This window comes from Prionailurus viverrinus, chromosome A1 (assembly GCF_022837055.1).
Source record: "Prionailurus viverrinus isolate Anna chromosome A1, UM_Priviv_1.0, whole genome shotgun sequence".
Classification (NCBI taxonomy): Eukaryota; Metazoa; Chordata; class Mammalia; order Carnivora; family Felidae; genus Prionailurus; species Prionailurus viverrinus.
The window spans coordinates 221597613-221669701 of NC_062561.1; positions in this window are offsets into that span (position 1 = coordinate 221597613).

The following is a 72089-nucleotide window of genomic DNA, read 5'->3' on the forward strand; positions in this document are numbered from 1 at the left end:
CAGTAACGGTTCTGAGTGCTCAGTCACCATTACCCCAAAGGCAGCAGTGTAGACAACTGTCTCTAGAGGCTCCTTCCCATTTAATGATTTGCTCTGACAAAAAAAGGAGATAATTTCATACTTTATTTATATCCACTGAAGCCACATTCATGTGAAAACAACCAGGCATGTGGCATGTTCAAAGCCTGACACAATTTCAGGTATACGGCTGTGTAAATTCTATATCATCTATAAATTTAACTTTTCCTGTGTGATCTCAGCTACGTTTCCTGAAAGAAGACCCTTCAAGCTGATGAACAGCTTCTCTTTTTGTTGAAAACAGTTTTTTCTTCCATACAGCTCCCAAATAATCTCTTAAGCTTTAAAGCTTTGATTAACTGTAATAGTCAATAAATTTTATTTTCCAACATGTAGACCATAGGAAATATATCTTATTTTTATTATTTATTCTTTTCATTCATTCATTCATTCATTTATTTATTTACTTATTTATTTATTTATTTAGAGGGAGACGGAGCATGAGCAGAGAAGACACAGAGAGAGGGAGAGCGAGAATCCCAAGGAGGCTCCATGCTGTCAGTACAGAGCCCAGTGTGGCCTCCATCTCATGAACCATGAGATCATGACCTGAGCTGAAATCAAGAGACACTTTATCAACTGAGCCACCCAGACACCCCTGAATCATTTTATTTTTTTTAATAAGTTTTATTTTACATATTTCTTTTTTCTTTTTTTTTAAATTTACATCCACATTGTTAGCATATAGTGCAACAATGATTTCAGGAGTAGATTCCTCAGTGCCCCTTACCCATTTAGCCCATCCCCTCTCCCACAACCCCTGCAGTAACCCTCTGTTTGTTCTCCATATTTATGAGTCTCTTCTGTTTTGTCCCCCTCCTTGTTTTTATATTATTTTTGTTGCCCTTCCCTTATGTTCATCTGTTTTGTCTCTTAAAGTCCTCATATGAGTGAAGTCATACGATATTTGTCTTTCTCTGACTGACTAATTTCACTCAGCATAATACCCTCCAGTTCCATCCATGTAGTTGCAACTGGCAAGATTTTATTCTTTTTAATTGCTGAGTAATACTCCATTGTGTGTGTGTGTGTGTACACACACACACACACACACACACACACACACACATATATATATATATACATACACACCACATCTTCTTTATCCATTCATCCACTGATGGACATTTGGGCTCTTTCCATACTTAGGCTACTGTCGATAGTGCTGCTATAAACAGCATGCCCATGTGTGTAGCATCTTATTTTTAACCGTATATATGCCATAGACAAAATATTCCCCAGCATTGCTGACAATATAGAGAGGCTCTCACAGGGTACATTTTCCATATGTATTATTATCTAACTTTTTTTTTTATGTTTTAACACAATGCATACCCTTCCTGATTGCATCCATCAAATTTTTTCATAGAGAGACTGTAAGTGTCTTAGAAAGTGGGAGCTAAGTAGATGTTAGCCTAAACAGTTAGTAATGGTTTATTAATTCCTTTGAAAACTTTTTTAATGTGCATCTCTAAGTGTTCAGAAAGATATGATACTTGAGCTGGCATCTGAAAAAATACACATTTTATTGATATATTAACTATGGTTGTTTACCAAGCAGAAAAAAGAGAGTGTAAGAAGACAATGATATAAAAGATTCAAGTTAATAAATGTTAATTATCCAAATCTATAAAGAAGCAATGCTATCAGGACTTAATAGTAAACATGGGAAGACTGATTAATATCACAGAATTGCAATTAATTATACTGAAGGGCAGAAATCTCTGAAATAGTTCCTATTTTTATTTTCTTATCAACCAACCAACTACAAACAGGTATTAATTAACAAGTTGTATTTATACATAGTGGCCTTCCTTTTCCGGCACATTAATTTCTTTGGGAAACTTTCCAGGCATTTGAATTTTTATTGCTCTAATAAAAGCAATAAAGAACTAAAAGAAATTTTTTAAAAAAATTTGAAATATTAATGGCATTGAATACACTGTTCCTAAGACTGTTCAGACCTACCCAGTTTTATGAATGCAAAGTAAATTGTCTTTCATTGTTTTCTTCTCAAGCATCTATTCAAAGCAAAAAGAATAAATATGAATGGAAAGCAACCCAACTTTGATGACAGTGATATCTGTAATTCCTAACAGCATTCAATGACGATGGAATGCCAAATTCCAAGAAGGGGGGCAAAGTATAGAGAGACAATTTAGAGAGCCTGTAGTTACAAATTTCAGACTAATTTCACACAATGAATTTTTTTTTAAATATGAACTTCAATTCAAGGGGGGAAAACCTAATAGTTGTTAGAGCAACGTAAATAGACTTTTCAGACAAAAGATGGAACTTCATTGACTCTTGTTTGTCATCACAAAACAGCAAGAGTCAGCTGAGAGAGAACACATACAAACATGCTATTTGCAGAATGCACTGGATCATTTAACTGGTTTAATTTATTGATATAATTGTCATTATTAACATAAATACGTTTATTTCTAATACTATTTTCAGTTATTTATAGCATGCCTTTTTCCATTTATTTTTTATGTTTTTCTCAATTCCTGACAGCTATTCATCTAATTTTCTACATTTGTGTCTCAATTTATTTATTTAACAGTATCCTTAAAACTTGAGCATACTTTCAAGCCGATATCTATCTACTCAACAATGAATATTAAGAAATAAATATTTTAACTTAAATTCCATTCATCTTCATTTGCCATATTGTTGCTGCCAAAACAGCCATTTCCAACATCTACATATATTATTCAGTTATTTTTTTAATGATTATCCATTTATTTACCATTTATTTTCTCAATAATTTCTTGTTTCCATTTTAATTTCTTTCTCTTAAATCTATCCTTGCTATTTTTTTCAGGTGAGGAACTGTCAGCAAATTTTCTTAGTTCCTCTGTCTTAAATTTTTCCCCCATACTATTGGAGATAGTTGAGCTAGATACAAAACTGATTTTATCTCATGTTTAAAATACACAATTCTATTGGTATTGGATTTTTTGTTATTAATGAAAAGCTTTTTCACTCTAATATTTTGTCCTTTGTAGGTAATCTTGTTTTTTCTTTTTCTCTCTCTTTGGTTACTTTTAAAATCTTGCTATCTCTTTGCCAGTAATGATTTCTGTTTTCACTATTTATTTGTATGTGTGATTTTATTTTCATGGATTTTTGTTGTTCTCATTGTTAAGTTTCAACAAGGATATTTATCTATTTAGGAAAATTTTAGTCATTATCTACTTAAATATTGTTTCTTCCCATTTTTTAAATTTTTTTTTTCCTGAATCTCTTAAACAACCTTTATTGGACTTTCTTATTTTATCATCATGCTCTATAATCTCACCATGAAAAGAAATTCTATTTATATCTCCATGGTGTATTCTGAATGATTTCCTCAAATATACTTCCAATGACATTTCAACATGGCTAATTAACACTTAGACTACTGGCTGAAGTGTATTTTTAAGTTGGTTATGTGGCTATATCTATCTTAGGTTTTACTATTTCATATTGAAGCAAAATATGTTACCTGCTTTAAATGAACTGATGTAAAATGATTATAAAATTTCAAATCTTACCTTTTGTACCTTTGACTCTGTACAGGTTAGAACGATTTCTTTTTGTCTGTATTTTGTGTGTGAAATTAATTTTATATCAGATTGCTTTCTCTTTTTAATTTACTTTGCTACACATTGGTACACAATCAATTCTGAATTAAAATAGATTTAAAACACTTTTATAAAGATATTTTCTTTTCATTTTATTTCTCTTTCTTTCTCTTATTTTCTCATTCTTTCTTTCTTCCAACTGCTATGTGTAGTTGAGGTTTTAACAACCTTGAACTTGCTGCTGAAATAATTACTCAGCCTGGGATTCTTCATCTTTAGGTTTAGTATATTTTTGGACTCCATGCCAATATGTGATATATATTTTGGTTAATTCTTAACAAGTTTTTAATACATGTGTGTGTGTGTGTGTGTGTGTGTGTGTGTGTGTGTGTGTGTGAAAGAGAGAGAGAGATAATTTTTTTTAATTTTTTTTAACGTTTATTTATTTTTGAGACAGAGAGAGACAGAGCATGAACGGGGGAGGGTCAGAGAGAGGGAGACACAGAATCTGAAACAGGCTCCAGGCTCTGAGCTGTCAGCACAGAGCCCGACGCGGGGCTCGAACTCACGGACAGCGACATCATGACCTGAGCCGAAGTCGGCCACCCAACCGACTGAGCCACCCAGGCGCCCCAAGAGAGAGATAATTTTTTACCGTCTATTGAATGTTATGACCAACTATTTTAGCTTTTAAAGACCTATGCTAATTAATCTATTTATTTATTTTCTAATCTTCAGTTTCTTTGTCAACTACTACAAAGCTTCCAGAGCCTTGACTTTATACTCTAGTTTTAATCCTGACCGTTGAGCTTGCCCAGGGCTAAATAAAATTCTCCTAACTTCCTATCTATCTCAAATTCCAATAGAATCTAAGCCATCACACTACATTGGAACATGGCCTGCTGTTTCTTGATATATTGTCTTCTTCACCAAACTAATTTTGCAATGCATTTATCATTACGTTAGTAATTGATGTGCTAGTATATTTATATATTTTACATATTGGTAATGAACATCATTTTGCTCAGACTCTCACTATTCCAAAATTGGAAACACTGCTGTATATTTTTACAATGTAAATATTTTTTAAAAATCTAAAATAACAGTAAATTAAACTTTGCAATACTGTGGGTTAAATTTGTTATATATGATATTACTTTTGTCTTTTACTTTTCTGTTCATAATTTTGAATTGAATTGGAAGTTTCTTTGTTAAAAAGTATTTAATACTTTCTACACAGTCTGGTTTAAAAGCTTATCAGTTTTCAGTTATAGCTGAGTCTATACTTAAAATTTGAATATTATGTTTAAGTGACAAAAAATGAATGATTATTGAATTTTTTTATCAGGGTGTAAGAATTTAGTCAAGATTCCAAATATTTATCTTTTTTGAAAATATTTATTTATTTTTGAGAGACAAGAGAGCATGTGCACATGATGGAGGAACAGAGAGAGAGGGACACAGAAGATTAGAAGCCGATATGGGACTCCAATTCATGACTTGTGAGATCATGATCTGAGCTGAAGTCGGATGCTTAAAACAACTTACCTTAATTATAAATGCTACACTAAATCTTGCATATATGTCTTCTAAAAAATTAGGTTAATTTAGGAAATGTTAAGATGATATTCATAGAAAATTGACACATGTATTTTATTTTATTTTTCTTTTTAGTTCTGCAAAACTATTAGTCCAGTTACAGAAAACTCAGAGGGAAATTGTCTATCATAAAAGCCATGACAACCATGGCAAGTTTGTATTTCTTAAATGAAAATTAAAAAATTCTATCTCCATCAATATACTTTCTATCAATCTAGACAGCACGTGCAAAAAAGTCATGAAAATTTGTGATTCTCCAAGGGCTATCTTAACTGCAGGGATTGTGGGAAGTGTACTGTTTTTTTTTTTTTCTTGAGATTTTTCTTGGCATAAAAGATAGTAAAGTCATTTTGTTCTTTTCAACAATATTACTCCATTTCTACTTATAGCACAGCACATTAGCTTGTCAGGAAAAATCATCACCTAGCATATCCAAATATGTTTATAACATTTTTATGGGCTCCTTCTAATGGATGCATGTCATCAAGAAAAACTATTTTGATATCATTTTTATGCAGCACAATGATGTTTCATAGTCTATGTGAGATTTTCCATTTACAAGGGTTAGAGAAATTTACATATAAAGTGGGATAGTCCAAAAAGTGCCACATCATTAAGTTAAAGCATAGCACAACATACCCATTAGTTTAAGATTCTGTTGCATTTCTTTAGTTAAGCAATTTCTGCATGCTATCATATTTCCACAGATAAGCACAGGAAAACAAGGAGCCATAAAACTGATTATTTGAGATACACTGGTTTGTTTTGTAGGGTATTGTTTAGTTTTCATTAATGTTCGTAGGCCTCTTATTGTCTATCTCTAAAAGTCTCTCTATTTTCAGTGCTTTCCTGTCATGTTAGTAATGGGAACAGCACCTTGTTGGAACATATGGCACTCTGGGAAAGATATATTCTTCTCCAATGAGTCATCACCTTGAATGTTCACTAGACAACGTTGTGATCTTTCACTTTACCCAGAATATAAAAATGTTCATATGAGAATTGACCTGGGGATGACATTGGACTCAGTCTTTTTATTGCTTCAGCACAACAGTTAACCTGGATAACAGGGCATCTATGTGTTCCTTTTCCATTATTTACAAAATATTTGCATCTTGAAATGACCACTATGAATAATTTACTCAAGCATGTCTTTCGTGTCACAGGTCCTTTAAGAGCTCAAGGAAGCATACAAGAAATGCTCATCGTGTTTGTATCAAACAATATGAATCCCAAGATTCTCAATTCGGTCTCCAGAGTCTCACACTCCGTGCTCCTGAGATCAGTCTGATCACTTTTATTCCTCATGCTCTCTCTCAGTGAGCAAGATATTGGGGGAAATGTCATTCTATGTACATATGCCCTTCAGGTTTCCTGGTTCACTTAAACTATTACCTTCCTAAATTACTGTCATATGTGCTTTAAATTGTTGAATTCCTTTGTCTAATGGTGTTATACAATATTTTCCTGACTATTAATGGGACATATCCTATTTCTTACCCCTTGTTCAACATTTGTTATTCTCCATCCTCCTTCTCTTCTTTTTTAACTCTTTCCCTTCTTTCCAACTCCATCCCACTGAGACTTTATTTCATACCTAAGATGTCATGGCTGTCCCACATTTTCTTTACGTATAATTGTTTTTATGCAATTAGATCCTCCACAGTGTGAAAGTCTTCTGTTTAAATGCTAGATAGTGAGGGTAGGCTCAGATTTGAGATTCCCTGAATAATTTCTTTACTCTATCAATTGTATTAATTTTTAATGTATTCGTTCATATGTAACAGCACAGCTGATTAAGAGTGTTTCAAATTTCAACATGTGGCTTTTTTCTCATGATTTTAGTTGGATACTGCAGCTCTAAACACTGCATCCATTTTTGAGGCAGAGAGAATTGGGGAGAAGAATTGAGGGGGATATAACACACAATGACACCTGTATCAAGAAAACAAACATATTTCTCAGAAATCTCTAGCAGATGTGGCTTATGCTTTATTCTGCAGGACTATGCCATAAAGTCACTGTGGCTGCAAAGGATGAGATGAGACATTAAAACATGACTCTCTAGAAAATATTCAGTGACTGTTGTTGAAAATGAATTTATAGGCAACCAGTACTAATGGTTATTGGACTGGTGCCCTAAGTATATGGATCTTAGAAGGAACATATAAATGTTGTTTAAGTCAGTAAAACATAAATATTATTATTATTCTCATATCAAATGATCCTAGCCTATGTCTTAACTACGTCTGCTCATTCAGAATATGTGGACAATTTACCATGACATTTCTCATTCTTGTTTTCCTTTTTTTTTAAGTTTATTTATTTATTTTGAGAGAGGCAGGTAAGGGCAGAGAGAGAGGAAGAGAGAATCCCAGGCAGGCTTGTCAGCACAGGGCCCAACATGGAGCTTGAACTCATGAACCATGTGATCTGACCTGAACTGAAATCAAGAGTCACACTTAACCAGCTGAGCTACCCAGGTGCCCCTCATTCTTCTGTTTCTTAATCATGCAAATCTATTTTTTAAAATTCCCTACTCATAAATTTAAAGATTGCCAAATTGAAGACAACTAATGAAGGTTTTATACGTGAGTGAATGTAAGAATGAATGGATCAGAGAATAAGTGAGTAAACTAATGAAATAGTAGGATTCACCTATATTTCCATAGTAGTTTCTATTCATATAAAATCAATTAAAAGAGTGGAGTCCAGCATTGGAATAGAAACCAATAAAAGGCACCATAGTAGGTGAGTGCTATTTATGGAAAAGCTGAGACTTGCCACTAGACTTCTATGACTACGCTTTATAAGAATAGATAAACAAGTATGAAGTATGAATTTAGTGCCTCTTTTTTCCCATTCTCCTTCTCTTCTTAGCAGTATGTATCTCAATTTAATGACTCTCTCAACCTGCTAATATTGTATGTTCACATAATGGGTATTCCACTCTGGTGACTAAACAACATTCCTCATCCTTCTAACTCAGTATCTCCTCTTCCTATTATTATTCCTTTTACACAAGAGAAGTCTGAGGGGCAGAACGCTTAAATGACTTGTCCAACGTATCCAGCTAGTAAGTTTTCTAGCTAGAATCTAAACTAGGCTATCTAGTTCTGAATATCTCTTCTCAATCACTACCTCACTTTTCAACTTTTCTTTTTACCACTATGCCCTGTGAAGCTACAAGTGATGACTATAGGACAAGTATTTCTTTTAAACGGTGGAAAATATTATTTGCATCTAGGAAGGAAGGTATGAGTTCAAGAAACATACTTAGGAGCCATCAACATATAAGTGCCTGGGAAAATCACTGTAACAGAGGAGAATATTGAGAGAATAAACACAGGGAATACACAAGAAATACTAAGGAAAAAATCCTGGACTCTTCCTCCACTGAAGAGTAGGCAGATGCAGAAGAGACAGTGATTGAACTGAGATGGAAGAGAATAGATAAAGAAGAGAGTAGTGCTCTGTATTTCAAAGTATGAGTGTTTCAAGCAGAGGTGATTGATATTCAAGAAACAATTATTAAAGCTTAAAAATGCATTTCTTAAAATGGAGAATACTATGAAATCAGGGTAGACAAATATTTATTAAACAGAACATAGAAAGCAATAATTATAAAAGAAAAGAAAGCAATAATCATAAAAGAAAAGATGGGATTATTAGCACATCACTAAAATGGGTAACTTTTGTTGAGCAAAAATTGCATGAAGACAAGGATCAAGGCAGAAAAAGAGAAAGTGTTTGCAATGCAAATACCTGAGTGAGATCTTTTATCTAGAATTTTATCTCCTAACTTAATAAGACACTGAACAAATAACCTAATATAAATAAAATGAGTCAATGAGGTTGTCAAATGGCATGCAAAAATAAGAAAAAGTGATTCCAGAGCAGTACTTATTCAGTAAGCACATATCAGATAAAAAGAAGAACAAACACACACTGGAATTCTAATTAAACAGTGGCAATACCACATATTGGACAGAATATGAAGCCACAGGAACTCATAATTTTCTTGATGAAAGTGAAAATTCATACAATGGCTTTGGAAAACTCTTTGACACACTCTGTTAAAACTAAATATATGTCTATTTTATGACCCAGTATTTACACTTGTAGGTAAGTGCTCAAAAATATGAGTGCCAGTGTCCACCAAAAACAAATGTGAAACTTTTTCATAGTATCTTATTCATAATAGTCAAAAAGCAAAAACAACCCAATTGTCCATTAATGATATAATGTGTCATTAAATTATGATAGATTCATACAATGCAACACCTTACAAAGACACTAAAACAAAGAAACAAAAAAATGAACTGTTGTTATACAAACAACATTGAAAAAGAAGTAAGCACAAAATAATATATACCCTATATCATTCATAAGAAATTAAAAAATAGTCAAAATGTATTCATAGTGTTAGAACCTACTTTGTTGGGAGACAATTGACTGAGAAAAACTTAAAAGATACTGGAAATATTGGGGCGTCTGGATGGCTCAGTTGGTTAAGCATCTGACTTCAGCTCAGGTCATGATCTCAAGGTTCATGGATTCAAGCCCCTAGTTGGGCTTTATTCTGACAGCTCAGAGCCTAGAGCCTGCTTCAGATTCTGTGTCTCCTTCTCCTTCTGCCCCTTTACCACTTGTGTTCTGTCTCTGTGTCTCAAAAATGAATAAATGTAACAAAAAAATTCAAATATGCGGAGATATCTTGAGACGGGTGATAGTAAAATAGGTGTCTATTAACATCAAAAGTCACCTAGCTCTACAATTATATTAAGGCATTTTATTGTCTCTATCTCCCAAACTTTTTAATAAGTAGAGCATAGATCATTAGTTATCAGTTTTTCTTCCTTCTAATATATGTATGTAATGATAAAAATTTTATGTTTTTTTACAGTAAATCGGGCAAAACCAGCAGCTTGTAACAGACACTTCAGGTTACAATTCCTAATTAAGGCTATTATTCTCTTCAGTGTATTTTAAAACAATATTTAATATATTCCTTGCTAAGACATCTATTTTTCAAATACCATATGTTGTTTAATATAATTAAAAATAGCAGTGACTAGTGAGTTAACAGTTAAAACCTAGGGGGGGAACGTGGTTTGAAAACATGCCTACTTTGCAATCATTTTAAATATAAATGCCAGTATTTGATTCTAACTTTAAAACATTGTAGTGCATATATTTGAATAAGGTGGATACTTTTTACCTCATGGCAATTTCAATTGCTTTTGAATGTATCCGTAATTTAAATATTTGAAGAAAAGTACACGTTCATTTTCTACTCAGCAAACCTCTAAAATCCACAATATGATCTAACACTGTGATGTCAATATTTCACAGATAGAGCATAAAGTCCCAAAAATACAAGTAAAACTGTGGCATTATATAAAAATAAATTAAATGATCAACAATTCAAAATATGTTAGCACATGTAGAGATGGGACTGTCCAAAAATCTACATAATACACCCAACTCAAAAATTGTTTAACATGTTCTATTTGGTATAACTACTTAAAGAAGATGTTTATATTGTAGATGATACACAATCATAAGCAAGAGTAAAAACAGGCCTGAGATAACCACACACTCTAATAATTTATTTTTCTGAACAAATAAAAACACAGTATCTTTATTTAGTTTTATACCTAACAATCTTTCCATGTGTTTAGTCTGGTGCAGAGCATAAAAATGGTGTGGTTGAACAAATATATGGGTAATAGCAAACACTTAAGTAGGGTTATCAATAATAGGATATTTGAATGTGGGTGAGTAGTTAATAGCAAACACTTAAGTAACTTGGATCATTGTTGTAGGATTATCAATAATAAGATATTTGAATGTGGGTGAGTAGTTAAAAGATTAAAGATAAAACAGACTTTATTAGAAAATGACTAAATCAAACAATCACTCACCTGCAAAGCTACAAATAGCAGTTAAATTAAACCAGCAGAATTTTAACTTAAACAGCAAGATGTATTAAATTAAGAAATGATTTTCAGGGCACCTGGGGGATTTAGTTGGTTAAGCATCTGACTTAGGCTCAGGTCATGATCTCGCGGTTCATGGGTTAGAGTTCCACATTGGACTCTGTGCTGCCAGCTCAGAGTCTGGAGCCTGCTTTGGATCCTGAGTCTCCCTCTTTCTCTGTTCCTCCCTCGCTCTCTCTCTGTCTCTCTCTCTCTCTCAAAAAAGAAACTATTTTCAATATTGGACATGGAATATAAAACAAAATAGTTATTTCTGGGTAGTGTAATTATGGGGAATTTTAATTTTTCTTGTTTTTAATATATACTTTCCAGTTGTTTACATGGAACATAAATGCCTCCAAGACCAAAGAGCATCATGACCATGTGGACAATAACCATTGAAAAAACAATGGCAGCACAAAAATATCTGTCCCAATGGGCATCCTAAAGACTCTTTCAAATATATAGAATTTAGTAGTAAAATATAACCTAATAGGAACGGAGATTATAAAGCAGTGAGAAACAGAAAGTCTATAGGTAGATGCTGTCATTGTGATGTCTCTGTAGTGCTTTCTGTGCTGCGTTACCACCAGTGCTCAGTGACGTCAGGGCCAGCAGCAAGCAGGTTAGAAGCACCTGTAGGCCTATATCACACACTTATTATTCAGTACTGAATGTTTTTTAAGCATTAAGATATTGAGATGTGGATAATGCTAGAGAGCAAGAATATCCTGTCCCTTTCAAGCTCCTTCTAGCAGCTGGACTAAGAATCAAACTGACATGGGACAGGTTAACAGGGGAAAATACACATTTAATTTCTTACCAAATGGAATCCATATAAACAGGGAACTGCCCAGACAGGAAAAATGAGGTACATACATCATTTCGAACTAAGAAGAAGGGGGTAGAGACCTGGGACTTCAAAGGGAAGGAATGCAATTCACAGGAAGATGAAAAAACTGATAAACAAATATTTTCTGGGTCACTCAGGAACAATGGGGTGGAGAGGACTCTGCCATATAGGCCTTACTACGATCTGCCCTGTCTGCTACACCTAGCTCAGAGTATAATGTAGTTCTCCGTGGTGATAGCTGTCTTCCTAGAGCAGGTATTCTATTTAAATCCTTTGTAGTCAGTCGTGAGGAAAGTAGAGAGCTTTTCCTGAATCTGTTGGTGTTTGATTGCTTTTTAACTCAAAATAATCTTGACGCCAGGGGGCCCATTTTGGGGTGGCCTGCCCTTGGCCCCTCCAGTGACTTGTTACCTTATCTTCTAGGGAGAATTTAGTGTTCTTATGCTCTGAAAACATAAAAGAGATTTGTACCAGGGTATTTTATTCTCTAAAAGAGATTCAAATGGGAATTGTAGAATTTATTAAATCAAATTAACAGTTTGATATGTCATTTTAAAAGCAGGCTAGGGGCGCCTGGGTGGCTCAGTCGGTTGAGGGTCCGACTTCAACTCAGGTCATGATCTCACAGTCTGTGAGTTTGGGCCCCACTTCGTGCTCTGTGCTGACAACTCAGAGCCTGGAGCCTGTTTCGGATTCTGTCTCCCTCTCTCCCTGTCCCTCCCCTGCTCACACTCTGTCTCTCTCTCTTGAAAATAAATATTAAAAATTAAAAAATAATAAAAGCAGGTTAGACCCAGCAGAAGACGTCATTGCATTGGATGTGCAGAAATAAAGGGAAATGAGAATGGATAGTACAGAAAAAAATAAATAAATAAAGGTGTGTGTGTGTGTGCGTGTGTGTATGTGTGTGTGTGTGTGTGTGTGTGGTGGTTGTAAGAAACATGAGGAAGCAGGAAAAAAGTGTCTAAAATACATATAATTTAAGTGAAAATACTTGAAGAATCACTAGCTAAACATTTTCTGAAACTCATGATAGACATTAACCCACAGACTGCTGTAGCACAATAAACCCCTGTGAGAATTTATTAAAAGAAAATCATACTTAATGCATCATAATAAAGCTACTGAAATCCAAATACATGAAAAGAAAATACTGTGCATAAAAAACACTTATTTTGTAGTTGGGACACAGAAAATGTGAGAATAGGAAGATATAAAACATATTGTGCAAATAACAGTCAAAATAAAGCTTTGTATATGTACTACTGTTTGACAAAGTAGGCTTTAGGTTAAGAAAAATATTAGTGTTACAGGGGGCTGGAGTGTATTTATATTTAATTTTGTAATATAAAGAATCTACCACAATGTCAAAATTATGCAAAATGCTCAGTATTTTGTGTATCTATGCCTGAGCACTGTACATAGACTAAAGCAAAAATTGTCTAGCTTTATGAACCTGCTCACTTTCTTTATTTTACTGAAAAGTAACCAGTAACATATTTGGGACAGAATTTTCAGTTTTACTGTTAACAGTAATCTAAAGCAATCTGCTGCACCAAGGACACAGGTATACACTTACATATATACTTAAATAGCATTTATAATTACTCCCCAACAGCAAAGGCCTAGAAACAAAATGACTAGCAATATAAGTTGGATTAAGAAAATTATGTAGTTTTAATATAGATGTACAATGGAGAACTATAAAGCAATATAAAAGACTATGGTAGATGTATATATAGTAATGTTAAAAATGAAAATGTGTATTAGATAAATTAGGCACAGTTGTAGAGAACTATTCAGTGTATAACCCTGCATATCTAAACTACATTTGCAATTTTGTATGTATGGGTCTGACTCTATATATAATGTGTACATGCATATGGAAATGTATGTAAAATGTTGCAGTTATATAACTGAGCAGTTGGATTGCTTGGGAATGGTAAAGAAAGAATATTTTTTCTCCTTTATTCCTTTTGCATCTTTGTGTAATTTTGGTTTGCTCTGTGTGTGTGTGTGTGTGTGTGTGTGTGTGTGTGTGTTTCAAAGAGCATCTTTACTTTCATAGAAAATTAAAAATGTGTTCATTTTTTATAAGATTACCAATGTGTGCATACATACACACAGTGAAACAGTGTTCACAACAGTTGCAGTACCGGGATTAGTATAATTTTAGAATCACAATGAATTGGTTTATCCATTTTGGATAGAATACTACACGAACCATATGTTACTATTTCCTAGAGCATTATGAAATTAGGACTGCACTTTGCCAAAATATGCCAGATGGCCATGATATATGCCAGTTGCTCATAGTGACTACTGTTCCACATTTCAAGCTTGGAGTAAGGCTGAAATATGGTACAAAATATCACCAATTCCCCCAATTCCCGAGAGCAGATTGTTAGAAGACACGGCCAATGTGATCCAAGCATCTCCACCACCCACATTTCCCTGGTTGTTTAAAATAATAATAAAATAATAAAGCAATTCTATTCCTTACAAGGCATAAGAATCATTTAACATGCCTTCTATAGCCTCAATGGAGGGTATAGAATTGTCTCTTAGATGACATTTGTATTCATAACACTTTGTGGGTGCTTATGAAATTTGAAGTGATCTTCCATAAGAAAGCTTACTTATGTGATCTATTTGGATTCTAGTTTTCATCCTTAGAAGAATCATCCCAACTTAAATGTAAAAATTAATGTAAAATCATTTTAAATGCTCTACTTCCTACTTCCATATGAAATAAACAAATCGTTTACATATAAAAATTTAAAAGCTATTTAATGAATAAAGTGCACAAAAATATAGGAGAAATAATTTTTCCTAACGCCCACCCCCCACCCGCCCCACCTCTTCTTAGATATCTAGTCCAAGAGATACTTGTAAGACCTTCTCCCCCAAGATGCTCCTGATTCAGGACATCATTCTTGCTGACCTACACCTTCAACTGTACGTTTTCCATGGTAAATCATAGGGATACAAAAATTGCACAGCATTGGGGCCCCTGAGTGGCTCAGTAGGTTGAGCATCTGACTTTAGCTCAGGTCAGGATCTCACATGATCTGTCAGTCAGTACAGAGCCTGCTTGGCATCCTCTGTCCTCTTCTCTCTCTGACCCTCCCCTACTTGATCTCTCTCTCTCCCAAAAATAAATAAACACTAAACAAATTAAAAAAAAAAAACTGCAAAGCATCAACTGAAAAAAAAATCCAGGCTGGCACAACACTTCTCTGAATCTTACCATTCTCACTCATTTTATACCCAGGCTTCTTTTTCTTCTCAGACTCTACTTTCGCATCCCAAACCTCAAGACTATACCAGTGAAGTTTTTCTCTCACGTTCCTTAGGCTTGTGTATTGGTACTAAGGTTTATCTCTTTTAGATTTTTGATCGTGAAAATTTTGAGTTTACTTAACATTGCTTGGTTACTTTTGCTGACTTTATATATATTCAAACAGTATATTTTTTATAGCCAAGTCTCTTGCAAACTGTCAAATGATATTTTTAAAAATAAAATATAGTTTTTAAATAATTAAATAGTTACTATTTTACTTTTCCATTTTCCTAAGTGAAGTATTAATAAAGATTTAAGGAATTTTCCATAAACTGAAATATATGGTTTGAATTATTTCATATTAGGTAAAATATTAATATCGGGACTCCATGGATGTGTCATTAGGTTCATAAGACATTTATCATCAAGGCATTAGGAAATCTTTGATTTTCTTTTCTTTTCTCTCTCTCTCTCTCTCTCTCTCTCTCCCTCTCTCTCTCTTTCAATCTCATTTTTGGTCATGGGCTGGGTGGTAGCTTATGGTCATCGGCCTTTATTTTATATTTAAAAATTATATCTTTAAATACATTCTGTTAACACTTGATAAAATATATATCAGTGTCTCTTTAGGTTTCTTTTTCTTTTTTTTTTTATTTTACCAGTTTCATTGGGAAATGATTTATATCACTTTATAAGTTAAAGTTCCATACAGGATATAAATATATATATGTATATATATGTATATATGTGTTTATGTACATATGTACATATATGTATATATGTAAATTGTGAAATGATTACCTCAGTATATTTCTCTTAAATCATATTTAGCTAATCTTAAGGACACTTTATTCATGTTTTTGTATTAAAAAATCTCATATAAAATTGATAACTTTAATATTTATACTTCACTAATTTAACACAATTTTATTATGCCCATATTTTGCTAACAATACATAACCAATTCATAAAGTATTGTTTAATAACTTCTAACTTTTGTTCTTCTGTTTTGAAAGTATTCTTCATCACTAGATAAATTTTTATAAATAGAGAAATAGATAGGGGGGCGCCTTGGTGGCGCAGTCGGTTAAGCGTCCGATTTCAGCCAGGTCACGATCTCGCGGTCCATGAGTTCGAGCCCCGCGTCGGGCTCTGAGCTGATGGCTCAGAGCCTGGAGCCTGTTTCCGATTCTGTGTCTCCCTCTCTCTCTGCCCCTCCCCCATTCATGCTCTGTCTCTCTCTGTCCCAAAAATAAATAAACGTTGAAAAAAAAAATTAAAAAAAAAAAAAAGAAATAGAGAAAAGAGCCTCACCATACAGACAACCAGATCCTTTTCTTCATATTCTATCCCTATGATAGATGGTTAAATTTTTATTTTAGTGTCAATATCAGCTTTTGACATGATAACACACTATCATAAAAGAATCATGTTTTTAAAATAATTTTTGAAACATTATTTGTGAATACTTTTAAAGCATATCAATTGATTTCAATGTTTATCTATTTTTTTCACTTAACTTTAGGTTTTTTTTTCCAAGAGTTTTATTTTATAACTGTAATATCCTGAAGTTAGATTAATTGGTAAATGTAGATATATGCCTTTAAAATATTTCCAGGGGCGCCTGGGTGGCTCAGTCGGTTGAGCGTCCGACTTCGACCCAGGTCATGATCTCATGGTCTGTGCGTTCGAGCCGTGTCAGGCTCTGTGCTGACAGCTGGGAGCCTGACGCCTGCTTCAGATTCTGTGTCTCCCTCTCTCTCTCTCTCTGCCCCTGCCCGCTTGTGCTCTGTCTCTGTCTCTCAAAAACAAATAAACATTAATTTTTTTTAATATTTCCAAATTGCTATACAAAGAAATAAAATTATCTTACTTAAATTATTTTAAAAATAATTTATAAATATTATAAATATTAAAAATATAAAAGTAGCCATAGGAAAATATACAACTCATTAGAATAAAATATAAAATACTGTGTATGTAACTAAAAGTAATAAAGTACCAGTTCAGTATCAAAAGTCCGTATTTCAAACCTCACTTCTCCATTTACCAGGTTGTGGGCAGGTTGCTTATTATTCTTTATGCTTTCTTTCTTATGTGAAATATGAAAACTAACTTTATATTAATCAAAGTATTAACTTAAGAAGTAATAACTTATTAATAAAAATTCTAATTATAGCAATGGCATGTATTTTGTTCTGAAATATTGTTTTATTTTCAATGAAAATTTGCTAAATGTCATTTAAGTACAAGGTGTAATTTTTCAAGTTATAATTTGAAAAATAACAATTTCTAAAATTTAGTTTTGAGACTTTGCTTGAAAATGCAAACTTCAGAAAGATTCACTCACAGGATGTATAACTCTTCTGAATCCATAACACTGAAAATGGAATTTGTAAAACTATTTTATTTTATTGGTTGGGTTCATTGAATTGTGGATGAATTTTGGCTAATGGCATGTGGATTTCAACAAAAATTTCAACTCTGTCCATGCAAGCTGAGTAACCAACAGACCCTAAATTCAGAATAGTCTACCAGTGCCCTCTGCAAACCTTGAGGTCTGTCCTCAAGGCACCACTGAACCAAAGATGAATAGGAGCTATAAGCACATGTGTAGATAGATACAAAAGTAAGACAGTCCACAAAGCTTGTGAAAGTGTGTGAAGGTTTCATGAAGGAAGTGAAGTCTGAGCTCATTCTGGGAAGAACTGCTGTCTCACAGTAAAGAGTGAGTATATGAGAAGTAGCATTATGAAAGGCATGGAAAGAAACATGAAATCACAAGTCAACTTGTGTTTGGGGATACAAAGATGAGTACAAGAAACAATGCATAACGACCCCACAGAGATATTAAGAGGCAGGAATCAGGAAAAGACTTCCTAGTTGTACAAAGGAGATTATATAAAATATTGAATTTTAAAAGAAAGCTCTTAGATTTTAAAATAGAACATGCTTGGGGTGCCTGGGTGGCTCAGTCAGTTAAGCGTCTGACTTTGGCTCAGGTCATGATATCAAAGTTTGGGAGTTTGAGCCCCACGTTGGGCTCTGTGCTGACAGCTCAGAGCCTGGAGCCTGCTTCGGATTCTATGCCTCCTCCTCTCTCTGCCCCTCCCCTGCTCATGCTCTGTCTCTCAATAATAAATAAACGTTAAAAAAATTTGTTTTAAATAAAATAAAATAAAATAAAATAAAATAAAATAAAATAAAATAAAATAAAATAAAATAGAAGATTCTTTTTTTTTCTTAATAAAGCTTTGGAACAGCAGCTTAGGTAATTAATGTATATTGAATGTGATTGAGATTGGGACACTTTATTAGTATTTCAGGTAGCCAAATCATGAGGGCCAAAATTTTTGGTAATGTTTAATGTAAAGAGAAAAAAATGTCTTTACATTTTTTCTGATGGGAATCAGCATTATGAGTTCTTTTGTAAAAGAAGGTAATTAGGGGGGAAACTGGGTAACTCAGTGGGTAAGTGTTGAACTTCTGCTCAAGTCATGATCTGGTTAGTGAGTTCCAGCCCCTAGTTGGGCTCTGTGTTGACAGCTCAGAGCCTGAAGCCTGCTTCAGATTCTGTATCTCCCTCTCTCTCTGTTCCTTCCATTGTTTCAACTCTCTCTCTCTCTGTCTTGAAAAATGACTAAAAGAAAAAAAGAAAAGAAAAGAAAAAGAAGAAGGTAATTAGAATCTAGAATGTAGTCACACACAACTACCCAAATTCTTGCTTTAATGATTGGTTGGACTGAATTAATCTAAATTAAAGAATGGAGAGAGAGAGAGTAGGATTTGAAAGAAGCAGATGAGCTGACATTTGATCCCCGTGTATCAATGTATCTTTACAAGACACTAGTGGAGAAACAGATGACTCCGAAGCTCCTAGAGAAAGAGGTCAGCTACTGAATTAGTGAACAATCAATACATAAGCATAGTAGAAATTATTAGACAAGATAAAACTGCAGAAGATAAACGGGTACAATGAGAAGTGTGCTAAACGCTTTTGAGAAAATACAGGATTATTTACACATTAAAACTGCTTAATTGCAATTCAAAATCCATCATAATTAATTCAGATCTACAGGGAAGTTGAGTATTTGTGTGATTCCACATTAAGATTTTAATTATTTTAAGGCATCCAATACAATGCTATTAATGAAATGTTTAACAATAGAAATTTCAGTAATGTGAGGCAGCCAGTAGAGGGGATCACATTTCAATGTAAACCAGAGACCTCTGGCTTTATATAAATATTCACATTTGATCAACTTTTCCAGAAATAAGACTATGTAATGCAGTTTGTTTTTTTGTGTTTTTTTTTTTTTTTTTTTTTACTTTTTTAATGTTTATTTTTGAGAGAGACAGGGGCGGGAGGGGGAGGATGACTGGGGGAGGGGCAGAGAGAGTGAAACACAGAATCTGAAGCAGGCTCCAGGCTCTGAGCTATTAACACAGAGCCTGACAGGGAGCTCCAACTCACAAACAAGGAGGTCATGACCTAAGTTGAAGTTGAACCCTTAACCTACAGAGCCACCCAGGCCCCCAGAGGTAATTCAGTTTTCACTAAAACATAACTCATTCCTACAATGTCCTTGGCGTTACTAAACATTTGGAATCTTTTTTTTTCTTTTTTTAAAGAAAAGGCAATTTTTGAGCCAAGAAAATATTCAAATTAGAAAAAAAATCATTTAACTTTTTGATATAGAAGACTTGCAGAGTAAATGCAATTCTTAAGAACATAAAAAAATCACTCCATTTTGTAACAATCAACTTGTTCTCTGTCCCTTGAATATATTCAGTGTGAGACATCGCATGGTGTCAGTGTTTCCGAGCAGATCCCAGCAGACTGTGAGAAACACGGGAACTCTTGTCAATCTCTTCATAATAAATATTTCAAAGTCGGTATAATGTAGAATTAATGTTTTTGGCCTAAAAGGTATACATTCATCTCCCAGATCAAAAGAGAGACACATCTATTTAACCGGAAGTTCAGAGAGTTCTTATTCCAGCAAATCCGGAGCATCTGACCTGTTCTCTCTGTTTGGAATCACACTGGAGAATCCCGTGGCATGAAAATTGGCCCAAGCCCTAAATAAACACTCTTATTCTACAATATTGCATTTTTCCTTTTGGAAGAATTTTACAGAACCGGCAAAATTAAGCAAAAGAAAAAAAGTAAAAATAAAAGTAAAGTCCCTCTTAAATCTAAGTTTCTTCTCTAGTACAATCCCCTTTCATTGGCGAAGAGTTTCACGTAATAAAATATTTTAAGGAAAATAGAGACATCGACATATAGTAAATTAATGTTTTTGAGACATTAAAACAAATAAAGGTACTTGGTATATGTTCTAAAATATATGCTATATCCAAGAGGGGGGAATTAAAGATACTAGATTCTATCAAAAATAGAGATTTCATCATTGCGGCTTTCATGTACTCTGATCTGGCTTAGGGCAGCGAGAGATTCCTCTAAGACCAAGCTGAAATCTGTCTCCTGTAACATTTACCCTATATCCTTATTCTACTTTTTAAGCTACTTCGTGTTACCCATTCAAATACTTTATTTGTCCTGAATAAAAATGAGCCTATTTCTTTTTAAGCACAGAAAGACTTAGTACATTTTCTCAAGCTTAGTTGAAGAAATGGTATTATAATGCTCAGACTCATGTATCATTTGCAAATAAGTAAAATGACATCATTTACTTCTTGGCCACAAACTGCATATCTGTTTTTCCTTCAACAATATGAATTCCTGTGCAATCTGGAGTAAGGGCTGTGCCCAAGTAGAGTGGACATGGTTTCCTCTTGGAGCAAGAACAACAAAAAGTCATTTTGGCTTGCTTTATTACTTTTGTGTGATTTCAGAATGATGGTGGATTTTCAGAATGGGAAACTGGAAATAATTAAAACTGGATTTCATTTTTGTTTGCTTTTAATGTTTACCATACATTGAAAAAATCCTTCTCAAGTGCCAAGATTCTAATATATATATATTATATTCTATATATTCTATAGATTCTCTATATTCTATATATTCTCTATATTCTATATATTCTCAAGTGCCAAGATTCTAATATATATATATATTATATTCTATATATTCTATATATTCTATTCAAATATATATATATATATATATATATATATATATTAGAGAGAGAGAGAGAGGACTTTGAGTATAGATTTGTTGTGTTTCCTTCCATGTATATAACTCATTTGTGTGTGTTGTGCATTTCAGATTTCCTCTCTAAATAATTTGTAATGAAGCCCATGCTCTCAGTCTATACTCAAAAATAAAAACCATCATTTCCAGTAAGAGATTTGTTAATATTGCTATTACCCATGTATTTAAAAATCATATTTTTATAGCTTTTGTTACAAAAGAGGAAAAGAGAAGTTTACATAAGGAGCCATAAGATCTGAGAGTCCTTATTATCTTCTAATTTATTTTAATAAATATATTTAAAATACTGAATAGAAATAATTTAGCTCTATCAAAAAAGAGTTTGTGATCTCATAAGATACACACACACACACACTTGAAAAAATATCCTCCCTCCCTATATACTTACATACAGTAAAATGTACATTTTTCCTTTACAGAGCTTTTTATGGGTGAAAAGTCAAAAATGTATGTTATGTACTTTATAATCTACCTTCTTCCCCAACTTAATATTTTGAGAGTCATTTACGTTATCATGAATTACAGTAGTATGCAATTCTTATTCTGTGTATTATTCAATTGTAAGAGGACCACTCTGATTATACCTGCTATAAGCATTCAATTACAAGTATTTTTTAAGACTATGTTTTTATTTCTCTGGGGTAAATACCTAAATGTGTACTTGCTGGGACACATGTTAACTGAATGTTTAATATGTAAATAACAGAATTCTAGTTAGTCCACATTCTCAGAAATATGTTACCCTCATTCTTTTTCAATTTTATCCACTCAAGTGGGTAAATTTGTATCTTTGTTGCTTTTAATTGCATTTCTCTAATGATTTTGAAGATATTTTCATGGATTTGTTGGCCATTGGTCGTGTGTGTGTGTGTGTGTGTGTGTGTGTGTGTGTGTGTGTATGTGTGTGAGCAAGTGTGTGTCTGGTAGCAAGAGGTCTATTGCTGACACTTGATCTGCAGGAATGTTCTTTCATGTGTTTCATTCCTTGGTCGCAGGTTGTCACCTCACACCCCTGCGTGGATCAATACTCAGCTCAACATTCATGTGCCCCTCTGTAGACCTCCCTCGTTCTCTTTGTGTGCAGGCCTTTTCCTCTGAGCACTCCACCCTATACAATCTCACTGCCTTCATCTCCTTAGTCTCCCAGCTTTGTTTCAAGTTATAGACTCCATAGTGTCTGCCTGGGGTCACCATCCCCAAGCCAGGATCTAGAGACTCTCCAGGCAGGAATTTGGGGCAACTGAGGTGCTAACATGTGTTGTTTGTTTCTAGTCTCTCGGGACGTCCAATGTACTGTTTTGTGTCCTAAAAATTATTGTTCCATTTATTTCATTTGTTTTGTGGGTTGCTACATGTGGGTGAGTAAATCTGGTCATTATTACTTCATCTTGGCCAAGAATGGAAGTGTCTGAATTTTAATTTTATTTAATTTTAATTAATTTGTACTTAAATTCATATAGCCCTATGACTAATGTCAACAGAACTTCACATACAGCAAAGTTCTAGATGCTTTGAGAGTACTGTATAGTTCACTCAGTTTGACCACACAGCACATTTTATCTTCCTCCTGGAAAGTCCTAGGGAGGAAGTCCTGCAGTAAAGGAGACGGCTCAAATCAGCACTCACCATGCTTTCTTTCACTCTAGAAACATTTCATTGTGTGATAGCTATTAACATCCTGTGGATGCTGTGTTCTGCTGAACAGTTTTGGGAGATGTTGCTTAGAGAAATTTTATATTTATATCTTTCTATATAGAGAAACTTTATATTAACACACTTTCCCTCAGTGTGAAGAAAGGATTTTGCCCCAGTGTATTAAGAACAGAGTTCCTCATTTTACTTATTTTGTGTAATCGGGATTTCTTTGGAATCCTTCTCACTGCAGGAGTAGCTTTCCTGAGAGAATTAAAACTGATAAAGACTCCATATTTTGGAAGCCTTGAGATCCATGTTGCACATCTTCCGCACTTTATATGTTATCTGATGAAAAAGTGAATAAATATGTCATTTTCTCATTAAAAAGAGTTCCTAAATATGTCCACTGAAGGATTCAAAATGTTGCCTAACCTAGAATCAATGGGCTACCCTGGTATTCATACTGTAGTATTGAAACTATAATTTTCACTAAAAGGAACCAAGATAAACTGAAGATAAAATAATTACAGATCAGAGAAAGCAATTTAGTACATAAGCATGGGATATCTTGTTATGTAATACTGTTCTTCCCTTACTCACATCTATGTACAACTCATACTTCATTGTAAATTGTGATTTCAAAGTAGTAAAGAAAAATAATTACTGAAGAAAAAAATAACTGGCCATCCCATTAGCAGTGCTGAGTTGTGACCAACAGCCTTCAATTGTGTATCTTTTGTTGTTTCCTATTAGCTATTTTAGTCTTCAGAGCATTAGCAGCCTGCACTCTACTCTTTAATTACCTTAATTTTACCTGCAACTGTGCCACCATACTTCTTCCCCAAACCCTAAATTTCTACCTGGATGTTGGTTTGAGAAATAAAGAAAAATCCTCAGGCATATGTATAAAAGTAGAATATTTTTATGCTAACATTAGCTCAAAGGAGAACATGCAATGTCAACACGTAAGAACAAGAAATATTTTTTCCTAGTAACAAAGTTTATTGAAACAGAAGTAAAAGGGGGTGCCTGGGTGGCTCAGTCGGTTAAGCGTCTGACTTCGGCTCATGGCATGATCTCGTGGTTCGCGAGTGCGAGCCCCACATAGGGCTCTGTGCTGACAGTTTGGAGCCTGGAACCTGCTTTGGATTCTGTGTCTCCCTCTCTCTCTGTCCCTCCCCCACTTGAGCGCTCTCTCTCTCTCTCTCTCTCTCTCTCTCTCTCTCTCAAAAATAAATAAAACTTAAAAAATTATTTTAAAAGAAGTAAAATGGGTTATGCAAACCTATTTATATATCTAATCAGTATAAAGGACATTTTCCAAGTAGCAAAGGAATTGGACTAAGGACTAGGAAAAAAAAAAAACCTCACAAAAACTACTGTCTTGTTAAGATCATTTCATAAACATTTAAATGATTTAGAAAGACTAATGTTTTGGGGCGCCTGGGTGGCGCAGTCAGTTAAGCAGCTGACTTCAGCCAGGTCACGATCTCGCGGTCGGTGAGTTCGAGCCCGGCGTCAGGCTCTGGGCTGATGGCTCAGAGCCTGGAGCCTGTTTCTGATTCTGTGTCTCCCTCTCTCTCTGCCCCTCCCCCGTTCATGCTCTGTCTCTCTCTGTCCCAAAAATAAATAAACGTTGAAAAAAAAAAATTAAGACTTATGTTTTAAACATTTGTAAAAGCTTTAGTCTAAGATACAGTGGTTACTAATTAAGATAAATTCTAATACTAGTAATATGCACCATAACAATAATAATGAACTTCCACATGATAGGTGTCAGGCAGTAAATTAAGCACTTATTATGAACTGCCTAATGTCTTAAATAAGTATATCCACGTAAGGATGTCCATTTTAGAGATAAAGAATTGGAAGCAAAGACAGCTAAGCAATTTGATTCAACTAGCTCAAGTCATAAAGTGCAGAATGACTATTCCCTGTTTGCTGGATTCATCTTGTGCTTTCCTATTATGTGCTTTATTTTCATCATACAAAAATAGAGATAATTTTTTTTTAAATAACCATGGATTATAAACCAATTTAAATTACATTTTCTCATGCCTTTCTCCACTTCATTGTCTGAAACACCCTCATTAACTGATACAATTTCACTACTCTCATCATTATGGTAATTAAAAAATTAACAAGTCAAGATAATATTCTCCATCGTGCACAGAAAGTTTCAGTACAGGTATCCCTCACTTCCCAAAATTTCTCCTTATGCCACTTCTCTCCTTTATGGAAGACTTATATTAGTACCTGCTTTCACTAAAGGAAATAAATCTGAATAGGAGTTTTGCTTTAAAAAAAAAAGTGGTTGCCATACAAATGAGGATCTTTCCCAAAAACAAACTTTCAGAAAAAGCAGAGATATTCTTTGCCTTAGGTCACTTAGCCTTGGCCACCTTTAGCTTACTAAAGGTTTCAAAGAAAAACACTACTTTCAGTTAAAAAGGGAAACTATTGTTTTGTTTTGTTGTTGTTTTATTGTTGTTTTTGTTTTCATTTACTTTGGTGCTGTATATATCCACATGCTGTACAAAACTTAAAAAAGCAAAAACCAAAAACAGACAGACATGGAAATATTTAAATAATATTATCAGTGATCATTATTCCATTAATGTGATAGTTTTAGTAACGCTTACTTATGCATAAATTACGTTCATTTCTTTTTTAACAGCTTACCATCTACAAATTTATTTTGCCTCATTCATTCTTCTTTGTTTTCCATGAATTTTAATTACTTATTACATATATGTCTAGAATTATCATTATATTGTCTTATTGTTAGGATCAGCAGATAAAGTCAAGCTAAATAAAATAAAACTAAAAGCTTCAATAAATAAACTATGCAAGGAAAAAATGACTTTTAAAAAGTAAAAATCATGTGTAAATAGTAAAATAATTATTAACTTTCAGAAGCAGCCATTACATGCCTTTGCAGATCACAGATTTGATTTCTAAAATAATTATTTAAATCTTCAATTATATACCATCCTAACATTTCAGATAAGATTAATAAGAGTAATAGGATGCATAGATTTTTCTCTGCATATTACAGGAGAAGACTTAAAAAGAACAAAAAAGAATGAAGGAAGGAAGGAAGGAAGGGAGGAAGGAAGGGAGGAAGGAAGGGGGAAAAGGGAAAAAGAGAAGGAGCAAATGGAGGAAGACAAGAGAAAGAGAAGGGACAGAAGCAGAGAAGACAGGGAAAGAAAATATTGGGAAAAATAAAGAGGAATAGAAAAAAAGTGAAGACGGAGGGTCTTACATGAGTGAATCAGACGTATTTTTAAATATAAGAAATATGTGGAAGGAAAAATGGCAAAATTAACATAAACTACATTAAAGGTTTTAGATGGGAATGGATACAGATTGTCATTTATTTTATTTTTCATTTTTTGATTTATTTTGTCATGTTGCATTAAAAAATATCTGCCCAGCTTTTGTTGATTACTCTTTAATTGAATATTGTTTCCTTTGGGTTATCTTGCATCATGCATATATTTGATAGTCTGGAAATTTCCATATAAGATTTATAGAAAACTAATATTTTTAGGGGCGCCTGGGTGACTCAGTTGGTTAGGCAACCAACTTTGGCTCAGGTCATGATCTCACAGTTTGTGGGTTCGAGCTCCATGTCAGGCTCTGTGCTGACAGCTCAGAGCCTGGAGCCTGCTTCAGATTCTGTGTCTCCCCCTCTCTCTACCCCTCCCCTGCTCACGCTGTGTGTCTCTCTGCCTCTCAATAATAAATAAACGTTAAAAAAATTTAAAAAAACTAATATTTTTAAACCATTATGTATAAATGTATTTATTTAATCTTTTTGATATTTAATAATATTTTATTGCATTTGTCCCATTTACTTGTTATAGACAAATAATGTTGAAATTTTTTTATGCAACTGCATTCTCTGAGTTTCTTTTATTTTTGTAGTAATTTATAGCTCTATATTATAGTGTTAGCTAATCTTGTGCATACATAATCTTCACTGGTATATTTCTGTGATTTTATCCTAGTACTTTAATTTATATAAAATTCCTCATGTAATATTTAATAGGTATGCTCCTCAATTTTATTTGACATAATATTAATATTTATTGTGCCCTTTTTTTGCTTCATGTTTTCCTCGTCCACTCTTGGATCCCTTTCCTTACACTGCACTTTCAGATTCAAAGTCTTATAGTACGACTTTGATAATTATTAAAGAAATTATGGATAAAATATCTTAAAACTGTATTTCATCATATATAATGCACCACAATGCAAAGACACACTCTTATTTCATCTACCACAAGAAAACAAAACACTGCCAGTGTAACTGTAAGTAAATAATTCTTTATTACTGTATTTTCCTCAAATAACATTGTGTGATGGACAATTACAAGCATGTCTGAGGCATCATTCCTTTTTTTCCCCTCAGTTTTATTGAGGCATAATTAAGAAATAAATTATATATATTTAAGGTTTACAATGTGATGCTTTGATATATGTATACATTGTGAAGTAATTATCACAAACTAATTAACATATCAATTACTTCATATAGTTAATGTGTTCATTTTCTTTTTCTTCCTTCCTTCCTTCCTTCCTTCTTTCCTTCCTTCCTTCCTTTCTTTTTTTCTTTCTTTCTTTCTTTCTTTCTTTCTTTCTTTCTTTCTTTCTTTCCTTCTTTCTTTCTCTTTCCTTCTTGATTGCTTGCTTGCTTTTTCTTTCTTGGTTTCTTGCTTTCTTTCGATGACAACCCTTAAGATCTACCCTGTCCAGTCAGCAAATTTCAAGTAAAATATTGTGCCAATTTTCACACAGCATTTTTAACTACAGTGACATTATTGTATATTACATCTCCAGATCTTATTCATCTTGCTTAACTGAATCTTGGAAGCCCTTTGAACCTCCTATTCATCTTGCATAACTGACACTGCACTCCTGTTTCCCTACTCTCAGCTTCTGCAACCAGCATTTTAATCTCTGTTTCCAGGAGTTTGACACTTTTAGATTCCACATATAAGTGAGATCATATGATATTTCTCTTACTGTAACCTACTTCACTTAGCATAATGTTCTCCACTTAACCATCCTCCAGATGACCATAGTATCATCTGTGTTGTTGCAAACAGCAGGACTGCACTCATTTTAAGCCTAAATAATATTCCATTTTATGTATATACCACATTTTTAAATCTTCCACTAATTCAATGATAGACATTTAGGGTCAAGATATTCCATATCTTCAATATTGTGAATAATGCTGCAAAGAACATGAGGTGGAGATACCTTTTCGAGATACTTATTTTGTTTTTTTGTTATATATGCCAGAAGTGTGATTGCTGGATCAAATGAATAGCTCTGTTTTAAATTTTTGAGGAATCTCCATACTGTTTTCCATAATGTCTACACCAATTTACATTCCTACCAACAGTATGAAAGTTTACATTTTCTCCATATCCTTGACAACACTTGTTATTTCTTGCTCCTTTGTTTGTTTTTTTTGTTTTTTGATAATAGCCATTTTAACAGGTATAAGATGAATTCTAATTTTTGTTTTGATTTATATCCCTTTGATAATTATTGAGCTCCTTTTTAAGTGCCTGTTGGTCATTGGTCTGTTTTCTTTTATGTCTGTTCAGGTCGTTTGCTCATTTTTTAAATCTGTTATTTGGATTTTGCTATTGAGTTGTATAAATTCCTTATATATTTTGGATATAAATTCCTTGCCAGATATATGGTTTGCAAATATTTTCTCCCATTCCATAGGTTGCCTATTCATTTGTTGATTGTTTCTTCTGCAGAGACTATTTAATTTAATACAATACCACTTGTCTATTCTTGCTCTTCATACCTATGCTTTTGGTGTTATATCCAAAAAATTAAGGACTAAATTAATGTCAGGATTCTTTTTCCCATGTTTTTTTCTAGTAATTTTACTAGTGCAAGTTTTATATTTGTCTTTAATCCATTTTGAGGTGATATTTGTATACGATATAAGAGTTCAACTTCATTCTTCTGCATGTGGATATCCTTTTTTCCCAAGACCATTCAAAGAGGCTATTCTTTTTCTATTATATGTTCTTTCCAGTTAATTACAAGTGCATGAATTTATTTGTGGCTTCCCTATTCTGTTACATCGGTCTATAGATCTGTTTTAATGTCAGTACCATACTTTTTTGATTGCTGTAACTTTGTAATATAGTTTGAAATTAGGAAGTGTGATGACTCCAGCTTTGTACTTATTAGTAAAAATTGGTTTGACTCTTCAAATGATTTTGTAGCTCCATGTACATCTTAGGATTGTCTTTTCAATTTTCATTAAAAAAATCCATTGGGATTTTGATAGAAATTACTTGAATCTATATATCATTTTGGGTAATATGGACATTTGACAATATTAATCCTTCCGTGAATGCAGGATGTCTTTTAATTATCTTTCTTTTCCTTAATTTCTTTCATTAATGTTTTATACATTTCAGTGAAGAAGTCTTTCACCTCTATGGTTATTTTCCTTCCTAAATATTTTATTTCATTGTTGTTGCTATTTTGAATGTGATTGTTTTCTATTTTCAGTCTCAGATTGTTGTTTGCATGTATATGAATGACTGCTTTTGTATGTAGATTGTTTATCATGCAATTTTACTACACTTAATAGTTCTAGCAGTTATTTTGCTTAGATTTTAGGGTTTTCTACATATATAATCATGTAATCTGCAAGCAGAGGTAATTTTGCTTCTTCCTTTCCAATTTGAATGACTTCTATTTTTTTTTTCTTGTCCAATTGCTCTGGCTAGGACATCCAGTATTAGGTTAAATATAAATGGCAAGAGTGGGCATGGTTGTTTTCTCTTGGCTCTGGGGGGAGGGAAAGCTTTAAGTTTTTCCTCATTGATTATGATGTTAACCATGGACTTTTCATATATAAACTTATTGTGCTAAGGTACATTCTTCTATATCTGATTTGTTGAGACTTTTTTTTAAATCATGAATGAATGTTGAATTTTGTTAGTGCATTTTCTGCATCTATTCAGATTATCATGCATTTTTCCTTTACTTTGAGTTTGTTAATGTAGCATGTGTGACCCATCAGTTCTTAAAAAGTGTTCCAGTGTTGTTCCAAACATTTTCTCCCCATCTTGACAAACTTTCCTGAACTATTAAGGCTGGTGGCAATATTATGAAACAAAAATTAAACAAGAATTTACTAGGGGCACCTGGGTGGCTCAGTTGGTTAAGCGACTTCAGCTCAGGTCATGATCTTGTGGTTCGTGAGTTCATGCCTCACATCAGGCTCTGTGCTGACAGCTCAGAGCCTGCAGCCTGCTTCACATTCTGTGTGTCCCTCTCTCTCTGCCCCTCCCCTGTTCTCACCCTGTCTCTCTCTCTCTCTCAAAAATAAATAGACATTATTTTTTTTAAGAATTTATTTAAATGTAAGTGGAATCATTGATGCACACATTTCACTTGAGGTGAGGAAACAGAAATAGCTGTAAGGTATTTCAGACATATTTAGATAATCTCAACAACAATGTCTCAACCTGGCCATCAGTGATCGTTAAATTTGGCCTGGTTTGGGAAATGTTACAATACGAAGAAAAATAAAGGTCTTAAAATTGATAAAATATAGAATATGGAGCACATCATTAAATGACTAACCTCCATGCACACCAATAGTACACATAAAGTTAATGTTTTTTGTGTATGTTAGCGTATATACTGATTGGATCCATGTGGCATTTTATATCATTTTTTGGCACCCTTCTTTAGCCTTCTTTCAAATTGTAAAAAAAAAGGTAATTTTAAATCCACGATGTGAGTTTCTCCATTCTCTCTCTCTCAAAAAAGTAATAATAATGTAATTCATGCTGTGGTGTGTTTCCCAGATTCCCCCCAAAAGACATGGGGCCCCATTCCTCCAGTGTCTGGGAATGTTGATGGTTGACAATTTTGCTCTAAATCCTTCTTTAGGAACTGTCCTCAGACCCCTTATCAAGGCATCCTGAACCCCATAACAGCACAATGTTTGCTTTATCACAAAATATAAAGCAAGATTTATCTTCTCCCATCCACATTGAATGAATTTTAAAACTGATAATAGCCATGAACAAAATAACTCTCGAAACAGTAGAGCCAGAAATCCATATAAGATACGCAAGCCAAAAGTGGATTCAATTATACCACGGGGGAGACATAAAAATACCCATTTTAGAAATGGCATATACAGAAGAACAGATGTTTTGATAATAGTTATCAAACAGACCTCATGTTTATAGGACACAAAAGTGCTAGCTGCTACTGCATTAAAAAAAAAGACAAAATATGTCATAACACTTGAATAAAAATAAATACAGACACATTTATTGTCTTTTAACCTGAGAATCTGAATGTTACATGCTGCCTGTTCTAATGGATTACCAATAACTCACATCTAGAATCTGTTGACAGAACTATTCAGTATTTTCACCCCACATCAAAGAACCATGATAATTTGTAAAACTTAATTACAAGATTTTTTATTCAAAGTCTGAGGTAATACATAATTAAATAGAAAGTTATCATAGTTACTAAAGCTTATTTCATAAGGAAAATATAAAGAAATGTTAGTAACATAAATCATATCACTTATTTACTCACTATAATAATTATTTGCCAATAGAATTATTTTCCAGGGAGAATTGACAAGTACATGTGTATTTCAAAGATCAAACTGAAATACTACCTATAATTCTGTACAGGGAAACACAGTATTCCACATCACTTTGAATAATTTTTACCTACTTACCTGTTATTCTTTATAGTATAAAGCCCCTGTTTGTTTTTTCCCTTTAAAGCTCATGTATTTAACAGTATTTCATAGCTTTATTTCCCTGATTTTCCTAATACAGGTTTACCTATCAGCTTTTGGGAAATTAATATGAAACTAACTAAAAACTATGTTTATTAATGAGTAAGTGATCAGCCTCAGGGGTAGATTAACAATGAACGCTGCAATAATGCTCCAGATTTGCCTGTACTTTAAATGAAGTATAATAAAACTGCATCAGTTAACTTTTGTTACATAAAACCACCAAACATCCTGTGGCATGTAACAATATTTATTATTCCTAATGCACCTGCTGGTTACTGGGATTTGCTGCTGTAGGAGAATATTGGCTAGAATAGCTCAAATGTAGTAGCACTGCTCCCATGATTCTTCTCCTCCTCCTGGGTCCCTGATCCTCTCATGGTGATGTCCAAAGTTCAAGGAACCCAGTGAAAACACATAATTTTTCAGCCTCACCTTGGATTTAGTGGACTGTGTATTGTCCTTAGCGAGTCATAAGGCCAAGCTTAGTCAAGGGGCTCTGCCTACAATGAGGTATGACAAGGCTATAGATACAGAGAGGGATAAAGAATCAGAGTCACAAATTCAATACATCTTACATACATACTGCCACTATCTACATAACAAACTATCTTTAGCCCACTATTATGGTTTTTGTGCTTGCTTTTTTTAAGCTATGAAGAATAAAGAGGGTTTTTACTGGGCTGGTGTTAGTTATACATTTTATCATCTTAGGAGTATAAATCTCTTAATAAGCCAGACCTTTCCTTCCCCTAAGAATGCAAGGCACTTGAAAACTAGACAATAGATATTTATCTTATTTTTGATGACAAAAGGAGATATTGGCAACTATTTTATTGTATAAAAATGTACTAGAGTTCATTATTACTTCAATAAAGATTATTGGAATATCTTACGTGATCATTGACTAGAACATGGGAATGCAAAGGAATGTAGAAGAGATATTCTTGCTGCCACACACAGGAAAGTCCAGGAAAGTTCATATAGCATAAGATATGTGGGTAGTGCAAATATGGAGAGTAAGGACAACTATGTCATACTGTAAGCATGAAAGTGGAAACATAAGTCAAACATTTATCATATTCTGGCTTAAGAAATAGAATACTCTAAAATTTCTATATAAATATAAATGAAGATAGATAATATGAGTACCTACAACAAGCAAGGTGAGAGGTAATAATGGTGTGTTTTACAGCAGTAGTATTGGGAGAAGAGAAAAATGGACAATTTGAGGACCATATAATAAGCAGAACCAACATGAGTTTGTAACTGATTAGGAAAGAATGGTAGGTGTAGAGAAATAAAAATCAAGTACGGTCTATGGTATGAGATATATATATCGTATCTAATTAGTTTTGTGTATAATTTTTATCCCTCTTCCCCCTATATTATTTTTTTATTCATTCATCTGTTGACAGATACTTAGGTTGCCCCTATCTTAGCTCAGGTGAATAATACTGCAGTAAACATGAAAGTGCAGATCTCTCTCCAAGGTACTGATTTCATTTTCTTCAGATGTATTTCCAGAAGTGTGATTACTAGATCATATGGTAGGTCTATTTTTAATTTTTCAGGAACCTCCACACTATTTTCCAGTGGCTATCCCAAATACATTCCTGCCAACAATGTACAGGTATTCCCTTTTTTCTACATCCCTGCCAGCACTTTTTATTTCTTATGTTTTTGATAATAGTCCTCCTAATAAGTATGAGGTGATATCTTATAGTTTTGATTTGTATTTCTCTAAGGATTAGTAATGTTGAGCACCTTTTCATGTACCTTTTGGACATGTATATGTCTTTTTTCGAGAAATATCTATTCAAGTCCTTGCCCACTTTTTAATTGACTTATTTATTTTGCTTTTGAATTATATGAGTTTTTTACATATTTTGGATATTAACTCTTCATCAGCTATATGGTTTGCAAATACTTACTCTCATTCCATAAGTTGCCTTTCACTCTGTCAATTATTTTATTTGCTATGCAAAAGATTTTTAGTTTAATTCAGTTCACGTGTTTAGTTTTGCTTTTGTTGCACATGCTTTTGATCCCGTATTAAAAATAATCATTGAAGGGTCAATGTCAAGGAGATTTTCCATGTGTTTCTTTTTTTGCAAAGAATGTTATGGTTTCAGGTCCTATATTTAAGCCTTCATTTTGAGTGAATTTTTGTGAGTGGTGTATATAGGGGCCAAATTACAGGGTTGTTTTTTTTTTTTTGGCATGTGGGTATCCAGTCTTCCCAACACTATTTATTGAAAAGACTGTCCTTTCTTGAGTGTGTGTTTGTGACACTAGTCTGTGACACAGATTAGTTGTCCATATTTGTGTGAATTTATTTCTGGGTTTTCTATTTTATTTATGGGTTGGAAGAATTAATATTGCTAAAGTGTCCATAATACCCAAAATGATCTACAAATTCCATGTAATCCCTCTCAAAAACACAATAGCATTTTTTTCACAGAAATAAAAAAAAATCCTAAAATTTGTATCCAAATTTGACACAAAAGACTGAAATAGCCAGAGCTATCTTGAGAAAGAACAAAGCTTGCATTTCTGATTTCAATGCTCAGGGTAAATTCTAAGTTTTGAAAGACAACGGACTGTCACAGAAAGTTTGGGAGACTACAAAGTAAAAAATATATATATATTTGTATATAATATATACCATACATTGTATATGTATATATATGTATACAATGTATATAATACAATATATGTATACATGTATATAATACAATGTATATAATACAAATATAATTAAATATATTATAATATATATCATGTATGAATATAATACACATAATATAATATATAATATATAAATATCTATAATACATGTTTATATATATTAATTACTGTAGAAGTCACTTATCTCTATATTCTTCCTGTTTGGGATTGCTATTAGCTATCTAGTTACATTTAGGGTACACTCTATTGATCCTAGCTAAAGTCCATATTATATTTCACTGTGGTAAATAATAGGGCTTGTTTGGGGCATTCACATTCACCTCACTCTGAACATATCCTGTAGTGATAGCATTATATCCAAGAGTCCAAGCAGCTACCTGCTAAACCCTACCACTGAGAGTATTAACGTATCTACTGACAGTCCTTCAGTATAGGGGAAATAATTACCTAAAATATATCCATGATCGGTTAAACCACTAGGCAACAAATTAGCTTTGGTTTTGTAAAAAGATAATATAGTAAAAATATATCTTTCAAATAATGTGAATTTTCTTCATGGTCTAATATGATGTGTTTCCTAAACGATTTTGTGTGATGGCTTGCTCCTGGTTTCTCTTCCCTTTACTGCCACAGTCATTCCTGTATTTTACTGAATACTGGATGGAGTCTCCCTGTCAAGTCCAGACAAAAAGAACGTGCTAAATATCAGTATCTTCTAGTTTCAAATTCAAGTTACCATATATGTATATTGTACTAGCAGTACAGGGAGCTCTGTCCAGGTCTGATTTCATGCCTACGTTTCCACATACTAAACAACCCAAATAAATAGAATGGAAACCCGCTTATAAAACATTTTAAATTTCATTTTTTTCTTGCCGTGTGTTTTTTAACCTACATGGTTGAGACTTTACTTTTTAATTTCATATTATATAAATTTTTCCTTTCTTAACTAGTATGCCTGATGCATCAACTTGGTATTAGAGGATTTTTTTTTTCAAGGCTCCTTCCAACCGTCTTCCCAAGGGGTGTAGCTGTATCTTGCTTCTTATTCACAGAACTAATAGAAAGAAATATTCTTTGGTCTGCTGCATATTTCAACCATTACCTGAATTTCCTAATATTAAGTAATATTTAGTGAGAGCTTTCTAGTTTTCAGGCACCATTCTTATTATTTTAAGTGAACTATATAATTAAATTCACACAATAGCTCTATATCTTTGGCACTGTCTTTTCCTCAATTTTACACAAGTACCTGAGGCACATAAAGTTAAATCACTTGCTAAATGTAATGAAGTTAATAGTCAGTGGATCCAGAGTTTGAAATAGATTTCACTATCATAAATAATATGTAATGGTGCCTCTTCCTATATTTAAACAAAAATATTTTTGGCACCAATTACCTCAAGATCTTAAAAAAAAATTACACTTCTCAGGCTGTGGGCTGCTGTCTCCCCTCTATCACTTTAAATTGGGTAACTACTCAGTTTTAATTCATGTATTCTATATCATTTTTATGTTTTTGAATTTTTACCAAATAATTGAGACATATTTTTGATTTTTTTTTTCTAGTTTATCAAGCTAATTTTCTCTTAGCAAATTTTTCACATGGTGGTCATCAAGCCCTTTGATCAAGTCAGGATCATGCCACATGCACATAGCACAATCAGTTATACAAATATTAAAAGAATGCTAGATAAATATCACTCTTTGGATTTCTAATTTAATTAATGCAAAAGCTACTGTTTTATCTTTATCAGTGCTATGGATAAGAGCCTGAGAAACTATTATTGAAGCTCTTAAGGATGGAGATGGAGAGGTGTATAATAGAAATGTCAGAAAAGTTATTTTTACATTGGTAGACAATGATTTTACTCAATGTACCAAACATGCACCAAATGCTTACTCTATTTATCTGACACTGATTCAGTGGGCAATCAGGGAGTAATGACATCATCATGTGGTGATAATCAAGGTGCCATTATACTTTGTTCCTGGGGGAGGAGCCAATTTACCACAAATTACGTTTGCTAAAAGCTGATGATAATACTGCTTTGAATTGGTTTTCTCCTTAGCTTATAAGAAAGTCAAAAGGAATAGATATGTAAACTTTTAGGGGTAAAAATTCATTTTCAGTTCAAATACTTTTCCTTATTAAAGTGTGCTGCATTTTCTTCTTACATGTTTTATTTTCAAGGGTTTGTAATGCCATTATGCAATTATTCCTCTGGTTATATATTCCCGTTGTTATGGTCCAATATTTCGAAAGCAATACGACCTATGTTGTAAACAAACAGGACAAAGATGAACAATTAGATAATTTACGATTATGAAAAAATAATTATGTCGGTTATTTAACATGGGTATAAAGGATGGGGGAAGAGAAGGAGGGTAAGAATGAGAGAAATGAGAACAAGGAGGAAACAAGCAGGAAATGTTCAAATTGTACTAAAATAAAATAGGCATGTTTATTATGATCCCATTTATTTAATAAATTATTGATTATATGGATAAATTTTCTCTATGTATAAACATTTTGAAGTTTCAAATGTATTTAAAATTACAAGTAGCCACCTTATAGCTACATTTCCATAGAGCATTCCAGAGAAATGTAAAGATTACATTTTAAAAATAATAACAAAAAAAAGGATATTGTGGAGGTTGTGGCAAGATGGCGGCTTAGGAGGACGCTGGGCTCACCGCACGTCCTGCTGATCACTTAGATTCCATCTACACCTGCCTAAATAACCCAGAAAACCGCCAGAGGATTAGCAGAACAGAGTCCCGGAGCCAAACGCAGACGAGAGGCCCACAGAAGAGGGTAGGAAGGGCGGCGAGGCGGTGCGCGCTCCACGGACTGGCGGGAGGGAGCCGGGGCGGAGGGGCGGCTCTCCAGCCAAGCAGAGCCCCCGAGTCTGGCTTGCAAAAGCGGAGGGGCCGGGCGGACTGTGTTCCGACAGCAAGCGCGACTTAGCGTCTGGGAGGTCATAAGTTAACAGCTCTGCTCGGAAAGCAGGAAGGCTGGAGGACAAAGGGAGGGAGAGCTGCTGAGCCCGCTGACAACAGAGCTCAGTTTGGTGGGGAACAAAGGCGCTCGCCAGCGCCATCTCCCCCGCCCATCCCCCAGCCGAAATCCCAGAGGGAACCGGTTCCTGCCAGGGAACTTGCTCGCTCCACGCAAACACCCAACTCTGCGCTTCGGCGGAGCCAAACCTCCGGCAGCGGATCTGACTCCCTCCCGCTGCCACAGGGCCCCTCCTGAAGTGGATCACCTAAGGAGAAGCGATCTAAGCCTGCCCCTCCTGCCCCCGAGCACCTTGCCGACCCACCCCAGCTAATACGCCAGATCCCCAGCATCACAAGCCTGGCAGGGTGCAAGTAGCCCAGACGAGCCACACCACCCCACAGTGAATCCCGCCCCTAGGAGAGGGGAAGAGAAGGCACACACCAGTCTGACTGTGGCCCCAGCGGTGGGCTGGGGGCAGACATCAGGTCTGACTGCGGCCCCGCCCACCAACTCCAGTTATACACCACAGCACAGGGGAAGTGCCCTGCAGGTCCTCACCACGCCAGGGACTGTCCAAAATGACCAAGCGGAAGAACTCCCCTCAGAAGAATCTCCAGGAAATAACAACAGCTAATGAGCTGATCAAAAAGGACTTAAATAATATAACAGAAAGTGAATTTAGAATAATAGTCATAAAATTAATCGCTGGGCTTGAAAACAGTATACAGGACAGCAGAGAATCTCTTGCTACAGAGATCAAGGGACTAAGGAACAGTCACGAGGAGCTGAAAAACGCTTTAAATGAAATGCATAACAAAATGGAAACCACCACAGCTTGGCTTGAAGAGGCAGAGGAGAGAATAGGTGAACTAGAAGATAAAGTTATGGAAAAAGAGGAAGCTGAGAAAAAGAGAGATAAAAAAATCCAGGAGTATGAGGGGAAAATTAGAGAATTAAGTGATACACTAAAAAGAAATAATATACGCATAATTGGTATCCCAGAGGAGGAAGAGAGAGGGAAAGGTGCTGAAGGGGTACTTGAAGAAATAATAGCTGAGAACTTCCCTGAACTGGGGAAGGAAAAAGGCATTGAAATCCAAGAGGCACAGAGAACTCCCTTCAGACGTAACTTGAATCGATCTTCTGCACGACATATCATAGTGAAACTGGCAAAATACAAGGATAAAGAGAAAATTCTGAAAGCAGCAAGGGGTAAACGTGCCCTCACATACAAAGGGAGACCTATAAGACTCGTGACTGATCTCTCTTTTGAAACTTGGCAGGCCAGAAAGAATTGGCACGAGATTTTCAGGGTGCTAGACAGAAAAAATATGCAGCCAAGAATCCTTTATCCAGCAAGTCTGTCATTTAGAATAGAAAGAGAGATAAAGGTCTTCCCAAACAAACAAAAACTGAAGGAATTTGTCACCACTAAACCAGCCCTACAAGAGATCCTAAGGGGGACCCTGTGAGACAAAGTCCCAGAGACATCACTATAAGCATAAAACATACAGACATCACAATGACTCTAAACCCGTATCTTTCTATAATAACACTGAATGTAAATGGATTAAATGCGCCAACCAAAAGACATAGGGTATCAGAATGGATAAAAAAACAAGACCCATCTATTTGCTGTCTACAAGAGACTCATTTTAGACCTGACGAAACCTTTAGATTGAGAGTGAGGGGATGGAGAACTATTTATCATGCGACTGGAAGCCAAAAGAAAGCTGGAGTAGCCATACTTATATCAGACAAACTAGACTTTAAATTAAAGGCTGTAACAAGAGATGAAGAAGGACATTATATAATAGTTACAGGGTCTATCCATCAGGAAGAGCTAACAATTATAAATGTCTATGCGCCGAATACCGGAGCCCCCAAATATATAAAACAATTACTCATAAACATAAGCAACCTTATTGAGAAGAATGTGGTAATTGCAGGGGACTTTAATACACCACTTACAGAAATGGATAGATCATCTAGCCACACGGTCAATAAAGAAACAAGGGCCCTGAATGAGACATTGGATCAGATGGACTTGACAGATATATTTAGAACTCTGCATCCCAAAGCAACAGAATATACTTTCTTCTCGAGTGCACATGGAACATTCTCCAAGATAGATCATATACTGGGTCACAAAACAGCCCTTCATAAGTTTACAAGAATTGAAATTATACCATGCTTACTTTCAGACCACAATGCTATGAAGCTTGAAATCAACCACAGAAAAAAGTCTGGAAAACCTCCAAAAGCATGGAGGTTAAAAAACACCCTACTAACGAATGAGTGGGTCAACCAGGCAATTAGAGAAGAAATTAAAAAATATATGGAAACAAACGAAAATGAAAATACAACAATCCAAACGCTTTGGGACGCAGCGACGGCAGTCCTGAGAGGAAAATACATTGCAATCCAGGCCTATCTCAAGAAACAAGAAAAATCCCAAATACAAAATCTAACAGCACACCTAAAGGAACTAGAAGCAGAACAGCAAAGGCAGCCTAAGCCCAGCAGAAGAAGAGAAATAATAAAGATCAGAGCAGAAATAAACAATATAGAAACTAAAAAAACTGTAGAGCAGATCAACGAAACCAAGAGTTGGTTTTTTGAAAACATAAACAAAATTGACAAACCTCTAGCCAGGCTTCTCAAAAAGAAAAGGGAGATGACCCAAATAGATAAAATCATGAATGAAAAAGGAATTATTACAACCAATCCCTCAGAGATCCAAACAATTATCAGGGAATACTATGAACAATTATATGCCAACAAATTGGACAACCTGGAAGAAATGGACAAATTCCTGAACACCCACACTCTTCCAAAACTCAATCAGGAGGAAATAGAAAGCTTGAACAGACCCATAACCAGCGAAGAAATTGAATCAGTTATCAAAAATCTCCCAACAAATAAGAGTCCAGGACCAGATGGCTTCACAGGGGAGTTCTACCAGACGTTTAAAGCAGAGATAATACCTATCCTTCTCAAGCTATTCCAAGAAATAGAAAGGGAAGGAAAACTGCCAGACTCATTCTATGAAGCCAGTATTACTTTGATTCCTAAACCAGACAGAGACCCAGTAAGAAAAGAGAACTACAGGCCAATATCCCTGATGAAATGGATGCAAAAATTCTCAATAAGATACTAGCAAATCGAATTCAACGGCATATAAAAAGAATTATTCACCATGATCAAGTGGGATTCATTCCTGGGATGCAGGGCTGGTTCAACATTCGCAAATCAATCAACGTGATACATCACATTAACAAAAAAAGAGAGAAGAACCATATGATCCTGTCAATCGATGCAGAATAGGCCTTCGACAAAATCCAGCACCCTTTCTTAATAAAAACCCTTGAGAAAGTCGGGATAGAAGGAACATACTTAAAGATCATAAAAGCCATTTATGAAAAGCCCACAGCTAACATCATCCTCAACGGGGAAAAACTGAAAGCTTTTTCCCTGAGATCAGGAACACGACAAGGATGCCCACTCTCACCGCTGCTGCTTAACATAGTGCTGGAAGTTCTAGCATCAGCAATCAGACAACAAAAGGAAATCAAAGGCATCAGAATTGGCAAAGATGAAGTCAAGCTTTCGCTTTTTGCAGATGACATGATATTATACATGGAAAATCCGATAGACTCCACCAAAAGTCTGCTAGAACTGATACATGAATTCAGCAAAGTTGTAGGATACAAAATCAATGTACAGAAATCAGTTGCATTCGTATACACTAACAATGAAGCAACAGAAAGACAAATAAAGAAACTGATCCCATTCACAATTGCACCAAGAAGCATAAAATACCTAGGAATAAATCTAACCAAAGATGTAAAGGATCTGCATGCTGAAAACTATAGAAAGCTTATGAAGGTAATTGAAGAAGATTTAAAGAAATGGAAAAACATTCCCTGCTCATGGATTGGAAAAATAAATATTGTCAAAATGTCACTACTACCCAAAGCTATCTACACACTCAATGCAATCCCAATCAAAACTGCACCAGCATTCTTCTCGAAACTAGAACAAGCAATTCTAAAATTCATATGGAACCACAAAAGGCCCCGAATAGCCAAAGGAATTTTGAAGAAGAAGACCAAAGCAGGAGGCATCACAATCCCAGACTTTAGCCTCTACTACAAAGCTGTCATCATCAAGACAGCATGGTATTGGCACAAAAACAGACACATAGACCAATGGAATAGAATAGAAACCCCAGAACTAGACCCACAAACGTATGGCCAACTCATCTTTGACAAAGCAGGAAAGAACATCCAATGGAAAAAAGACAGCCTCTTTAACAAATGGTGCTGGGAGAACTGGACAGCAACATGCAGAAGGTTGAGACTAGACCACTTTCTCACACCATTCACAAAAATAAACTCAAAATGGATAAAGGACCTAAATGTGAGACAGGAAACCATCAAAACCTTAGAGGAGAAAGCAGGAAAAGACCTCTCTGACCTCAGCCGTAGCAATCTCTTACTCGACACATCCCCAAAGGCAAGGGAATTAAAAGCAAAAGTGAATTACTGGGACCTTATGAAGATAAAAAGCTTCTGCACAGCAAAGGAAACAACCAACAAAACTAAAAGGCAACCAACGGAATGGGAAAAGATATTCGCAAATGACATATCGGACAAAGGGCTAGTATCCAAAATCTATAAAGAGCTCACCAAACTCCACACCCGAAAAACAAATAACCCAGTGAAGAAATGGGCAGAAAACATGAATAGACACTTCTCTAAAGAAGACATCCGGATGGCCAACAGGCACATGAAAAGATGTTCAGCGTCGCTCCTTATCAGGGAAATACAAATCAAAACCACACTCAGGTATCACCTCACGCCAGTCAGAGTGGCCAAAATGAACAAATCAGGAGACTATAGATGCTGGAGAGGATGTGGAGAAACGGGAACCCTCTTGCACTGTTGGTGGGAATGCAAATTGGTGCAGCCGCTCTGGAAAGCAGTGTGGAGGTTCCTCAGAAAATTAAAAATAGACCTACCCTATGACCCAGCAATAGCACTGCTAGGAATTTATCCAAGGGATACAGGAGCACTGATTCATAGGGCCACTTGTACCCCAATGTTCATAGCAGCACTCTCAACAATAGCCAAATTATGGAAAGAGCCTAAATGTCCATCAACTGATGAATGGATAAAGAAATTGTGGTTTATATACACAATGGAATATTACGTGGCAATGAGAAAAAATGAAATATGGCCTTTTGTAGCAACGTGGATGGAACTGGAGAGTGTGATGCTAAGTGAAATAAGCCATACAGAGAAAGACAGATACCATATGGTTTCACTCTTATGTGGATCCTGAGAAACTTAACAGGAACCCATGGGGGAGGGGAAGGAAAAAAAAAAAAAAAAGAGGTTAGAATGGGAGAGAGCCAAAGCATAAGAGACTGTTAAAAACTGAGAACAAACTGAGGGTTGATGGGGGGTGGGAGGGAGAAGAGGGTGGGTGATGGGTATTGAGGAGGGCACCTTTTGGGATGAGCACTGGGTGTTGTATGGAAACCAATTTGTCAATAAATTTCAGAAAAAAAAAAGGATATTGTAAAGAACATGGAAGAATAAAATATATAAATGTTGGCTCTGGCATCTCCACTGTCTTGCTGAATTTTATAATTGGGAGATTCTCTATAATCATTTTTCAGAATATGAAATTTATATTTTTAAATCTTTACTAGATGTCTATCCCCTCCAGTAAGTCAGCTCATAGAAAATTAGTGTTAAGTGCATTTCACACCTTTGGATAAATAAAGGAGTGATCGATATTGGATAATTTTGGTTGGTATGTGCCAATGCATTAGAGCCTTTTTGACAAAGAAGAAGGTTGTCATAGAAATAGCTGCCTTCAGCCAAAACAGCAATAACAACAACAAGCAAAAAAAACCACCTCCAACTGAACTCAAAGACAACAAATGAAAGCCCTTTTTGAGAAACATACTGATATATGCAGTATACAGTCAGCAGATGCCATTGGCAAACATACGCTCTCCTTAACTCTCAGCACTGGACGGATCTATGGAATAACACATCAGAAATAGACATTGCTTAAAACTAAGTAATACCAGATTTTTAGACCGTGCATACATGTTCCTGATATAAGGAAGTGATGATCTTTGTACTGATGAGGAGGGGGAAAAAAGAGAATCAAGAGTCTAAACAAAACAAAACAAAACAAAACAAAACAAAACAAAACAACAAAAGAAACCAGGTATGGGAATAGCATAATATTTCATAAACATGGTCAACGGAGTTCATCAAATATTAAAGGGGATAAAGTTTGAAAATTAAATGTCATCAAAAATTAAAGGCGATAAAGTTTGAAAATTAAATGTTTAAATTAAAATTAATTAAAAATTAAATGTCAGCTATATATAGTTCATTTTATATTATACTTTTTTTTAACTATCTTGGTTCAAGAAAATACTTGATTCAGGCATAAAATATGAAAATTGATATTTAGATCATAGGTTGATATATCCTAATTACTATGGTCCACATTAAACAAAATAACATTTTTTTTAAATGTTTCTTTTTGGAGTTGCAGCATATACCAGCTTCATTTATAACTTTTTTTTTCCTAAAAAACTATTATGAGTAAACATTGATTAGCTCAATTTGAGTATTTAACATAGAAAATGAGAAGATGGACTTTTTTATTGTAGTGTAGTTGACATACAATATTTTACTAGTTTCTGGTGTATAATACTGATTCAATGTTTATATGCATTAGGCAAGTAACACCAGGATAAATCTAGATAACTTCTGTCCCAAAGTGGTTGCATATTATTAAGTATATTCCCTATGTTGTACTTTGTATCCTCATGTCCAATTCCTACTTTTTTCCATATTTCACTGATCCCTCCACTCCCCTCCCCTCTGGCAACCACCAGATGGTTCTCTCTCTGAGTCTGTTTCTGTTTTGTCTTGTTTGTTCCTTTGTTTAGTTTTTAGTTGTTTAGTTTTTCACTTATATGTGAAATTGTACAGTATTTGTCTTTTTCTGTCTGACTTATTTTACTTAATATAATATTCTCTTGGGTCATCTTGTTAAAAATGGCAGGATTCATTTCCTCTTTATGGCTAAGTAATAGTCTACAGAATATATATATATATATATATATATATATATATATATTTTGGTTTTTGTTTGATAAATACCCAGGAATGGAATTGCTGGATTGTACAGTGGTTCTATTTTAATTTTTATGAGAAACCTCCATACCATAATCTATAGTGACTGGAACATTTTGCATCCCCATCAGCAGACCAACAGTGCAGGAGAGCAGAAAATAGATCTTATTGTTGACATATCTGTCATGAAAGTCTCATAAGCTATATTTAATACTACTTTTCTCATACATAAGATGTCCTCAAATACTTATTTCCTCCAATCCACAAGTTTATCCAGTATGTGTAAGGATAATCCTAAACGGCCATTGACACATTTTTGACTGCTTTAATATATATTATTATTATTTTTAATGACAGGAAAAATTCGCAAAAGTGAGATTCACTTTCTCATCAAGAATAAAATATACCAAAGTTTTTTATATTACCATCACATCAAACTATTTTAAATTTCTCAAGGACTCCTCTATGTATTTTAGAACACATCATATACATGCATATGGATATTTACTAATCAAGCTGACTCATGCCATAGCAGCATTTATTTACTTAATATTAAATCCTTTAAGCTTTAATATCAACAAATCTCATAGCATATTTTGTCTTAAATCATGAGGCAGCTTCCTTTAGCTGAGGACAATTGCTAGAAAGAACTCAGTGGTGCTCATCAGCAACTCATAGCTGGTGGAATGAGTGCCTGGTCTTGAAAGAGCATCTGAGTAATCCACCAAAGCTTTCACTACAGTCCACTCTTAGCACTTCTTCGATGCCCTGGCTTCAGAGAATCAGTTCATCCCATCTGTGAATCATTCTTTCGGTAATATGGGTGGTCTGTTAGTCTGGGGAAACTTATTAAATGAAAAGTTAAAAAAAAAAAAAAAAAAACAACAACTCTAGCCCCTACAGTGAGGGTTGTCTTAAGCCTCAACTAATACAAGAGCCTCATTGTATCCTTCTTCCACTATCCCTTATGGATCCCCTCAGTTTCAGTTAGAAGCTCTACTGACCTACATGACGTATTTGACAGAAGGACACAGACTCCCAATCCAGTAGAGTCTGCTCTCCTGATCACCATGTCCTTCTTGCCTGAGACTGCCAAAATAGGATAAGGGAGTATCAAGAGACATCCTAATGGGCCAATTTGTGTCAAACATATTCTCCTCTCCCCTCTTTGTGTAAAGCACCCCTCCCTCCTTCTGTTGATCAGGATCTATTCATGTGAAAATGTTTCCTTTTCTGAGACTTTGGTATACTTTTTCCAGTATCAGTCATGGCACTCTGGCATATAACCATCACTTACTATGGCCATCTCATTTCCAAGCTTTCAAGATCCACTGTGACAGTGTTTTGCTGTCATCTCTCACAATCATTCTGATGGTGTTAAATTCCAGATCATAGCATCAGATATTTTTTATACAATATTATACTTTGTCCCCGTAAGATCCATCCTATATATCCTCTATTGGATCTTCCTGATAAATATTTGTTAGATCTTGAAGAATCTTAACAAAGCAAGGGCTTCTGTGAAGGGTTATAATATGACATAATCCTTAGTTAAGAGTCTCACGGTCTGAAGAGCAGGTGAGAGGAGATTCTGAAGGCACTGCACATTTCCTTTCAAGGCAGAAGCCTCTTTATTGTTTTCAAGATAGGGATTAAGGCGAGACTTTAACCAAAAGGAGGGAGATATGTCTGTAGTTCCATAGGGTTCTCAGCAATCTAGAGATTTCAGATTTTTCAAGTTACTGAGCCCAGATGTCTCTATTTCAAGTATGAAGTTCTCACTCCTTTCAAATCTGGGGCCCATCTTTGGTACAGAAGACTTACTAATGTTGAGAATTTAACTTTATCTTGAGCTTCACTAGCTTTATAATTAAATACTGGATCTGATCTTAAGTACTTTTCTTGCTCTGACTGTAGAAGATGAAAATCTTTTAACATGTGGCCAAAGAGAATGATTGTCTTCATACTTTTCTTTAAATTGGTAATTAATTATCCATAGCGTTTCTTCTTTTTGCAATGCATTGACACACATAAGTATCCATTCAATACCATAATCCTTACAGTTACTATTACATGAACATATCAAATTCTGGAAACATTGCCCCTCTCAGGGAACGTTCTTACATTATGCTATAGTAATTCACCACCAGTGAAATTTTTAACAACTACACTTATACAAACTTTCAGAAATTATGAAGATTCCATTTTCCAAGAGCCAGTGATGGAATATTCCCTTGTCAGCCAGGTAATTATCAGCTTTAGCAACTTATTTTAGAATCTCCTTACTATGAAAACTCCTGGTACCAATTGCATTTGGTCAAGTTCCCTAGGAAACAGAATCTATGATTGTGATTTTTATGGAGATGGCTTAAAATAGTAACTGAAGTCAGGAATGAAAAAATTAGGACTGAGCAAGGAAGAAGTTGAACTTCAGTGAAGTCTGGCAGTGTCCTCAGCAGATTCCACAGGACTGGGATGGCTCTGGTCCTTTACACTGCCATCACAAGCAGATATGGATGAGGGCTTCGTGCTAGGAGGAAGTATAACCCATCATACAGCTCTCTACAGCTGAAGGCAATGCCCAGAAAGAAAAGCAACTGTTATCCATCAGTATCCAATGTTCAGGGCAGCTGGGCAGATGATTGTCACAGAGTACCACAGTGCTGAAGGAAGAATCTGCAAAAGCACCATATTGATGCAGGCAGGCTGGGTCCAAGGACCCAGAGGAGGTTCCGCAGGACCAGCCAAGAAGGTCTCTGGCTTATGCTGGTTGGAAATCAAATGCCAACTGAGATGAAGTGAGAGCAGAGTGTATTGAAGACACAGAGAGTATAGAACCAGACAGAGCATCTGGGAGACTGGAAAAGAAAAGTGAGTCTCCTGTTCACACGGGGCCTGGAGTTTTTATTGAGAGTGGTGTCTGCGCATGTGTTTTCTCAGTAATCCAGGAACAAGGATGGGTATGGAGGTCTTCTCCATAAATCACGTATGCCCTGGAGCCAGGTGTCTTGATGAGTCATTGGTTTTGGAAAACACTAATGATGACTCCACTCAGTCACCCCTTACATGTTACCTATTGTGCTGGAAGTCTTCAAAGAAATCATTAAATCCTTGGCCTTTACAAGAAGGATATACATTATCTGTTCTGTAAATTGTGTGTAAGATGGGAATGCAGGTTCCAACAAAAATAGAAGCAGGAAAAGTCATGAGAAAAGCAGTTTTCCGTGAGGTCCCCTTAGGTTCCCTGTCTCAGTATCACTCGGGAAAACATTATTGAGCAAATTACATCTCTCTGAGACCTAATGTAACAATAAAAATCCCTTTGTTAATGACTTCGGAATTTGAATATTTGTGCTGTCGCGGAGTTTAACAGCCAATTTGGAATTCTACTTATTGTTTCACTTATAGGCCTGCTGCTCAGGATATTCTAAAATTTGATGAGGTAAGGAGTGGTAAAACACTTTAAAATATTGGAGTGAGCAAGAATATAAGAACACATTAAAAACTTAAAGTTTATACAAAAAATTACATATTAAGCATGCTATAAATAATTAAGCACGGTTAACAAATCTATTTGTTTACTTTAGAATCCGTGCTTCCACTGTAAATATTGTCAAAAATCAAAATTCAACCAGTAAATTTGAAGATCTAATTGGCTTTATTACACAATTCATGAATAGGACAGCATTTTACTGCCAAGTAAAGGGGAGCTCCTAGGAGTTGTAGAAATGGGAGGTTTTTATAGGAAGGAGGGTAGTACAAGAAGTTATTATCAAAAGAAAAAAAAAAAAAGAATTGTTTCAGGCAAGGTCACCTTTCCTTAGGGGGAGGGGCAGGAAGTCTTACCATGCAGATGATCTCATTTTCCTTTGGTTGTGTAGGGGGGAGGGAGAAAGATGGGAGGACCCATGTGACAAATTACCAATTCTGATCAGACTCTAGATTGATAGGTTTAAAAGTCCACTAAGGAGAGGAAGAAACCGAAATCTTGGCTTGATGTCCTGGGGGCAAGTGACTCTACTTTGGGCCTGTGGCTTTCTTTTTAACAATAGAAACAGAGGTATTTAGGAATCATGGGTTAATTAGAGCCCCTTTTGAAAAATCTGGTTTAATTATTTGTAGCTATTTCTTTCCAATGTAATGAGAGGAAGGGAAGGACACTGGATTTATAATTTGATTTTTGTTCTGTTTTTATCTTTTAAGCTAAGGTTTTTGAAATTTCTAAGCTTGAAGTTCAGATCTGTAAATAGTAAAACATGTCAATTCAACACCTAACACTATGCCAGGAACTCAGCTGTCCTCAATTAGTATTCGTTGAATGAATACATGAATCATTAATGCATTCATTCATTGTATTATCAGAATGAGAAAATAACTATGAACTTTGTAGATTTTTTTGGCTGTTCTATTTTAACATATTATTGTTTACTTTTCCTTCTATAATTGTTATCCCAGAGAATTAGAAAAGGAAAAAAATACTAGTGGATATGAAACAAATAGTCAAATTTTGAACTAATTAGTGATTACTGTAAATGCTTTCATTGGACGAATAAGGTAAGAAATAAATACTCATTGAGGTTTGGGTACTAGTTATTACCCAACTATTAACTAGTTATCTGTTAATCTTATTTATTTTAGGCACACAATTAGCCTAAGTAATAAAGACTTGCTTTAGCTAAATTACATATGTTTCAATGTGATAGAACATTTGAAATAATTTAGTACAAATCTAAACTTTGACAGTGGAGGAAAATGTAATGTAGAAACATTTCAAGTGGGTTAATTCAGAACCACAAGATTGTTAGTCCTTCATTAGGAGTCCTAATTTCCCTCCTATTTATTACTGCACAGTTGGGAATCTTATAGAAGTTGAGGGATAAATTCTCTATTTTTTTCATTTTATATTCCTCATAGTCCTTTTTACCTTAAAACATGTTTATCTGTTTAGAGGTCGTAGCTTTCTTTGGGTGAAAGTGTCCCTGCCATAGAATGCTGTAATGATTCATTTTCCCCTTTCAATGTAGTGATAGTTTAACTCATGAAAGTCAACTAGCTAGATTGAACATTTAATCAAGTGTGAAAAAAAAAAAAAAAACCCAGTTTCCTAATTAATCTGTTCATAGTTTTGATTATTTAACATCTGGATTTATTTTTATTGTCTAACTTAGTGGTGTTTAATTGTTGTGTTTCTTCCCCTCATCTGTTAGATTGATTACTTTTTCTTGAATCTGTGTTCTTTTGTTGTGCTAGTTGGAAGTACCCATTCTATTTCTCCATAATACACTTCATTCATCTCCATTTCTTTAGAACTTATGTTATATTGATATGTTTTATAATTTTTTTGTATTAGAAAATTAGTTTTTACATTACCCATACCTATCAAATTTAGTCTTCACCACAGCTTCTTGCTTTTTACTTTAAAAAAAAAATTGTTTATTTATGAGAGAGAGGGAGACACAGAGTGTGAGCAAGGGAGGGGCAGAGAGAGAGAGACACAAAATTCGAAGCAGGCTCCAAGTTCTGAGCTGTCAGCACAGAGCCCATGTGGGGCTTGAACTCACAAACCACAAGATCATGACCTGAGCCAAAGTCAGACACCCAACTGACTGAGCCACCCTGGTGTCCACCCCCCCCCCCTTTTTTAATGTATTTAAGTTCTACCTTCATGAAGAACATCTTAAAAATATTTTTTTCAGGAAAAAATTGCAAACAGTAAATTCACCTCATGTGTTTTGTACTTGTTATTGCTGTTGCTGTTTTAAAAATACTGTCTTTATTTTCTTCCGCAGCTCTTCTGTGATTCCTATGAGCCACACAGCTAGGACTTCATATCCCTGTCCCTGGTTTCTTACAGGTCCTTCATATTCCCTGGCTTTTCCTCTCTCTGTGCTGCATTCTGTGCATTTCTAGTCATGGTGGGTTGTGTTCTCCTAAGGTCTTAATAACACATTTAATTTTTTCTCACATTCGGTGGGCTTTCCTGTGAAAATCTCTTCTAATATGAGGATGTGGAGAATCACTAATCAAAAATAAATTTTATATTTAAAAAATTATTTGTTGGGGGCTGGGGAGAGTAGATGTTTTCACACAATGTGAACCATGTAAATTCAAACCCCCAAACAATATGAGGTCCAGTGTTTTTCAATGATTTGGAGACCAGCACCTAGGGAGAGAAGGATGATAGATGATTGTCCTAACTTACCCCTGTGATAGTAAAAATAGTTTGTGTGTGTGTGTGTGTGTATGTTTTTTTTGTTGTTGTTTCTTTTTGTTTTTGGTTTTGGATTTTTTTTTCTTTTCGTTTAGCAAGTCATTAGAGATATAGCTCAAGAGGGAATGTTTAAAGATTAACCTGATCAATTTTGCAATTATTGTTAAATTGATATTAATATACCCTTAGATAAAGCTAATAAAAGAAATTAGAACTTTATTTACCCTGTATACATTCATACCACTATAATACTATACTTTAAATTAATTTTTTTTTTGAAAATTGAGAAGAATATAAAATTACTCTGTATAATTAATTTATAAAACAAGTTTTCTTATTATCCTAGAGATTAAGCTATGGGCTGTTTTTTATTATAAGAATTTACTGACCATTTACACTTTGTAGAACTATATCCTTATTGAGCTTGCAGTAATAACTTTTCCAAAATGTTTTTTTTAATTTTATTTTATGGAGAAATAAAATTTCTTTTTTTTAATAAATTTTTTTTCAACATTTATTTATTTTTGGGACAGAGAGAGACACAGCATGAACAGGGGAGGGGCAGAGAGAGAGGGAGACACAGATACGGAAACAGGCTCCAGGCTCTGAGCCATCAGCCCAGAGCCTGACGCGGGGCTCGAACTCCCGGACCGCGAGATCGTGACCTGGCTGAAGTCGGACGCTTAACCGACTGCGCCACCCAGGCGCCCCTGAGAAATAAAATTTCTTGAATCCACTTCAGGTTACAATGATTTCTGTGAGTGTTACCGCACTATTTGAACACACTAAAGAATTACTGAACACTGAGAGTGGTTGTGGGTTCAGTCCAAATACTAATAATTTTTGTAGAATTGATATATTGAAAAATTACTATGTTTCAGGAACCCTGTATTGCACTGAAGATACAGGTGTGAGAAACCCAAAGCCAGCCCTTGAACTCATAACATATTTCAAGTATAGGTTTTTGGTTTGTGTTTGATTTTAACGTAGTATGAACACCATTTCTCCAAAATCACAATGAGGATACTACTGTGTCTCAAATAATATGTGTAACTCCATCAGAAGGAAAGTATTCTTGCAAAAGTTCTGATCTACAAGTTACAGAGAAACTGCCCAAGATTGGTAAGTTTTCTCTGACTAATACAATAAGACTGCTACTTGAGACAATGTAATATAAAATATTACAAAGAAATATAAAGAAAACTGAAATTTTACAAGTTTGCCTCTCTGACCCTTCTTTACAGGGCTTGAAGAAGGGTACTGATTTTGTGTTCATATACTGTCTATATTTATTTTTGGTGCTGTGATAGAGAGGAAGAGAGGATGAAAGGAAGGAAGGAAAAAAGGAAGGAAGGAAGGAAGGAAGGAAGGAAGGAAGGAAGGAAGAAAGGAAGGAAGGAAGGAAGGAAGGAAGGAAGGAAGGAAGGAAGGGCCCATTAATTAATGACTCAGGCAATATACTGAAAATAAAATAACTCAATAAGTTAGTTAAATATGGCAAATAAATAAAGACTATAGTTGTCTACAAAAATAATATTTGATGTAGGAATAAACTAGAAAGGAATCTGAGAAGAGGCTTTGGATCTTGACTTCTTTCTCCTTAAGCATATACAAAGCCTTGTTTCGTAACTAATAGTCCCAGAGAGAAAAATCTAGTTAGTTATTACAGCATATTAATTTTCAAAACTGTCATTAAAGCTATAATAATATGACCTTGGTAACTTCAATGACATAGTTTCAAAGCGTGAAGGAAGTTGCTAGAAGCACATTACCACTGCACTGTTTCCAGTGCATTTGAAGCAGCCATATTTAACTGTTATATTTCTAGCACACAGCAGAGGGCTCTAGTAGCATTGCTCATAGAATTGAGTGCTGTATTAGTAATGTGAACAGAATATAGAAACAGACATTTATTAAACACAATATTGGAAAATCAAAATGAAATGAGAAAGGACAATGGTAGTTATCATTTGAATTGGAATTGCTGAGCTTGTTCAAATGCCATTCGGTGTTCTGTTTTGGTTTCTTTCTTTCTTTTCTTTCTTTATTGGTTTTGTGTTTTTTGTTTTTTTGTTTTTTTAGAACTGCATTAAACTTTCTCAGGTTTGCCTCTTTGCCAGTATTATTATATGAACATTATATAGATCTTCAAAGTAACCATGAGAGGCTATTGCTTCCTTCATAAATCATTTTAGCAATAAGACCATTAGGGCATCATTATTATCATAAAAATAATAAACAATCTTGCTCTTAAAGCAGATGGGATTATAGTTCATAAATAAAACATAATTATCGAACAATTGATATGTATCGGGCAGTAGGCTAACCACTAAAGTGAGATGGTTGTGGATAAGATACAATGTCTTCTCTCATTGAGCATAAATAATATACAAAGATAAATAATTATGTAAGACAAGATAGAATAAGAATCATGAGAGGTAAAACTAAGGCAGGGTGGTGGAGCAGGTCCAATGAGAAGAGTCATGTAAATTGTTTCCTTAGGTGGATGACTGGTAAGAATGAGGGCAGAGAGCTTAGTAGGTAGAGAATAAAGCTCTACCAGGCATAGCATTAGGGCAAACAGGTAGGTACAGGTACCCAGTTTGACAGAAGAGTAAGGTTCACAAAGGTGGTAAGAAAGAGATAGGCAATGTGAGTGACAATGAATTGATTCTTTCAAGAATCTATAAATGCCTTGATGAATAGTCTTACTTAAAATTAGGTAGGCTTCAATATGGCCCCTACTAAAACCAGAAGAAGACTAAAATCCTACACAAGCCGGCTATCTTAAAGTCTACAAGTAGGTTCATGGATTTAAATATCCACATATCAGGGGCGCCTGGGTGTCTCAGTCGGTTAAGCATCCAAGTCTTGGTTTTGGCTCAGGTTATGATCTCATGGTTCAAGTGTTTGAATCCCACGTTGGGCTCTGCTTGGGATTCTCCCTCTCTCTCTGCCCCTCCCTTTTTTGTGCTGTTTCTGTTTGTCTCAAAAAAAAATAAATTTAAAATATCCACATATCTAATGAAGTTCAATAGTTATAGATAGCATTATATGTGTAAGAATCTCTGCTGGAATATACAGAAATCATTTTAATTGGATTTTATAAAATTGGACAATTAAAAAAATATTTTTTGCTTTGCTATGGTATCATAGTTTTATATAATAAACCTCATGTACATTCAAGAAGTTTCCATTATGTTTTTCCTTAAAACACATGATGGATTTCTGGTAGAGAAAGCAAACAAATAGCCATCTATATATAGTATTGGCTAAGTTTTGACACGAAAATTCCATGAAATCTTTAGTCCATTTAAATGTAATGATTACAAGTTTACAGGTATGTTTTATAAAATTAATTGTACTGTAAAAACAAACAAAAAACCCACCAAAAAAAACCCCACAAAAATTAACTACACTGTGCTTACAGCCAGTCAAGTTTGTTATCTATCTCTTGAGATGGGTTTTTCAAATTAGTCTCCCAAAATATCCATGGGTCACAACATCTTATATATTTTAATTAAAGCCACCCTTCCTTACAAGATTTGTTTTTTGGTTGTTTTTTGTTTTGTTTTGTTTTGTTTTTTTGGTCTGTTTTATAGCATAGACCAGCAATAGGGTTTTTATCAATAAACTGCCTCCCCCTACCCCAAACTGGGCCTCTAGAAGTCCTGACCAGTTTCTAAGATTCCATAGTGATATAAATCTTTAATATTCCTTCCTGAGTGAGAATAAGGACCTCCTCCAGTATTTTTAAGTCCTATCCACTCAAGAGTCATGGAATAGTCTTTTACAAACTCTTAGAAAAGTGCTCCCTCTATCAATGCTATTTGGTCTTTTTTATCTAGGAACATAATTTGGGGTTGATTTAGTAAGCCAAATTTAGCTCCTAAATTTGGGAACTAATTTTGGGGCCAGTGTTGATTAAACCTCAACGTGTCCCGTATTATTAAGTACACATATTTACACAGTAAGAACACTCAAATTGGTGTTCTCTTTGAAGACCAGTATTGGATGCTCCCTGAAACATTTAACAGGGCACGTTCTCTGATAAAGGCAGTTTGTGTGGGCATTCTTAGGACTCCCTATTAGTGGCCTACACAAAACATCAGAGGATAATTGCCAATGATATTTGCCACTTTATTATCCATATGCTCACTCTCCTCAAGGTGATACAGGTCCCATTATCTCTTTTCTTTTTTTTTAATGTTTATTTATTTTTGAGAGAAAAAGAGAGAGTATGAGTGGAGGGGGGGCAGAGAGAGAAGAAGACAGAGCCTCAAGCAGGCTCCAGGCTCAGAGCTGGCAGCATAGAGCCTGATGTGGGGCTCTAAACCATGAACCATGGGATCAGGCTCTGTGCTGCCAGCTCGGAGCCTGGAGCCTGCTTCAGATTCTGTGTCTCCCACTCTCTCTGCCCCTCCCTGGCTTGTGCTCTATCTCTGTCTCTTTCTCTCAAAAACAAATAAATATTAAAAAAATTGTTTTTAAACAACCCATGTTTTAATTAATTATGGGAACATCAGATCACTGCATTTGAGGGTGATAAGAAATGTACCATGTCCATGTAATATGTTTCTTAGACCATTTCTGTGTTTTGGTATTAGTAACATTTGAGGCCCAGTAGGAAGAATTATATCCAAGTGGGCCAAACCGATAGACGATTTTCTGTGTTGTCAGTTTGTTCTCCTATAGGATAAGCAAAGCCTAGAATAGAATAATTGTTATTTCCAATATACTCATGAGTATTGCCCTAGAACTACTGATACTTCTTTAGAACTACAGGATAAGCAAAGCCTAGAATAATCATAATTTCAACATACTCATGGTTACTCGTAACCCTTGTACTCCTTTTGAACTATACTCTACTTGCATGCTATTCTCAGATTCACAGTACTACTGAAATATTGCACATTCAATAAAAATACTAGATATATTTATCATACTCTACTAGTTTGTTTTTTATGTTTCCTGAGATATAAATAACATATAGCATTATATTAGTTTTAGGAGTAAAACATAATTATTTAATATTTGTATATATTTTGAGATGATCATCATGATAAGTGTACTTATATTCTACTTCTTTTAAAATATAATTCACTGCAATAAGTTTTCTGGAACAATACACGGCCTGCCATTCTGATGATCCAAAATGGGAAAAATGACAACATTATGAATTGTTATCCCATAACGTTATTCATATAGCTATGCGATTCAGGTATACTATTTTATATCAAATTTTAAAGTAACATTTTTTTTAAACTAAAAACAATTATAAGGCTTCTTATAGCATATTTTACATGCTAGTTGACCTTCCCAACCATCTCTGTGGTGGCTCATATTACTCTACCCATTTTGAAAATGAGAAAACTAAGGCACAGAGAGGTATCTCACTCATAGTCACTATATTGGAAATTCATACACCTGACATGTAGGTAGTCTAACTCTATTACCTGAGGGAATTGTATAGTATGTCATTTTAGTTTTAATTATGTAGAAAAAGTAAATAGTAATAGTCATATGCGAGATAATTTTCCTAAGACTTCATTTTCATTTTTCTCACATCACCTATAATGTTTTTAATACAAATGTTTGATTAATATCCTCAAATTATTATTTATACCTCTTAACTGTGCTATTGACAAAGTAATTGCAGTGGAACATACTAGTCAACAATGTAGGATTTTCAATACTATCTCCTTTTTTTATGTTTATTTATTTTTGAGAGAGAGACAGAGGGAGGGAGGACCCGCACACAAGCAAGTGGGGTAGGGGCAGAGGGAGAGGAAGACAGAGGATCAGAAGTAGGCTCTATGTTAACAGCAGAGAGCCTGATGTAGAGCTATCAAACTCATAACCAGTGAGATCAGGACCTGAGCCAAAGGCAGATGCTTAACTGATTGAGCCACCCAGATGCCCCTGACATTATCGTCTTAGAAAAGTAATGTAAGAAAGGAATAATCCAACTAACTTCTAACCTGAGATCTGACATACTAAATACGAAGTCTTCCTGATGACTACTTAAGTTTCAAGGTTAGGGTCATAGTGATGAACACAACAACATTTTAATAGTTTGATTAAATTTCCCAATCTGAAATATTTGAGATGTGCAGAGAAAAGAAAGGGAGACAAACAAACAGCTAGCCTTGGAATTTTCCATGCTTATTTCTTTGTTCCACTTTTAAAATGATTTAGAAACAACTGTGCAAGGATTTGTGGTCTGTGAATATACTTTATGACAGATGAATAAGCATAGATTTTGTAGTTGGCATGACTGCTACTTTAATAAGCTTTCTCAGTGACAGGATTTTATAACCTTGGGTGAAGTAAAACATTGTGAGGTACTGTCTTATGCAGTGCATTAAAACCTATAATAAGGCTGTATCATTAGGAAAGGTGATACTGACTGATGAACTACAGTAAGATCAATTTGTAGTGGCCATGAAAATTTGCCACTTAAGTCTTCACATAACTGATTGATGGCCATCACCACTGGCCATCACCAATGCTCCCATTTGTCCCACACACTCCCCCTACTTACCCAGGGGAAATTATATATTCTTATTGCGACTCTTGAAATCAAGATCTACAAACAGCAGAGCAGACTTACACAACAGCAATACAATTAGAAAAGTATTAAGAAGAGAAAATAGATTCTTAAAGGTCAGCATATTCCCTATAAGTATATATACCTTTCTTGGATTCAAAATTAAATATATATAGATAGATAGATATAGATATAGATATAGATATAGATATAGATATAGATGAGAGACTACACATTTGTTTTTATGAAATTCAGTTATTTCTTTAATAAAAATGAAATAATAAAACATCTCTATTTGTACTGTTAAGAGTTCTAAATAAAATGAAAAAAAGTTATTCCTTATGTAAAAGGTTTCAAAGATTACTAATGAATGGAGGTAAACAGAATTGTTACAAATTAATGCTTTTTTTAATCTGCTACAAAATAAATAACACCCAGAAACTTATTTTTATCAATCAAATATTTGCCATATGACGTCAAGATGACTAAAATTGGATAGGTTTCCTAGACTGATCACACACATAAGAGTTGTGTCTCATAAACACAGAAGGCTGGATCAGCGAGTCCCAGAATAATTGCCAGTGAACATCACCTACTTTGTGGCCAGCACATATGTGTAGCCTGAGCAAGCTTCAGGCCTCACCCAGGGCTCCTGTCCTGAGCAGGGCCATGTAGATCACTGCCTCCCACAAAGTCTAGGGAATCAATTTAGTGTTCTATTACTGTTTTCCAAGAGGTTTCCCTGAGACCCAAGAAATCATGAGTCCATTCTCACAGAATTGAGAGGAAGTCTAAAATAGGAAAATATCAAAACAGTCTCTCTTTTCATACATTGTTGCACTGAAATTCTCCCATCTTTGGCCTCCTTTTTGTCCTGGAATCATAAAAAAAATCTGTCTGGTGATAAAGTGAGGAAAGAGGTCTCAATCTCCCAAAATATTAGAGTATGAAAAGGAGGAAACATGATCTATAATAACTATAGTAGACAAACCTTAGTCTTATTCTGTGGAACCAAAACAAAACAAAACAAGTTCACCTTCAGAATTTAAACATCTGAATGTCACTAATAAGCATGTTCAATTTTATTTGGTTTATTTTGAATAATTAACCTTTTTATATATTTTAACATCAGATAAATTACATCACATACATTGAAAGCTCTTCATCTACTTCTGTTCCCACTCACTCCATTGTCCAGTATTGCCTTACAGACAACCAACACCTTTATTTAGTCTTCAAAGCTTTTTTTTTAATTTGAATACAACCAAGCATACATATGTAAAATTCTATGTATACATAATTTTCTACATTTTGATTATAAAAGATAATACAAATATGACAGAATATATGGTGTCCTAGCAAGGATCAATTAGAGAGAATGCTGCCACAGTGTGAATTGAGTATTTTGGGGGAGGATTAATCAGGTTCTCCAGAGAAACAGAACCAATAGATATACAGAAATTATATATAACAGGAGATTTATTGTAGGAATTCGCTTATATGGTTATGGAGGCCAAAGAAGTCCAGTGGTCCAGAGAGAGTGCTTGCCCTCCCACTGCCTTTCTGTTCTATTTAGGCCCTTAATAGATTGCATGATGTCTTCCTGTATTAATGATAATAGTTTTTCACTCAATTTGCTGTTTCAAGTACTACTGCTTTCCAAACACCCTCATAGACATACCCAGAAATAATATTTCACCAGCTACCTGGACATCTATTATGCTAGTGAGATTGACATGTAAAATTAACCATCACAAAGGTTATTGACGGGGTTAAGAGAAACCACAGAGATGGAAAGGTACCTAAAACAAGAAACACTGGGAAGCTGTTAGCACTGTTAGGTCTGAGGGGCTAAGGGGAAGGAGCAGTTTCCAGAACCCAGGTGTAGGAGGTACAGTGTTTGGTAGGAACCCAGGCACTGAGAAATATGGGCCCAGAAGGGAAGGAATCAGGGTAATACATATCTCCACTTATCTTTCCTCCCACTGCCCAATATTCTTCATGTACTTCCAATTAGACAAACTCAGAGAGAAGCCAGAGGACAAAAGAGCAGAGCAGATTCAGTTCTCCTGAAGACAAACTTGTAAGGTCATACCATAATCTTTCATAGCATGAATTTCAGTAGCTGTAGACTGACAGAGATTATAAATTTCGGAGATAGAAAAAAACTTGGTTCAAATCTCAGCTCTCCCACTTATAAATTAGGTGATTTGAGGCAGGTTATTTAATCTCTACAATATTTGGTATTCTCTACTGAAAATGAGATGTATCTACTTTGTGTTTGTTTTAATGAAAATGTTAGATGAAGCTCAAATATTGGTCTGGTATATGTAAGTTGCAAGAAACATTTACATGACAATAAAAATGACTCTCTCTCTCTCTCTCTCTCTCTCTCTCTCTGTCTGTCTCTCCATATCCATATCTTCACATAACACAAGAAGTTAGAAGGTACCATTTGCTAATTTGCTGATATGGGTTTAGCAATTTGACCATGGGGCCTATTTAATATCTTTGTGATTCTCTTGGTCTTTCTCCATGGTCTCAAGGTGGCTGACACAATTCTAGCTGTCATAGCTACAATCAATTCAGGAAAATAATAAAGGGGAAAAGGGGTGACTGTAGGGGCACCTGGGTGACTCAGTCAGTTAAGTGTCTGCTCTTGGTTTCAGCTCAGGTCATAATCTCATGGTTTTGTGAGTTTGAACCTTGCATTGGGCTCTGCACTGGCGGCATGGAGACTGTTTGGGATTCTCTTTCCCTCTCTCTCTGTGCCCCTTCCCCACTCACTTTGTCTCTCTTGAAATAAATAAAATTTTAACAAAAGAATAAAAAAAGGGATGACTCTAGCTGATTCTGCTTTTATCTCATTGTTTGGAACTGCATCATAAGGAATGTTCTGCCATCTAGGAGTGCTCAGATAAAGCATATTCCAGCTGCTTTGGGGTCTATAGTAGAGGCAAAGGAGGTAATAGACAGTCACAAATGGACATCAGATGAGCAAAACTGAAGTGTACATTTAAACATAAAATTCACTAACTCAGTGTGAAATGTATAACTGGGCATTGATATTTTCCAGCTAATACTATTATCATTATCTTGCATGAATATTTCATAATTAATTTATTTTAGTAACAGTCTATTTTTGACCTTTGGTTTTTTGATTATAAAAATACCTCATAGATAAAAAATTGTACATTTCATATGTTTATGTTTAATTCACAAGAACACATTTCTACAAGTAAAAAGTAAAACTATCTGGGATATAGATAGATAGATGATAGATGATTGATATGTTTATATGTATGTTTATGTGTGCGTGTATATATGTACATACACACATATCTTGCATATATATATGTGTGTATGTATATATATATGCAATATATACAATATATGCAATGTATATGTTATATATATATATAAAACCCAGGTATAGGAGCCTTAGCATTTGTAGGAATCCAGGCAGTGGGAAACATAAGCCCAGAAAAGAAAGAATCAAGAATACATATTTCAACTTTATACTTACTGATGAATTTACATACATAAATATTTACCTCCTGGAAATATTACCAATTTTATATATATATATATATATATATATATATATATATATATATATACACACACACACATATATACATACACACACACATACATATATACATATATATAGTTTCCTCTCATTAAAGAAAATTTATTGCCTCAGTCTTATTTTGCTTTATTCCAAGTTATTCCAACTTCTTCTATTTATTTCTTCAGTCTGTTTTTGTTTTATTCTGTTATTTGAACTTCTATTTTTATTCTATGCAAGTCTGCATATTCCACCCAATTGCTGTGAATAAGTGCATGTATTTAATGTAAGATTAAAACATCTTAAATTGAGGCTTACAGTAATCCAAATGTATGCAATAATTCCTCACCTCATCCTACTTGTTCTCTAAGGATAAGGAAAACTTAAATAGGTTCTATCTAATAAGTATATGCAAAGACATCAACTTGATTGGATTAATGTTCAAAAACTAATGCCTATGTCACTTCAAATGAAACCCAGGAAAATTCAATTTTTAATTATATTCAAGAGAAGTTCCAGTTTGAAGCAAAATTTTCCATTGGTGAACCTAATTTCCTCCTGAGAACAATTTCATCTGTAGGTAAGAAAAAGTTTATTTTCAATATCTCAGCATTGGCTAAGGAAATTAGTTTTTCACGTCCAATTTTTTATTGAGAGATTGGTACCTAATTTCTGGGAGACTACTTTTTGACTTTTTTTGGCTCTGCATTGTATAGAAATTTGTAATCCATTACACCATTTATAGGAAAGAATTTGGGGGACTTGGGATCATGCATATACTGTTTGGTAAAATTTACTGTTTTTTTAATTATCTATCATGGAAACAAAAATAAAATACAGTTTAATGGATATACTAAATATTGAATATGGATGTAATACATGTCATTTTGTATCATGAATTTTAAAAATGGATTCTTGAAAGTTTATATATAGACACAACTGTATGATTTTTACATAAGTAAATGAAAAATATTAAATCTCTTCTTTAACCATCTTTTAAAAATTTACAACAGATGAAATTAAAAGAGTTAATACCTTCCTTTTCTGTGAACAACGGTAGTATTTCAATTTACTTGAACTTCTAAATGAATTGGAATCCATTAAGTGCATTCATGAAATTCATTTGAATATTTTAATATCAAAAATTTCAAAATAACTAGAAGCTCCAATTTTCAGCACACCTTTCTTGGCAGAGCAATAACCCTGGAAGTTCGTTGGAATAAAATTAAAAGGGACTTCAGCTACACAAAGACAGGACTGCTGCCTGAAGTTGAATGAGCTAGGAGACCCCCACCAGTGGCCACATTTCTTGGACCATGTGTCATTCTCCCTGGCTCCTGGAACATAAACCCATCTGTTAACTCCAGGGGTCATTTGTCTAAGATGGTTCTTGAAATAAATGTTCTGGGGGTGGAAGTTTGCTCATCTATAGTCAGTATATAGTGACAAAGCCCAGAGTGCCCAATCTAGCTCACATGCTCTTTAATTTCTGGGCTCATGGGACACAGTGTCAGACCTTATTCTGATGGCACCAACACAGAGGATCCTCTTACATCATTGCTAGTACCCAAAAGCAACATACCTAGAGAATACCTGTTACCTTGGAGCCTTCCAAGCTTTCTGAGATAGCCTGGATTTGTAGTCTATGTACAGATCAGTACAGTAAAAGTGATGTCAGATCAGTAAAAATGATGGGTTAATTTCTTATTAATTGTTGATATTTTGAAGAGACAAAATAGCGTTTTTTTAAAAGTATGTATACGTCTTGCCTGAAATGATTATGTTATGTTTTAAAAGAAGCTTAATGTTCTAACAAATTACTACAAATTATGTTTTTTTATTATCTCTGTTTTACAAAGTGGGAAACTGAGGCACAGAAAACTTGAGGAATTTGACCAAGACAACTGAGTTAGGAACTATCTCAGGCACTATGCTCATGGGGTATTTATTTTAACCAAAAAGCAAAGGGAGAAAATCTGTTTAAGGAGAGCTGAATGAATCCAGATACTCCACAAAGACCATTAGAAGGGGGAAATATATAGATGTTATTAGATATATAAATATATAGATATTATTAATATTAGAATTTCTGGCTCTAATCACAGCCCAATCCCACCCTGAGTTTGATAAGCAGTGTACAGAGCAGAAAATGTTCACATTTTGCCTCATTTTCCTTAAAAGTATTTTTCATCATGGTCTCATCTTGCCTCACCATTAGTTTGCCTTTCTCAAATCTTGTCACCCCAGTACTAAGCCAGGTTGCTCCATTCCCAATGTCAATGGCTAGTCCAATTACCACACTTTTTATCTAATTACATCCAAATGCCTTGATCATCCTCTTTGAATTCTTAAATTGTGTATCATCCACAAAGAGTTATACTGAATACAGACTGAGTGAATCATTAGCAAGGAGTTCTTCACCTCTCATGCACTGCATAACAAAGAAGTGCATACCTAAAGCTGATTATCCGTGGCCATATGTTAATAACTTACTGCATGATCCATCTGTAGTTTCTTTTTCATTCTTCATTATTACTGGGAGTTTGGTGATTTAGTTCCAAAAGTTTTAAAGTTGACAAGGTAAGTAAATGATATATTAAATGAAACTTTCTCAAATGATCTGCTAAATGTGCAAACACACAGTGTTTCCTAGACTAGGTATTAATCCTACTTAATCTATCAAAATTACATATTTAGCATTCTGTTCTGATTTACTGTCTCTTTTCTAACAAGGAGATTAAAGATTCTTCTTATGCTATCTATTGAATAATGTCATAGTTATAAATGGGAAGAACATCCCTGCCTTCTGGATTCTTATTTCTGCAAGATAACATCAGAAAGATACAAATATATTGATTATCTAAGAAACTTCCCTTGAAAATCTAAACAGATTACATGAGTGGATGTAATTATTTCTCAATTTTAAATCTCAAAATTAAAAAGAAAAAGACTCCTTACTAATGAAAATTTTACATAACAATGTCAGAAATGAAAAAAAAAATAATTAAATTTCAGAGATGTAATGTAAAGGTAATGTAATAATGAGATATTACCAAATATCTCATCAAACAATCTAATAAATATGCAATGCTTAAATAATAAGTTTCTGAATACACTGTAGAAAACATTTAACAAATCAAAATATTGATGAAAAATGGGTATTCTCATCTTCATTAACATGAAATGATAATCACTATGAACAGAAACCAAATTTATCATTCTAATGAGAACTCAACAAACTAGAAAATATAGAGTGAGAAGATACATTATGTGAGAGTCAAGTGAATTTTTTTTAATTGTGGTAAAAACATATAACATGAGATCTGCCTTCTCACATTTTTTCAGTGCATAATACAGAATTATTAACTACAGGCACAATGTTGTACAGCAGATCTCTAGAATTTATTCATCTTGCACAACTGAAACTTTATACCCTTTAAATGGTAATTCCCCATTTTCCCCTCACCTTGGCCCCTGGCAACCAGCATTCTAGTCTCTGCTTCTATGAGTTTGACTCCCTTAAATGCCTCCAAAAATTGGAATCATGTACTATTTGTCCTGTGACTAGCTTATCTTACTCAGCCTAATGCCCTCCAGGTTCATCCAAGTTGTCCTATATGGCAGGATTTCCTTTCTGGTTTTTTAAGTCTGAATAATACTCCATTGTCCATTTTATTTTAGTTTTAGTTTTCTAATGTTTATTTGTTTATTTTGAGAGAGAGAGAGAGACAGGGAACATGAGCAAGGGAGGAGCAGAGAGAGGGAGAGCGAGAATGCCAAGCAGGCTCTACGCTGTCAGCACAGAGTCCGATGCAGGGCTCAATCTCATAAACCATGAGACCATGACCTAAGCCCAAACAAGTCAGATGCTTAACTGACTGAACCACCCAGGTGCCTCTCCACTGTATGTTTTCAAGAGGGCTTACAAAATTGAGATATAATGGAATGTACAAGCACTTATATAGAAATATTTCCTATTTTGTTTTTATCATTACTACTTTGTTTTGCATACAGTTGGATGCATATCACATATCTTCAAATAAATGGATTACAAAGTTTGTGTACTCACTAAACAGAATTAAGAGCCCTCTTGTGGCCATGGTCATGCATTCACATTAGATCAGTCAGCACTGGTTTGTGTTTTCTCCACACACTTTCAGCTGAATGGATACTAGCAAAAGAGTTGGATTTAATCAGGGTTAAGGCTTTTCCAAGAAAAAAAGTAAAATACAAGTAAGGGGCACAAGCGCTGACAAGATATTAAAGGAAAAGAGTCTATGGCTTCCATGATATTTGATCTCATAAGAATAGATGTCAATACATAAGGGGCAGATGTGTAAAAAGGGGCTGACAGCCAGAGAAGGGAAAGATCGTAACCTGTGCACAAATCCAATGTGAAGCCTCTCCTGGACAACAAATATGAAACTTAAATACATTACCAGAGATCTTTATTGTGCCCTCTGATTTATTTTTCTCTATAGCATTGACCAGATTAATATAGTAAATAATATTTATTTTTCATAAACTCTATATCCATCCCCTCATTCTCGAGAAATATAAGCGAGATTTTATCCCCAGCAATGTTTTATCCACGAGTTTCAAGAATATAATACTGTACTATAATCACTATACCTGTCATAATATTAGCTGGTAGACTCGAGGTTACATTTTGTTCTAAAACCTAAGGATAAGTAACAAGCAGAGAAGCTATGATAAGAATTGTTTAGTTTATCAAACTGAGAATAGAATGTGGATGCATTCTCCTCCCTAGCCCTTGAGAGCAGGCATTTCTTGAGAGTTATGGCAAGGGTGAGGCTAAAAGAACAAAAGGGGCAATTGAGACTGGCCATAAAGACCTTGCAGGTGGGGAAATTCCGTTGGTAATCAGGAAATTAACGTTTTTGTCACTAGAGATATTTCCTAATTACATTTGCAAATCATGCATGCACCCTCTTTGTTCTCACCAAATTGTGTCTCTTTCGAAGCTCCTTCCATAGGAAAAAAATCTCTGAGTAAGAACAGTAAAATAATAGATATAATTATTTTTCTGAACATCTATTCTTAGTTTTATTAACTTGCCTTTATTTTCATTTAGTTGGAATCAAATTATTACCTCATAAAACAGGACAATGATACTATAACTGCTTTTATTTTATAGAGTTTGCAGACATATTCTACGCTATCAGACCCTGAATTTCAGTCTTTGTAAAGTCAGAAACACATAATTTTAAAAGGAGGGGTGAAGTGGAAAAACAACTCTTTCACATCACCTTGGCTTCATTATCTTTTAACAGGAAAATAAACATCTCAAACTTACATTGTTGTGATTAGTTTTGGATGTTCAAAAGGGTGCGAATATAATTCAATAATCCGATTCACATTACACTATCAAAATGGTTACAGGAGTCTCTGGGCATTCAGGGTTCCATTACCTTAAAGCTAAGACAGTGAATGTCATTAATCACAAAACTATTTTTTTCTTGCACTGCCCTCTTTGTAGGCATTAGAAGCTGAATCACAGACATCTGGATATTATGTGATTATTTCAAAGCAAATATGGATTAAAATTCATTAAATTCATGACTCACATGGAGCTTCCTGAAGTATTATTTCATATTTCTGGAATTTCAAAATGACTATATATTCAATAACGTAGCTATATAAGCATGTAATTTCCTGGAATTTTTGCATCATATTGCACATGTATTGGCAGAGGAATTTATGAAATATGCATAGCCATGCTCAAATTATCTTAAGTACAAGCAAACGTTATCTTCAAATCTTTCTCATAAGTGTTTTATGTACATATGCAAATAGTGTAGAAAACTATTTTAATATGTGAATTATTTACTAGAATAGCAATCATTTGGGTATTTAAAGAGTACATATTAACAGCTCCTATGGATTTATTGTGATTTACAGCGGGAGCTTGCAGACAGCACAAGAAAGATGATTTTACATGTTTTGTTCCTCCACATTTCAATTTAAGAACTTCAATAATGTTTGCATAATTTTGTACTCTTTCTTCATGTATTTGATTGTTAAAAAGACCCATGCTGTTATCACCAACTAGTCTAGATGATATACTTAAGACAGAGAATAACATAAATGCCTGCCTTAGTCATCTTGGGCTGCCATAACAAAACACCACAGTCTGGGCAACTTAAACAACAGAAATGTATTTTCTCACAATTCTGGAACCTGGAAATCTGGAACCTGGAAAACAAGGGGCCACGATGGTCAATTATCTGGTGAGAGCTCTCTTCCTGGTTTGCAAATGGCTGTGTTCTTGCATGTCCACACATGGCCTTCCCTTGCAGAGAGAGAGTAAGCTCTCTGGTATCTTTTCTCACAAGGACACTAATTCTATCAGTTCAGGGCCTTTCTTTCAGCCTAATTAAATCTTAATGACTTCCTTAGAAATCCCACCACAAATACAGCCCCATTGACAGTTAGGGCTTCAACATAGGAATTGTGGGAGTAGGGGAACACAAACATTCAGTCCATAACAGTCCCAGAGTATATTGCTTTTTTAATGTTTATTTACTTTTGAGAGAGAGACAGAGTGCAAGAGGGGGGGGGTGGGGGGAGGGTTAGAGAAAAAGGGAGACACAAAGTCCAAAGCAGGCTCCAGGCTCTGAGCTATCAGCACAGAGCCCAATATGGGGCTCCAACCCATGGAGCCATGAGATCATGACCTGAGCCAAAGGAAGTCAGACACAACCAACTGATATACCCAGGAACCTCTGGAGTATATCATTTTAATTATGATATTAAATGACAGGAGTCCTATTGGAAAAACTCAGGTCATCTTGAATGCACAGAGTGGATATTATGCTGAAGATTTCTTTGGCAAGTCCAGGGAAATTTTAACTATGATGATGGATTGTCATTTAGAACATATATTATATTTAATATGACTGACTCCATTTTCTATTTGGATTACAGCCATAGTCACCTAAAATCTATTTACTACATTTAAATAGTATTGTTATATAATCATCTTCTTGCTAAAAATAATCAAAATCATATTTATCTTTTTTAATTATAATTAGCCCAAAAATTAAGACATTTTCTTTTCATACATAAATTTAAAATGATTTCAAAGTTTCCTGACTTATAAGTGTATTTTTATAAAATTTCTATAATATCATATTTGCTTGCCTTGGTTTTAGACATACCTTTGTTTTGTTACTGAACAGTGTTAGTAAGGTTATTACCAATCATCTGTGTTTCTATGCAGTTACATTCAAGTCACAATGGTTCCCAAGCTACTAGCTCTCTTTCTGCTTCTAACTTCTGTCTGGAGTGAATTAATGTCTGTCTTTTTCCTTCTTCACCACAGGAGTCTCAATACTGTTGTAAAGGAATTACATTACTACCTATGAATTTTCCAGTAGATGTTTTTGGGGCCCTTACTTCGATACATTTCTGTTTGCTAAAAATGTGCATATTAAACATATTGGATAGTTGAGGCACCTGGGTGTCTCAGTTGATTAAGCATCCGGCTCTTGATCTCAGCTCAGGTCATGATCTCACTGTCATAAGATAGATCCCTGTGTTGGGTTCTGCACTGAACATGGACCCTGCTTGGGATTCTTTCTCTCTCTCGCTCTCTCAAAATAAATAAATAAACTCAAAAAAATATATTGGACAGTTAAGATATAGATACTCTACATTCACGAGGTAGAAGTGTTTTAAGGAGAAATTGCTGTGTAAGAAAGAAGGACTCCTTGTCTGAGGGGATATTCATGACTGGATAGCTCAGGAACTAGGTGAACATGATTAACATGGATCTGTAGAAATAAGTCAGTCATTCATTTCTTTCAACGTCCACCATTTTCCAACGGACAATGGGGAAAAGTTGACCAAAAAACAAACAACAACAACAACAAAAATCGTAACAGTAACCTGTGGATTTAAGTAAAAAAGAAGATAATTATAATTTTCATTTTGGGAGGAGTTTGTATAGATGGATAAACACTATTCATAGGAGGCATAGGAAGTAAGATAGTTCTTGTCACCTGAAAGAAGACAAATTGGCCAAAGAAAAGCTCAACTATTTCTCCAGTAAAAAAAAAAAAAATAAGACAGATTACCTTAGGAGAAGATTTCTTTCTTTATTTCTTTTAGCAAAACCTAGCTGTTTTCTGTGTCTATCATTATTTTCAATAAAGACTTTACTGTGGAAAATAACTGATTTTTAAAGTATTTTGCATTTTATTTCTTGTTGAATGTTCCATTCTCACAGTTTTTCCTTGACTGCTTCCTTTATTAACCAAAATATTTTCGTAATATATAATATATGCCAGAAAGTTTGACAAAAACATTAAAAACTAGAAATGAAATATACTAGATCTACCCAGAAATATACAAGAGTTCTGTGTCTTCTTGCAAGAAATAGTAAACTGGAGAGAGTATAATGATTTGAATGTAGAGACAGAAATAAAGACATTTTAAATAGAAAGATAATGCAAGAGAGCACCCGACATTATATTAATCATCTTATTGCAAACAGCAGATACTAGTTTAATCAGGAAAATAATTAATTGGAAGAATGTATTAAAAAAATCCACAGTCTCTAAGAAAGTGACAGGAAATAGCATTGACAATGGCAGGAACATAGGAAGGGGGCCTGAAACAGGTACCCATATGCTGCTGAGTAGGTGGTAAGATCCGCGCCCCCCTCAATCCCCATCCTAATCCCTCCAGGCATGGTGCACCTTCTGTGTGTTCAGCCTCGCTTCTGCCCTGTGCCTGCACACCCTTGCTTCATTCCCATAGGACAGAAAATAATAATTGTCAGTCTTAGGCTACCCTTCTTCTAGCTTCAGGGATGCAGAGAAGGATTTTTCTAATATTGGATAGTAAACATTGAAATAAATAAATTATTCTTCATTATGTAAAGAATATAATCTGATACTATGCAGAGGTTATCCTGAGTAATAGTTTTGTTTGTTGTTTGTTTTTTAAGAATATAGAATACAAGCAGGGTATGTTAAAAAGTGATATGGAAATGCAAAGATAGATTCAGAGGGTTAAATCCAAATAAGATATGGGAGATTTCAGAAGTTGAAATTGAAAAAAGAGTAAAAGAATAATAATCATTACTCATTTCTCAATTGTACAAAGACTTGACTCAGTCATATTTAAAATTATTATTAAGATTATTATTTAAAAATAATCACTTTTGGGGCACCTGTATGATTCAGTCGATTAAGCAGCTGACTCTTGGTTTCAGCTCAGGTCATGATCTCGTGGTTCTTGAGATCCAGCCCCATGACCTTCGGGCTGTCATGACCTTTTGCTGTCATCAAGAGCCTGTTTGGGGTTCTCTCTCTCTATGTTTCTCCCCCACTAGCACTCTTTCTCTCTCTCCAAAAATAAATAAACTGAAAAAAAATTAATCAATTTTATCTGAAAAATTATCAATATAAAATAAGGAAAAAAATGATTGTCCTCAAGGGAACAAAAGATAGTTTGACCTTATTCTTTACTACAAATCTCACTGCCTCACCCAAAATATAAATGAAATGCAGTTTAGAGGAATCATAAATTATTTAATAATAACAATATTATTATTGTTGACTACCAGAAAATATCTTCAGATATAAAAATAAAAAAAATTAAATAGGTCCTTTCTCTGAAAACTACTTTGAAAATAAATTATAACACTAATCAATAAAATTTTAAAGAATAAAAAGAGGATGAAAATTAATCCTTAAATATTTAAAAACAAAACACAGATTATAAATGATCCCTGTAAATGTAGTCATAACACTGAATGAAAAGAAAGATAATATTTTAGAAGTAATCATTACATCTTAAAGTAATTTAAGTAGGTTAAATTAGACCCATTAATTACAAAAATAATTTGATGTAGAGTTATTAAATGTAAGGCATATTTATTTTATTAGCAAAGGTTTGGGGCAAGGAGTTCATCTTTGGCTCTTAAACACACATGTATTGTGTGTTTATAAAAAACTACTAATAGCTACATTAATTACATTTTTTGTCCCTACCAAATTAGTCTAGAAGTTTAGAATTAGGGATGGTACATATAGAAAAAGTCATAAAACAAAAAATAGTAATTAAAATAATATTTAAATATATTAAGAAAAAATAGTAAAAATTAAAATTTTGACTAAAACTAAGGTAAAATTTTCTTGTGTCAATATGGAAAGATGAACAGAAATGCTATCATGTTATTTTTGGATAGTAGAATTAGACTTCTATTAATATTATATGTTCTAAATCTTAAGTTTTTCTACACTTTTCCTACTCTGCCATTGTATTTATGTTTTAATCAGAAAAACAATATATAGGAAAGGTGTTAAATTAATATAAATTTTATAAAAGTATAAAATTAAATAATAAAGGTACGTATTTATATTGCAAATTTCAATATCATTGTTTGATAAGAAAATAAATCCGGATCATTCTTAGGTCATTCTTTATTTCATATATTTTTACTTAAGGATGAATATCACAAAAAATGTTTCTAAGTAAAGTGCCTAATTTAGAGATCATATGAATAAAAAAAGAAATTGATATTTTGCAAAGAAGTAATTAACATAATAAATAACTCAAATCACCGTTTTGTGAATCCAGTATGACAAAGGGCATTTTCTTTCTTTCTAAATTGGATTCACAAAACAGTGATTTGGGTTATTTACTTTTGCCACCTAGACATTTTTTCATAAGAACATTTTATGTTTATTAGTCACATTATTAATCAAATCAGGTGCTTAAATGCATATATATATATATACATATATACACATACACACACATATATATATTATATACTTACACATTATATACATTATATACGTATGTGTGTATATATTTTTTTGTTTTGTTTTGTTTTGTTTCTGTTTT